Below are 72,089 nucleotides of genomic sequence, written 5' to 3'. Positions count from 1 at the left end.
TGAGATTATATATGACTATGGGGAGAAGAGATTTGGGGTGTTTGAGAAGAAGCGTAAAGGTGAGCAGAGCAGGTTAAAGTCAAGAAGGCAGATGGAAATTGAGAGGTTGATTCAGGAAAGAAGACACCTAAAAAAGCTTTGGAAACGAGCAGATGAGGAAGGTAGAAGTGGTATTAATATCTTGCAGGAAGAATTGAAACGTAGATTGGTAGTGTTGAGGAGAGCGGAAAAGCTTAGATTGAGGAGAAAGAAGAAGGAACAGGCTAGGGTGGCATTTTTTAAGGACCCATTTAAATTTGTGAAGTCCTTGCTTGAGCAAGAGAAGTCTGGGTGTTTAGATGTTCCAAGGAGGGTGTTGGAGAGCTACCTGCGGGAAATGCACACCGATGGTGAAAGTGAGAGGGTTTTTGAAGTACCTGCAGATATTCATCCATTAGGGGAGATTGTGGTACAAATGGATGTGTGTCCTCCAAGGTTGAAAGAAGTACAAGAGGTGTTACGGTGTGCAAGGGCAGCATCTGCTCCAGGACCCAATGGGGTTCCTTACCGGGTGTACAAAGGTGCCCCAGACGTCTTAAAGTTTTTGTGGAAGCAGATGGTGGTCGTATAGAAAAAAGGTATTATTCCAAAGGAATGGCGGCGAGCAGGAGGAGTGTTTATACCCAAAGAGAAAGATGCGGTAGATATAGGGCAATTCAGGCCAATATGCCTTCTTAACGTTGAAGGGAAAATATTTTTTAGTGTGGTGGCGCAGAGGTTGTCTGCATATTTGTTGGTCAACAATTTAATTGACACCTCTGTGCAGAAGGCAGGAATTGCGGGTTTTTCAGGCTGTTTAGAACATTGTAGTATGATTTGGCATCAGATGAAGGAGGCCAAGATGGAAGGTAAAGACCTCCATGTGATCTTTTTGGACTTGGCAAATGCCTTTGGTTCAGTGCCGCATGTTTTGTTGTGGAGGGCATTTGATTTCTTTAAAGTCCCAGAGTGTATTACGAGACTGGTTAAGGTGTATTTTGAAGACATTCAGTTTTATTTTTGTACCAAGCAATACGCCACATCTTGGCAGCAGCTGGGGATTGGTATAATGGCCGGATGCACAATCTCGCCTCTGGCTTTTACCATGGCTATGGAGGTGTTAATAAGGGCGTCGAGATGGGTGGTTGGGGGTATGAGGCTGAAGGATGGTTCTCGCCTTCCACCAATCAGACCGTATATGGATGATATGACTCTGCTTACTACTACTGTCCCATGTACTCGTCGCTTATTAACGAAGTTGAATGGAAATCTAAAACTGGCCGGATTGAAAATTAAACCTAGTAAGTGTAGGAGTTTGTCGATAGTTAAAGGAAAATTATCACGGGAGAATTTCCAGATTGATGGGGAAAAGATTCCGTCAGTGGCTGAAAGGCCAATTAAGAGCTTGGGTCGCTGGTATGATTCTTCATTTAGCGACAAGGAGCAGGTCAAAAGATTAAGGGAGGATGTTGTACTGGCAATTAATAGGATTGATAAATCTTTTTTGCCAGGGAAGCTGAAGGTTTGGTGCCTTCAGTTTGGTTTATTGCCTCGTATTAGATGGCTGCTAACTATATATGAGGTCTGTATGTCAGAGGTTGAAAGACTGGAAAGGGTTATGAGCAAAGCTATTAGGAGATGGTTGGGGGTTCCTCATTGTTTGAGCAGTGTGGCTTTGTATGGAAAGGGGGTCTTGGAATTACCACTGACTAGCCTCGTGGAAGAATTCAAGTGTGCCAAGGTTGGTTTGGAATTAACACTGTCAAGATCAAGAGACCCAGTGGTGAGATCGGTTCCTGTAAGTTTAAAAAAAGGACGTAAGTGGGATCCACGGGAAGCTGTTGCGCAAGCGCAGACAGCGCTTGAGCACAGAGATGTGGTCGGTCAGGTGCAGGTAGGTAGGGCGGGGCTCGGTGCTGGCGATCGAATAAAGTTGTGGGGTAAAGCTAAGTTGCCGGAGAGGAGAAAGATGGTGATTGGTTTTATTCGCGAACAGGAAGAGGAGGCAAGGCGGGTAACTGCGACGTCACATGGTGTGCAAGGGCGATGTTTGGCTTGGGAGCATGTGGAGAAGCGGAAGATCAGCTGGCGTGATCTGTGGGCGATGGACGCCGGTCGTATTAAGTTTCTCATCGGAGCCACCTACGATGTTCTCCCTACTCCGCAGAATCTTAATCGCTGGGTAGGTACAGAGCTGACTTGCAGCTTGTGCGGTGGTGTAGCCTCTTTGAGGCACATTCTATCTGCATGTAAGGTTAGTTTATCTCGGGGAAGATATACTTGGAGGCATAATGAAGTGTTAAGATCCTTGGCATGCTTGTTGGAGAACAAGCGGGTTGAAGTTAACTCACTCCCGCAGTATGGAAGAAATAAGCTTATTTCTTTTGTGCGGGAGGGGGAGAGTGTTATAAGTCACGCGCGTGGTCGTGGTGATACGAGTTTTAAATGGGGTGAAGTGCGTGACTGGAAGTTGGTGGCGGACGTAGGAAAACAGCTGCAGATGCCGCAGTGCATTGCGATCACGGCGTTGAGACCCGATATTGTGCTGTACTCCGAGGGCGCACGGATAGTGTACTTCATTGAATTAACAATACCTTTCGAAGACTCATTGGAAGATGCCTTTGAGAGGAAGAAATTGAAGTACACTGAGTTGGCTGGTGAGGTGAGGGAGCGAGGCTGGCAGTGCGTTATTAGATCGGTGGAGATCGGTACTAGAGGGTTTGTTGCAAAATCAACCACGTCGCTACTGTTGGAGTTTGGTTTTAGGGGTCAGTCGTTAAGAGCAGCCATTAAAGGCTTGTCAGAGATAGCAGAAAGATCCAGTCAGTGGTTGTGGATGAGAAGGCACCAGGGTGTTTGGGGGAAGCACACTTGAGTGGGGAGTACTCGCCTAGGTGAACATCAATGGTTTGAGTTTTGTTGTCACCTCCATATGCTGATGTGGTGTATTGGTTGGTTGTTGGTGGTTGGGGTGGGTTTTTTGTGGGTGGAGTCGCTGGGATGGCACTGTGGGCATGGAGGGGGGTGGGTCTGGGATGCCAGATCTCGCCGTTGAGTCTTCTGGAGGTGTCGTGGGCTCAATTCAATGAAACATCAACGAAGGAAGGTGCCCACTTGACAACCCCAACGAAGTGCACGCGGTGGCTCCCGGCAAGGAGGATGGTGTTTGCCCATGAGGTGGGCTGATTTTTTTTTTTTTTTCTTTTTTTGTGAAGGGAATTGTTTGGTGGGGTTTTGGAAGGGATAGAATATTGTGGTGTGGTTGGTTTGTGTCTAGCCCCCTTGATTTTGGCACGAGGGGTTGAACATCTTTCCCTGTGTATTATTGTGTGTGTATATATATATATATATATATATATATAAATAAAATCACATGGGAGGACAGCAGGTTTGGCCTGTGCCTGCTCTCTGATGGGTCTGTGGTTCAAGTCCTGCTTGGGGTGTCTTGCGATGCACTGGTGTCCCATCCTGAGTGTGTCTCCTCCCCCTCCCGCCTTGCACCCTCTCTCGCTGGGTTAGTCTCTGGTTTGCCGCAACCCCACTTGGGACAAGCAGTTTCAGACAGGTGTGTGTGTGTGTGTGTGTGTGTGTGTGTGTGTGTATATTTTGTCACATATTATTTTAGATTAGGACAGAGAAACAAGATATGTGTCATGAGGGCAGGAGACTGAGGAAATGGTGTGGACTCAGTTGCATGTTCGTTTATTGTGGCACAGACAAGGAGTAATCCAGGATTGTAGCCAAGGACAGGCGTGGGTCGTTCGAGGTGCAGACATTGTGCTTGGGACGAAACAGCAATCTAAGTTGATCAGTTGATCAGTCAAGGCAGGAGATCTGAAACCAGGAAGGCAGCAAACAGGGAACCAAGGACAAAGAGGGACTGGAAGGATTAGGAGGTAAGTGAGTTTCTTTTGCTATCGCAGGAGAAGTGGTATGACTCAGTGAGGTTCCACAACCAGGTGAACTTTAACACTCTGTGGTTCTGATTTGAGGCAGGTGCAGTCGTTTGGCTCGAGGGCATGTGCATGAAAGAACCCCCCTGCCCACAGGCAGCCCCTGCCACCCTACAAGCTCTGGAAGAGTGTGCCCTGTGCCAGCCGGTCTGGACAGTCCCAGTGGAACTCCAAGATCAGGTTTGGGTCCAGAATATCCTGCGCAGACAGCCAGCTACTCTCCCCCGGGCCATACCCCTCCCAATTCAACAGGTACTGCATGCCAACGCCGGGAATCAAGGAGTGCCCATACTGTGTATGCTGGTGTCCCATCCACCTGCACCGGCAGGGGAGGTGCAGGGTTCCAAGGAACCTGAAACAGGGGTTTGAGGAGAGACACATGGAATGTTGGGCAGAGGTGTAGGTGTGAGGGCAGTTGCACCCAGTATGTTACTGGGTTTACCCGGGGTAGGATTTTGAAGGGGCCGATATAGTGGGGACTGAGTTTCGTAGATGGGAGATGCATCCTGAGATCCCAGGTGGACAACCATACCCTCTGTCCTGGTTGGAAGGACAGGGTGAAACCGGTCAGCCTGTTGTTTAAACCGGCAGACACTTTGGTGGAGGTGTCCTTCTCTGCACGCTAGGTCTCTTCACTGTCCTTGTACCAGGCGTCAACAGAGGGCATGTCACTAGGGCATGGATGCCATGGAACAAGGGAGGCTGGTAAACCAAAATACACTGAAAGGGGGAGAGAACGGATGTGTGGGACAGGGAGTTGTGTGCATGTTTGTGTGCCCAGGGAAGATATCAGGCCCACTGATGTTGTCTCTGTCTGCAGTAGCTGCGGAGGAACTGACCAAGGTCCTAGTGGAGCCTCTCCACCTGACAGTTAGCCTGGGGATGGTATCCTGAGGTAAGACTCACTGAAACAGAATGCCCTCCATTCCCTGAAGGTGAACTGGAGACCTCGATCTGACATAATATCATCCGGGAGACCAAACAGACAAAAGACATGCTGGACTAGGGCCTCTGCAGTCTCCAGTGCAGTAGGAAGCTGAGGTAGTGGGATGAGGCAACATGCTTTGGATAATTGGTCAATAATGGACAGGATGACGGTGTTACCTTCTGAAGGAGGGAGGTCCACCAGGAAATTGACTGCCAGATGTGATCAGAGCTGGAATGGTACTGGCAGAGGCTCAAGCAATCCAGTGGGTTTCTGGTTCGAGGTCCTGGCCTGGGCACAGATCTCACAGGTCTCCACATACTCCTGGACAACCTCTTGGCTGGAGGGTCACCAGAAGCATCCCTTCAGAAGGGAAGGGTTTGCCGACGGCCGGGGTGCCTGGAGGTTGGGGAGTCGTGGGCCCACTGGAGAAGCAAAGGCCCGAGGCTCACCATGACGTACTCCTTCCCAGCCAGCTTGGCCTCAGGACCGGGTTCTCCCTCCTGGACTGCCTTGAGATCCTGCAAGAACTTCCACTGAACTGGAGCAACAACACACTTTTCAAGCAGGATGGGCTCCGGCAAGACAGGAGTTGGGTCCTTATCATACATGCGGAAAAAGGTGTCGGCCTTGATGTTCTTTGTGTCCGGCCTGTTGTGATACAGAAAACTGAAAACGAGTAAAGAATAATGCCCATCGGGCCTGGCACGAGATCAAGCATTTAGCATTCTTCAAGTATTCTAGGTTCCTGTGATCCGTAAAAACCAGGAATGGGTGAGCAGGCCCCTCTAACCAGTGTCTCCACTCCTCCAATTCCAATTTGATAGCCAATAATTCCGGATTCCCAATGTTATAGTTGCAGTCAGCTGGGGAAAACTTGTGTGAAAAATATGCACGGAGTGGTGTTTTGGAGGCATGCCCTGCCGTCAGGAGAGTACCGACGATCGAAGTGTCCACCTCGACCACAAAGGGTAGCATGAGGTATGGATGTTTGAGTATCGGAGCTGTTTTGAAGCGCTCCTTAAGTGCCTGGAAGGCCTCAAGTGCTTTCGAGGTCCACATGAGCTGCATTCCTTTCCCATGCAGCAGAGCCTTGAGGGATGTGGCCACCAAGCTGAAACCCCGAATGAACCTTTGGTAGTAATTGGCAAAGCCCATAAATCGTTGTAGGGCTTTCACTGAGGTAGGCCGGGGCCACTTGGACCTTACTGGGGTCCATAGCCACTCCCTTCGTGCTCAGGACGAACCCCAGGAACGAGACTTGCTGCTGTTGGAAAAGGCACTCTCCTTTAACAAAGAAATGGTTTTCTAGTAACTTCTACGACCTGTCACACTTGCTGGATGTGTTGTTCCTGCGACCTAGAATAGATCAGGATATCGTCCAGGTACACAAGCACACACCAGTTCATCAGATCCTCCAGCACGTGGTTGACAAAGGCCTGGAACACTGAGGGTGTGTTTGACAGACTGAAGGGCATAACGTGTACTCATAGTAGGCCATGGTGGTGCTAAATGCTGTCTTCCGCTTGTCCCCTTTCCTGATCCGGATGAGATTATATGTGCTCCTTAGGTCCAATTTGGTGAACACCCTTGCCCCATGTACGTGCTCCAAGGTGGCAGTGATAAGCAGCAGGGGATGAGGGTATTTCATGGTTATCGCGTTGAGCTTCCAATAATCAATACACAGGTGTAATCCCCTGTCCTTCTTCCCAATGAAGAAGAATCCTGCAGAGGCTGATGAAGTTGAGGGTCGAATTATTCCAGAGGCCAGTGCCTCGGTCACGTAATCATGCATGATCTTCTGCTCTGGCAGAGACAGAGGGTATACGCGACCCCAGGGGGGGAGTGGTGCCCAATAGGAGATCGATCTTACGGTCCCATGGCCTATGTGGGGGCAGGGCAGTGGCTCAGCTTTTACTGAAAACCTCTGCGAGGAAAAACACCAGATCCTCCCTGTGGCATGCTCAGACTTGCACTCGCAATGGCTCCATTTGTGATTCCACTACCCCGGTGCCTAGGGGTTGCCCATCAAGCATGCTGACCTTAACGTGACATCACATCCTCGGACCAGAATGTCATGAGCTCTTGTGAAGGTGGCATCCATGAAACTTCTGGCGGCCCCTGAATCCACCAGTGTGCATGCAAACACCTGATTCTCCCCCCAGAACATGAGTACGGGCACCATCAGCTAATTTGTGGTTCGGCAGACGCCACTCACCTTTGGATCCGGGCGGGGTTCGCGAGGTGGTGGTCTGACTGGGCAGGCAGCTCGGAAATGACCAGAGTCACCGGAGTAGAGGCATAATTGTCTGCGGAGGACAAATGCCCCTGCCTCAGCTGTATGGGTTCCAGGGATTCGGGGGGAATACGAGGCATGGATGGGACCACCCAGAAGTGCTGTGTTTGTTCCTGGCCCAGATTGTCAATCATGATGGCGGTCTCCAGAAAGCAGTTGAACGTCTAATCCTCCCCCCAGTAGGTAAGCTCGGTCTGGATCCGAGGGTGCAAGCCGTTCCGGAAGCTTGCCAGAAGGGCCGCGGAATTCCAGTCACTCTCTTCTGCCAGAGTTCGGAACTTCAGGGAATGTGCAGCCACGGACTGCTCACCCTGCTGGATATTTATTAGGCAGTCACCAGCAGATCGGGCTGAGAGTGGGTGGTCAAACCTGGCTTCAAACTGTTTCCGGACGTGCTCATAGGTGGTGTGAACACGCTTCCTTTCAGACAGCCGTGGCCCACCTGAGTGCGGGCCGTGTCAAGAAAGACATCAGATATGTTATTTTACTATCATCTGTCTGATATACATGTGGCAGGCTGGAGAACACAAGCTCACACTGGAGGAGAAAACACTAGCAATCGTTACGGGAACCGCAGTACCTTTTGGGTGTGGCCAGCCTGGGGTCCATCGCGGGGACGTTTGTGGTGGCCACGGATGACGTCAGATGTGGCGTAGGAGCGGTGGCAGCTCCAGCTGGCTTGGCGACGCCCTTATGGAGAGCCTGCATAGACACCGTGGTCTGCAGACGCTTAGTCTCTGCTGGGTTCATTGGTAGACGGAACCTTCTGTCACGGAGACGAGGGCGGGAGACTGTGGAGTTGGTGTGGACCCAATCGCGGGTTCGTTTATTGAGGCACAGACAAGGAGAAATCCGGGATTGTAGTCAGGGAAATGTGTGGGTTGTTTTAGGCGCTGACATTCTTCTTGGGACGAGACAGAAATCTAAGTTGATCAAACAAGGCAGGAGATCTGAAACCAGGAAGGCAACAAACAAGAAACGAAGAGCAAAGAGAGACTGGAAGGACGAGGAGGGACTAGAAGGACGAGGAGGTAAGTGGGGTTCTTTTGCTATCGCAGGAGAAGCGGTTTGACTCGATGAAGTTCCGCAACCAGGTGAATTGGGAGCCTTTTATACTCTGTGAATCTGATTCGGGGCAGGTGCAGTCCTTTGGCTTGAGGACATGGGCATGACAACACGTGTTGCTGTAAGTTCGAGGGTATTACTTGTCTGCTTTGTCACATTTAAAATTCCAACAGTACCGGACTATTAAATACGTCAAGTCCCAACCACAGAATCACACCCATGCCATCTCTTTCAACACTAAGGTCAAATAGTGGCAATCCAAATGAAGATCACATTGGAATATGCCCATAACGTTTCTCTTTATACTACCATATTATGTTATTTTAGTCTACTCCTTTCTCTCTGGTATTGAAATATATTTGCCTATTCATTCTCTTGTTTTTTTTAGTTATTTTTCACTTATTTCGCTGAAAATGCATTTTTGGCTTATTTATGTGTTTGGTTAGTTCACATGTGTATATATGTACATGTATCACAAATAAATATAGTCTACATTATGTACTGCTGCAGCTGAAATGAATTGCCATTTGGGATTATTAATTAATTAATTAATAATCCATTCATTCATTCCACATCTCTGGTCAAATCATGCAATGATGTGTTTGATCTGAAATCCAATGTGTCATGCTGTGTATTAATTTTGAGTTTATTACAGCAATTATGATTTCAAGTGGAGGGTTTTTAGAACTCTATCTTAATTTTTTTTTTTTAATCTGAAAGTCTTTATTTTGTACTAAAGTATTACAGTTTTAGATTGTTTTGTTTTTCATGTTTATTACTTTGTTACTAGTTTTATAGTTTTGTCTTTAAACTTAAGGCCACATACAAAAGGCTTATACAATTTTAGGCAAAATGTTTTCAAAAGAGACAGGGGGTGCAGTGGCGCAGTGGGTTGGACCGCAGTCCTGCTCTCCGGTGGGTCTGGGGGTTCAAGTCCCGCTTGGGGTGCCTTGCGGCGGACTGGCGTCCCGTCCTGGGTGTGTCCCCTTCCCCCTCTGGCCTTACGCTCTGTGTTGCCGGGTAGGCTCCGGTTCCCCATGACCCCGTATGGGACAAGCGGTTCTGAAAGTGTGTGTGTGTGTGTGTGTGTGTGTGTGTGTGTGTGTGTGTGTGTGTGTGTGTGTGTTTTTTCAAAAGAGGGGGTGTGGTGGCGCAGTGGGTTGGACCACAGTCCTGCTCTCCGGTGGGTCTGGGGTTCGAGTCCTGCTTGGGGTGCCTTGTGGCGGACTGGTGTCCCCTCCTGGGTGTGTCCCTTCCCCCTCCGGCCTTACGCCCTGTGTTACCGGGTAGGCTCCGTGACCCCGTATGGGACAAGCGGTTCTGAAAATGTGTGTGTGTGTTTTCAAATGTATGTATTATTTTGCATTTAAATGGTGTGTCAAGTTTTAAATAGAATGCTGTTATCTGAATGTCTACTGTCTTATACTGAAGTCTTAAGCTAGATTGGTTTTGTTTTGTATTGAAGCAATGCGAATCTTACTGAATCTTTAAAATCTTTAAATTGCAGTAATGTGCAGTAATGTGTTAACATGGCAGTATTTGTGTACTGTTATCCAGGAACTGATGACACTCCAGTGCTGATCCATCTTTGCTGACGTTAATCCTTAGAGATGCAATGCAGAGAAAGAGACTGCCAGGATATTTCCAGGTGACTGGCCCAGCTGTCACCTATGTGAGCATTATATTCTGGGTAATTACATTACAAATCAATACATATACATACATTCATATGGTATATTATATACATATATTGTATTATATATAAGACTTTAGATCAGGACAGAAGAATAAGACATGCGCTGCTCTAAGATCTGCTTACAGTGTCTGCTAAATAAATAATTTTAAATGGGTAACAGGTATTTGTATAATACACACACATTTTCAGAACCGCTTGTCCCATACTGGGTCGCGGGGAACTGGAGCCTACCCGGTAACACAGGGCGTAAGGCCAGAGGGGGAGGGGACACACCCAGGACGGGACGCCAGTCCATCACAAGGCACCCCAAGCGGGACTCGAACCCCAGACCCACCAGAAAGCAGGATTGCAGCCCAAATCACTGAGCCACAGCACCCTGTATTTGTATAATAATTGTCTCATTTTTGCTAATGCTACTACCTTTTTAAAGTTCGGTTTGTTGAGTTTTTTAGTTGAGTGCCTTTCTGTGTTTTTTGTGTTTCATTGTGTAAAATACATTTGCAGTAGTAGTGTAGTATAGTTCATAACTACATATTAGGAAAAGAAAATGATTGAATGAACAGATCTTACTGCAGAACAACCCTGACATTCTAAGCAACAATAAAACAAGCTATCTAAAATACTTAGAACAAAAAGGTATTATGCCTCTGAGCCGTATCTTTCAGCATGAAAGCATCATGACCTTTAATTAACTTCTTTAAAAGTATAATATTGGTATGAGAACAATATTTACACAGCCACTAGTTGAAATCAGTCATTGAATCTAAAATTAACCAGTCACACTACAATTTGCAGACAGATTGGTTAATAGAGGAAATCTGTAAGTAAACATGTTCAGAAAAATGTTTAGACTTTATAAATTATTGTCAAATGTGGACTAAGCAATTTACAGTACCTTCCAGTGACAAAGTGGGAAAAAGACTTATCGCTGAGTCCTGGCTCTGAGTTTTGGACACACATTTGTAATTTATTCACTTTAAGCTGAATCTGAAGGTTCATCTTATCCTGCATAAGATGTATAAAGCAGACTTAATAAATTGAAATATGCTCTCACAGTGTAAATTGAATGTTTCAGACAATTCCATTCAGTTAGTTTAAACTCACTCTATTTTTATAGAGCACTGTATTCACACAGTGACAAAGAGCTCTGAACAAAGGATCAGAGACATTATACAAATAAAAGGCTAACTATACATTAAACTACTAAAATAATGATATTTATTATTAAAGCTGTAACTAAGCCTAATCGCCACAGAGGAAAGAAACAGAAAAACTCCCAACCAAAAGGAAAGGGAGGAAAAAACTCTGGATGTCCAAATATCAGGCTGTCCAAACTTTCTCAGCATCGTAGATTTTTCAGTCAACATAAAGAGCTATACAGTACATGAAATCATTTTTTGTTATGTCGGACAACTTCCACAGGTGTCATCATGGAGGAAAAAGTGTTCAGCAAGAAAGAAATGATTAGTAGCTTACAACATGTCAAGATCACAGAGTTTTATAGTGAAAAAACAACACAGTAAATAGCAAATCAGTCATGGAAATGCCGGAGTGAACATATAAGTCTTAAGCCTGTATTTAAAAGCTGAGACAGACGGGGAATTCGTGACAATAACTGGCAGAGTATTCCAAAGTTTAGGTGCTCTGTAACTAAAGGAAATGATATTAGGTTTTAGTTTATACCTCAATAGCTACAGTCTTAGCTAATAGCTCTATAGCAGCTGAGATCTTACTCATCCAAGCTCTTATATTAGTAAAAGAATTTGCTAAGATGCAACATGTAATGGGTCATCAGGCTTAAACAAGACATATAGCTGAGTTTCAGTAGCATGTGAATGAAAACTTATATTATTCTTACAACTAATATCACCTGACTCACATATAGATGGGGGGTGGAGCGGGTTTGGCCGAGGCCTGCTCTGTGGTGGTTCTGGGGTTTGAGTCCTACCTCGGGTTCCTTGCGGCGGACTGGCGTCCCGTCCGGGGTGCGTCACCTCCCCCTTCAGCCTTTTGCCCTGTGTTGCCGGGTTAACATATAGAGTGATTATGAACCCAACACAGAGCCCTGAGGAACATCATATTCAACCAGAGATGAGAATAAAGGAGCACAGTTATCAGATTTTAATACAAACTGTTTATGGTTAGATAAATACAAATTGAACCACTTTAGTGCCCTTTCGCCCAACCAGGAATTGAAGTTTACCATGTAGGACACTATTGTCAACAGTTTCAAGTGTAGCAGTCAGGTCCAGTAACATAATGACTGAGGTATGACCGTGTGACAGAGGAGGCAGGACAGGTGAGGTTCTCACCTCTCGGCATCTTTATTTAGGGCAGTGCAAAAGAAGATAACAGTGGGGGAAAGGGGGGAACTGGGAACTGGTAGAGCGGGCGGTGCTTTGGGGTTGTGGTCGGGACCGGGGTCGTGGCTGTCTCAGGTCGCTCTCTTTCTCTCTCTCTCTCTCTCTCTCTCTCTCTCTCTCTTTCTCCTCTGTCTCCCTTTTTTCCTCACTGGCAGGTCCGGGGAGGAGAAATAGAGGTTGCAATTAGCCCAAGCTGCAGCTGGCTAACCCCGGACTCTGCCTCCCTCCCTGCCCGCCTCGGCGTGTTACACACCAGCATCAGATGAGATAAGAATATCATTAACAACACGAGTGAAATTTTTAAATATATCAGAATGATTAATGTATTTTACAACTTGAGAAGCTACAATATTGCGTAAAATTTTGGATATAAATGGCAGATTCGAGATCTATAATTAGTTGTGTCATTACAGTCAAGATCCGATTTACTTAGGTATACTCTAATTACAATTACTTTAAAAGCATTCAGAATTCAGCCACTAAGTACAGCAATAGTTTTTAACAATGACTAGTTTTATTACACATAGAAATAAAGAGGCTCTTTAACACCTCAGTTGCTGACACCTACTATCATTACTATCAACATGTGGCATTAGAATGGACATCTTGTCTACCATGTCAACTGACAAAGTCCTTGATGTCGAACACAAGTGTGGAAAGCACTTAACTTTTACACTTCGATTTCCATATCCTTGAACCTTAAAATTCTGAACCACTGAATCTCCAACAATAAGTACATTGTTATTATTATTACTTCCAAGTTTAGTAGGCGGACTGCTAAGAGTCAAATATCTATTTTGGGTTCATATGGGAGAACCAAAACCAGGAACCTCTGGCTTAAGTTGAGCTTTACTTGACTTTCTTCTCACCCAGTCTAACCTAGTCTCACACAGTCACCATAAGGGTGGTCCAGGGTACCAGGCCTGTCATTAACTGTGCTGGAGCTTGCAAGGGCCAATGAGAAGTTTGACTCTGCAGAGGCATCAGAACACATCAAGTCCAACCAGCTCTCCGCCTCTTTCAAATTCTTTACACATGCTTCTAAATCCCGGTCTTTCTGCATCACATCGTTATTAGCAAAACATTTCAAGCATGTAAAATTATTAACAATATCAGGAGGTGCAACCTAACAATACATATTACATGACACATGACACATAAGTGCAGAATCTGACACCTTCAGGATGGAACTCCCATCAAATAGTGATTCTATTGACAGTTATTTTCACTCTGGGGGTTGCAGTGGCACAGTGGGTTGGACCACAGTCCTGCTCTCTGGTGTGTCTGGGGTTTGAGTCCCACTTGGGGTGCCTTGTGATGGACTGGTGTCCCATCCTCGGTGTGTCCCCTCCCCCTCTGGCCTTACGCCCTGTGTTGCCAGGTTAGGCTCCGGTTCCCCACAACCCTGTATGGGACAAGCGGTTCTGAAAGTGTGTGTGTGTTCTAGTTTAATCATTTTGCAGAAAATATTTCTATGGAGGGGAGGGGCGCGGTGGCGCAGTGGGTTGGACCGCAGTCCTGCTCTCCGGTGGGTCTGGGGTTCAAGTCCCGCTTGGGGTGCCTTGCGATGGACTGGCGTCCCGTCCTGGGTGTGTTCCCTCCCCCTCTGGCCTTACGCCCCTGTGTTGCCGGGTAGGCTCCGGTTCCCCGTGACCTCGTATGGGACAAGCGGTTCTGAAAATGTGTGTGTGTGTGTGTATTTCTATGGAGAAAATGTCAGCCACTGCTAAAAACCAAAGTATGTGTTTTGAAGATATATGGGGCTCATTTATTGCCAGAGTACACATTTGAATTTATAATGCATACATAAATGAGGCATAACATAACATTATACCTTTTATCTCCTTTTGCAGGACCCAATATCACGTATTTTATACTTATAAAAATTGGTGTTCAGAACCTTAACATGAACACAAACACATTTTTCATACTGTAGATCTTATCTCTTTGCATAATTGACCTTGTCTAAAAAGGTAGACCTGCAGATATTAAATCAAGATCCTTGCAATGGATCTTTGCATGTCACTAGCACTAATGAGGGAGGAGGTCTTTAATTATTAACACTCTCAAGCTCCATAAAAAGAGCTCCCATTGATCAGGAAACACCGCAGTAAAGTGATATTGTCCTAGAATGCTTTGCTTGCTCTTTGTTTCTCCTTGTGGCAGTCTGCTTTGTGGTTGTTCTTTTCTGTTAAATGGTGTATGAGCAGATTGTGGCTGTCATTGAAGCTGAATGTAAGACGGACTTGATTTTCATAAAAGTGAGATAGAATATGGATATGTTTATGTTTTTGATAGGAATTTACCATGGACTTACCTGTTGTAAGGGACAGGCTGTATGATCTTCATGAAGTGGAAGTATGGAATGTCTTTCTTAATCATGCATAATCTAATTTTTAAAAAGAAGTGTGAAAACTATTGTTATAATATAATGATGTAAAAGGACCTTTTCCATGCCTGGTGACTACTGACTACTGCTGTGTGCTAGGGAAAGTTGTGGATAAGGTGCTGTGGTCTTAAGTCATATCAGCGAATCACCTGTGAATCAGTGACATAATTCAGTTTAGTTGCACACTTTGCCACATGCTTTCAGTGCACAGGCTGCTACAGCAATATATGTCCAAAAACAATAGCTAAATTCAAACCTTCCATATTGCAGTCTGTTAAAAAAATATGTGAAGTGTTCATGTGGAGGAGCATCAGACAGCCTTAACAAGGAAAACAGGACTAACAAGCCCATGTTGCTCTTTTGTCATATTCATGGCAAAGAGAAAGAACATAACCTACAGTACATGAAAAATCACCCACCAAGAGACTTTCACTATATTTTTAGATACATTTATTTATTTGACAGACAATTTTATCCAAAGTGTCCTCTTACAATTCAGAGGAGGTATTTTCACAAGAGCCCAGAAGAGTATGAGATACATGCACACAAACAATTTGTGCACAGTAATGTACTGGGACTTCATATAATTTCTGTTAAATATATTAATAAACAAGATTAAGAACAGATTAACAATAAAAGATTAAATTAATAAAATATTGTTTGACCCCCGTTCAGTCTGTGTAGAGTTTGCATGTTCCACCCGGGTCTGCATGGTACCCTGGCTTCCTCCCACAGTCCAAAGATGTGCAGTTCAGTTTCAGCCATAGTGTGTGAATCATTGATGGTGTCTTCCCCTGATGTATCGATGAGTGTCATGGTGCCGGATGGGAAAGAGTGACAGACTCAAGTGCAGTGCTCAAAGGGGTTAGGCAAAAGAGTAGTCAAAGGACAGACAAGGGTCATGCGAGGGGCAGATGTCATCAAAAGGGGTACACGGAATCGTAGTCGGTAAAACCAGGAAAGAGATCAGAAAACCAGAAATACTAACACTGAGAGAGTGGCGCACAAAGCAGGAACAGAGCGTAGCAGTTGCTCTGGGTGAAGGTTCCACAACGAAGAGCTTCCGGGGCATTCTTTTATCCTGTGCTCCCCTGACGAGCTGCAGGTGGCACTGATGGACCGGTGGGCAGTTCTAGACTGCTCGTGCAATAGTATTTTGAACTGAGCTGGATAGCTTTGATAGCAGAGGCCAGAAGCAAGAACAAAGTTGTTTTGTTCCATGGGGCTAATCCAAGAACCAGGTCAGAGAGCAAAGTGAAGGTTGAAGCCAAGGGTGCAAATGTTGTCCAAGATGCAATTCAACAAACCGGTAGAGCAGGAAGCAGAAACTATCACAGGTAAGGCAGTTATCTCGATAGGACATAGAGCCTTTGCCTTTATACTTGACCTTAACTTCTTGCAGGTGTGCAAGCATGATCTTGCTGGGGTGTGACAATCATACAGTCATCAGTTATTAATAACCACTTGTCCAATACAGGGATGCAGAAATTAAAAGCCAGTGATGGAAGCAGAGGGCATGAGGCAGGGTACACCCTGGAAGGGATGGCAGTTAATGGTAGTGCAATCACACTGACTCATTTACTCACATTGGCAAGATGGGAAATTAAACTGCTCTCTGATAGTGTAACTGAAATAGTATACACAGATTGCAAAGAGATTGTTTTCTGGTTCTGTGTCACACTTCAGCGATAGTCCAAATACCCTCTTTCAATATGTAGGTGTTTACAAAGGTGGCATGGTAGAACACTGCTCATTGCACTGGGATTTCTTAAATGTGTCTTTCTGTACTACTTTTCACTGCCCATGACTCAAGTGTAGGATTTAGTACCACTTGAATGAAGTTATATCTGGAGATTTGGAGAAGTGAAACACTTGATGATGTGTTGTCATTAGAGCTAACACTGTGGTCTCGACCTACTGCTTGCTCCACAGCAATGACACAATGTTAGGACAATCTTACTTCACCTTTAGCAATGTAAGGAAGGAAACTAAGACCAGAGATATAACTGGTTTATCAGGCAGTGTTAAGAAATTGCTTACAAAGTCATTCCATTGCCTCAGGTTTTCAGAGGTGACAAGAGCAATCAATGCGCAAATGTTAATCTTGTGCATTATGGTTTTGAATTGTAGCAGTCTGTCTGCTGCAAAATTTTATGTCATGCTGCACTTTGCTTTTATGCCCACCAGGATTACTCAAATGCTTCTATCTGATTATGTTGCTCAGGGGCAGTTTACTTGCAGAGCTTTAACAGTTCAAGAGCACAGTACTAAGCAATGTGAAGAAGCTGCTTCCTCATAACTGTCCTGAGGTGTCAGCAAATGGCACTATGCAGGAGTGTAAGATACCATTCCATATTCCTGGGGCTACTTGGCTGTGTGATCCTATCAGCTAACAGGTCTGACATTTATCACCCATGGTCTGTCACCCAATATCCTCCACTTATTTGGTCTTTATGTACTCCTTTTGAATTTGGAATACAAAAGGAGCACAGTGCATCAGTACTGGAGGCACAGCACATACACAAGAATATTACTCCCTGTGCTGATATGCCAGGTCAGGGGAGTTTATGTACAACTTCAACTTATGTGAATAGACCATTCTTCAACCCCTTATGTAAGTCAAAATTTACATGTCAGATTTCTCCTCCCCCTCCATTACAGAACCAAGCCTTCTCATTTCCTTCACCTTTGGTTGCAAACATGGGTATAATAAAAATTACACAATATAATTCTCTAGTAAATGTCAGACATATTAAATACTGTAATTGTCATGCATAGTAGAGGATGTGGGGAAGGCAGGACCCAAATCCAGGATCATTCATTCAGGGCCAAGGGGAGAGACTTATTCTTGATGTCGGGGATGGACAAATGGTTGGTCAGTCGGCAGTCAGGGTAAAAACGAAGATCCGTGGACAAAGTCGGGGAGGAAGGCAACAGTCAAGAACCAGGGAACGAAGAAAAGGATATGAGAACGAATGAGAAAAGGACATGGACTGTAGCAAGTGCTGTTAACACAGAGAAGACTGTTGTCTCAATGAGATTCCACAACTGAAAAGGGGCTGAAGAGTGTCTTAAAAAGTTGAGTGTTCCAATTACCGTCAGGTGTTTAATCAGAGCCAGGTGCTGCTGATTGTGGACATTAAGAAGACATAGGGCGAGCCAGTGAAATAAATTTTTACATCCTATGAAGCATAAATTTAAATATAGACTACTGCATATGGTAAGCATACGGTATTGTAGTGTGAGTGCTTACCTTATATCTAGTAGTATGCTGACACACAAGAGGGTGCTGTTGTTACGTGATTTATAATTTTTCCATCTCATTTATTGGTCTTCGACATTTCTTCGTTATTATTGTTGTTTTCATGCTAGCTGTTCCTTTCATGTGTTCCTTTATACGTGCAGCATCCTTCAGTATTGTATTTACAATCGATACGGCTAAACCTGGTTCCCGTGCTATAGACGATAATCTTTGTCAAACTTCATACTTCCTCATTATGTTTAATTTCATCTCTAAATCAATTCCTGTATACTTGTGAGACGGTTTTCATTTTTCTTCAAGCACACACTTACCATCAGCCATTGTAAATAATGAAAAGGGTAGGAAATATGCGAAAAAGCACTACACTAACTAGAGGAGATGGTTACGCTGACTTGCTCATAATGTATTTCAGATGTTTTGCGTAAAATAAGTGTTATCCGTAAATAATGTGTATGCCGGGAATCTTTTATGTAAATCCAGATTTACGTAAGTTGAATTTATATAAGTAGTGGAGTGTGTCATCCCCACATCCAGCGGCCATTTAACGACACCTGTGGCCAATCCAGGGAGCACAGCATAAAAGGGCATCCTGGAAGCACCTCATTGTGGCATTGCCAATGAGAAACTGCAGCACTCTTCTCTGTAGTGGTCTGCTTGTGGCTTTTCAGGTTATATTCCTTGGTCTGTTTCTTTAACTATGAGTACTGCCTCTTCCCTTGAACTATGTCTCCAATCAACTGACTCTTGCATGAATTCCAACCATTCTTGTAATCAGCCTTTTCAACAGAATAATGAGCCCACACCTGAGGCTGTTGCTCATTCCAGACCCCTGCCATGACAGAGTATAACTGTTGATCTTGATGTATTGACAGAGGGCATGACATCAGTGGGACTGGAAGCAGGAATTGCCAGAGGTCAATGTCCCAGGTAAAGAAAGAGAGCATTTCTTTGTACTGTCACACCCAAAGGAATGTCTTTCCTGTTGGGCTGGTGTTTCAGCTAGAAACATCTTTAAATTCTAATTCCTGTCATTTTTCAGGCTTTTTTTCTTCTGTCCTAGTTTCTTCCTCTTAAGGCTCCAAGCATGAAATTGCTGTCTTGGCTACTCTTAGACCACCATCTCAGCAGAACTTCTGACATGAGGATTGGCAGTTAGAGTCACTGATGGAGTCATGTGATCAAGGTCATTGTAAGTGCTCAGGCAGGTGAATAAAAATGTTCATGGTGTATTCAGAAATATACCTTTCTGGAAAATACAATGATGCTCTTTGTGTTTTTGTTGTCTGTCTGATGTTATAGATGTATTAAGAAAATATCTGAAAAGTACCTGAAATTGTATTTAGTGGTTCAATAAAGGAAGCTTGAGGTATTGCTTAATTCCTCATGTGTCATGTCCATGCCTGCACCTCAGTTGACAGCACCTGATTAACTGCTCACCCTTTAAAAGACCCTCCTCAGCTCCCATACCTTTGTGGAATCTTGTCAGAGACAAGTGGCCTCCTTTGAGATGGCCAGTTCACATATAACCCTTGTTCCCAGTTTCCATTCTATGGTTTTTGACCCCTTGCTTTCTTCCCCAACCACAGATCCTTGCTCCAACTCCGATCGACTGACCCTTTGCTTTGTCCCTTGACCATGTCCATGGATCTTTGCTCTGACTCCAACTGACCCTTCACCTGTCCCCGACACTGAAAACTTGCCTGAGCCCTTGAGTCCAGACAAATGGCCCAGCAGTTGGGTACAGTCGTTCCGGATCCCTCGGTTCCGTGTGACATCATGAAAGCGTTTCCATTTGTTTCACTGCTTTTGAAAGGGTTAAATATTTAAATGTTTGGTTTAACCAAGTATCATTATTTCATTTGCAGAAACAAAGAACCTCACCTGCACTCTGTCAGAGTATGGCCCCACACCACTGTAGGATGGTAAGAAATTACTCTCCCTGCAATGTGCCTTCCAACTTCTGCTTGTAAGTGTGTCTGCTGAGAGATAGCCAAAGTGTCACACCCATGACCTCATCATGAATCAATGCACCTGTGGATGATTGGGGAAATGGATCATAAAAGGACAATGCTGGGACAGACCTACCAGATCATGCAACCTCATTAAGCCATCTGCTCACCCATGCCTGCAATCTCTCCTGCAATCTCTCCTGCATCCTTGGTTTCCTCCTTGTCCTTGTGCTTATGCCTCTTCCTGTTCCTACCCTGCCCAGTTTCTGTTCTCTCAGAACCCAGTCCCCTGGTCTCCTTGTTCTCTTCATTCCCTGATCATTGGCTTTGTTTCTAGGACTACGACTTCGGATTCTCCTTGTATTGACATCTGCTTATCAGTGACCCTCGCTACAATTACTACGATGCATTCTGCCTGCCAATCCTGTGTAGAATAAAACTGTGCAACTGCACTTAGGTCTGCCTCACCCTGGCAAATATGACATTGTAATGTTAACCTGACAGTTGGGTTTCCTAGTAGGGTCAGTGTCAGCTTGTTTTCTTTGCGTCAAGTCCACTCAACAGGAACTCTACAGGGATTCAAAAAGAGAGGGATTGACTCCAGGTTTTTTTGAATGCAACTGCCTGTGAGTGTTTCTCTGGCAGTGTCTTAGCTGGTTGTTGTGAAGAGTGAGAACGAAGCAATCAGCAAGTATACTGCTGTAGAAACTCTTCACCTGTGCACATAACCTCTGCTGTAAGAATCAGCCTTAGTTCTTAAGATACTATATGAATAGTTGTAGAGCAAACCAAAACTAAATTTTAAGTGATAAACTAATATCTGTTTTGAACCTGAGATTTGTCACAGAGATTAAGGACTAATCTCAATGTGCAGTGTTTTGGTTGAAATGTATAAAAACATACAGTTAAAAGCAAAAGACTTGCTCCTTCACAAAATCCAACTTCTATGACAAAATTAATAGAAGTTGAATAATGTTGATGTTGCTGAATTTATTCATGGGCTAAGTTTTCTGAAAATCCCAAACCTATAAATATTTTTAATTACAAAATGCTTTAAGGCTTTATTTATTCAATTTTCATCAACCTCTTGTCCTGTGCAGGATTTCTGTGTTTCAGAACCAATACTGGCCGTGAGCTAGGAAACATGCAAGATGGTTTATTTTGTAGTCTTTTATTGTCTTGAAACATGTCCAACATTTGTCAGTGCTTGTAATAGGGACAGCTGGTATTGTGGTGGTTACAACTGTTGCCTTTGGACCCAAGAAGCTGCAGATTCAACTCTTGCCTCTAGCTGTAGTACCCTTGAGTAAGGTACTTACCCTAAACAGTTGCTCCTGTAAAATTATCCAGTTGTGTACATGACTAAGTATTTGTAGTTAAACATTATAAGCTGCTTTGAAAGAAAGCGTCAGCTATATGATTAAATGTAATTCTGGCCACTTGTTTAGAGCTACAGTCAAAGTGTAATAACAGAATTACCTCACTTTATTTACTGGATAGGTTGTGTAAAAGTCTTCATAGCTAATGCTATATAAAATATGGTGCAAACGCTTCACTGAGCTGAATAAGAACGAACCTTCATGTGAACAGCCCAGATGCCATGAGACTATTTGACTACCCAATGTCCCCCCATACCACCTCTCTTTAGTATTTTGTGTTTTATTTTTTGCCTAAGCAGAAGTGTATTGTAGCTTATCCCGTAAGGTTTATGTGATGAAAGGGTTAGACATGGTTTTTACACCACCATCTTAATGATTGCCAACACTCAAACACAGGACACCAGCTTTAAACACTGTGGAAACTAGCTGAATTAATTTGATTCCACCCTGGTATTCCTTGGGTGCACTTCCAACCAACAACTGGCCACATAAACTCAAGTGAAGTTTTGAAAATATATAAGAAAAAATACAATTCAAAATAAATTAGTTAGCATCAAAATGCACCGATCATTATCCACTCATCTAGCTGCTGATCTGGTGTGCATCTTTGTGCAGACAAAGAGCTACTTGCCTTGCAAGCATGGAGCCTTCCTAGATGATTCATGACTTGGTTTGAAAGCATGCCGTAACATCCCAGAAAGATGTAGAAAGGAAAGAAAAAGAGAAATAATAGGTGTTCAGGATGTACAGGACATTCGCACAGCAGAAATATAAAGAGAGCAAAGGGATGGAGTGCAGAATGAATCAGTAGACCATGTTAATAGCTAAAGCAGTGTGTTGCCAGTCTAGCTTTAAATACTGAGAGGGCATCTCTATAACATCAGTTGTTAATTTAGTCTGTAGTTTACAGATCCTACAGTTGAACACTGACAGTTTTAAAATAGTTCACAAGAATGTGAGTATGCAAGTATCTTGTGAAGTAAGAGCACACTAAGGAATGTGCACTCTTTGAGCACTTTATTAGTAACAGCTATACACATGCTTTTTCGTGCAATTATCTAATCAACCAATTATGTGGCAGCAGCACAATGAATAAAATCTTGCAGCTACAGATCAGGAGCTTCAGTTAATGTTTACATCAAACACCAGAATCCGGGAAAAAATGTGACCTGGTTCTTGGGGGAGGGCTAGATCTCTGGTGTATTGGGAATTTACAGAGAAGACCAGGAGACTTGGAAGTATCTTCAGCAGGATTCTTTATTGCAAATGAGAGCATCAGTCTACAACATCAGAACGTGCTGTTTCGCGCTGTAGTCATCAAGTCCAACTAAGGGAGACATATATTGTAGTTTTATAGGCATTCAGTGGGCAGTCCTTAAAGGTATGACTTTGCACAAAGCTTTAGAGGTGATATCTTCAAACAAAGCATCAATGGCAAGGAAGCCTTCACAGAAATCAACCCCCGACTGCTAGCTACCCCAAACTTCCTTATCACCAAATGGTTTGACCACCATGTAGTAACAAGAACTGGGATATGTCAACATTCTCACACAGTTTCATTTAGATGCAAATAATCACAAGTAATCACTGTGATCACATTATCAGGTAAACCCATTCAACTGTAATCACTGTGATCACTTAAACAGGCAGACCCATTCAACTGTAAATTTGATCTAATCATCTAATATGGGATAGACAGATGATCAATTGATCTTAAAGTGACCCTAAATTGTGAATTCCTACAGATGGAAATCCAGACCCTATGCCCGGGCACAAACAACAAGGTGTGCTGGTCCGCCTGCTGTTTGTACCTCTGGTTGCAATCTTGGAGGTCATCCCAGATGGCCTGCCAGGTGTCTCCACTCCGTACGTACCAGTCATCAGCTGCAGGCACCTGGCTGGGGGTCGGTTGCTAAGGGAAGACGGTTGGCTGATACCCTGAAACACACTGGAATGGGGATAAACCCGTGGATGTGCGAGTCAGGGTATTGTGCGCATACTCCGCCCATGGCAAAAATTTCACGTACTGATGCTGGTTCTGGCCACAGTAGGTCCGTAGGAAGCAGGAGATGTCCTTTTGTACCCGCTCCACCTGGCCATTAGTCTATAGGGGATACCCGGATGTCAGACTCACCTTGGCTCCCAGCTTCTCCCAGAAGGCCCGCCAGACCCGAGACGTGAACTGCAGGCCCCGATCTGACAAGATGTTTTCCGGCAGTTCGTATAACTGGAAGACGTTCTGGAACAAGGTTTCGGCCGTCTGAAGTGCGGACAGCAGCTTGGTTAGGGTGATCAGGTGACAGGCCTTCCAAAAGCGGTCTATCAGGGTAAGTCTCACCATTTTTACCGTCCAATGGAATAAAGTCAGTTAAGAAGTCCACCGCCAACATGTGACCATGGACAGGTAGGTATTGGTAGAGGCTCTAACAGGCCTGCAAATTTATGCGTCGGAGTCCTTGCCTGGGCACAGGTCAGGCCTGCACATACTCCTGTATGTGGTTCTTTATGGATGGCCACCAGAAGTGCCCCGGCAGCTGGGAGAAGGTCCAGGGGACTCCTGGGCATCTGGCGGATGGGGATGCGTGTGCCCACTGCAACAAGGATGATCACAGTCTTGTGGGCACATTGTCCTTCCATCAGGGCAGGGTGATGGGCCAGCCTTGGTCTCTTGGGCATCCCGCAATTCCTACAAGAGTTGCCACCTGACGGGACGACCACACAGTGCTCCAGAAGGATCGTCTTCTGGTGATGGGGCGCAGGTTCCGGGTTGTGGGCTCAGGAAAGGGTGTCCACCTTGGTGTTCTTGGAGCCGGGCCTCTAAGACATGGTAAACCGGAACCGAGTGAAGAATAACGCCCAACGAGCCTGCTGGCTATTCAAACACTGGGCCTTTTGTAAGTATTCAAGATTCCTGTGGTCCGTTAGAACTAGAAAGGGGTGGATTGCCTCCTCTAGCCAATGTAGCTACTCCTCCAGCGCTAACTTGATGGCTAGCAGTTCTTGGTTGCCAATGTTCTTCCTTTCGGCGGGTGCTCACTTACGGGAGAAATAGGCACAGGAACTGAGTTCCAGGGATCTCCCTGTCTTTGCAATAGGACGGTCCCTACCCCCACCAGTGAGGCGTCCACCTTGACCAAGACATGTTGCCTGACAGAGATCAGAGGTACAATACTGTAATCTCTTGAATAACACATGCTGAGTGAAATACTTTACATGCATGAATACTTTTTGCCAGTATTTTTAAACAGCATTTTTATTTTGTTTTGCTATTTCAGTTTACATCAGGGGGTGTGGTGGCGCAGTGGGTTGGACCGGGTCCTGCTCTCCAGTGGGTCTGGGGTTCGAGTCCTGCTTGGGGTGCCTTGCGACGGACTGGTGTCCCATCCTGGGTGTGTCCCCTCCACCTCCGGCCTTACGCCCTGTGTTGCCGGGTAGGCTCCGGTTCCCCGCGACCCTGTATGGGACGAGCAGTTCTGAAAATGTGTGTATTTCAGTTTACTGTACAAAAGTATGTTTTGTACTTCTGTTGATTTCAATTTCTGCACCAGCAATATGGTAGTATCTATGGAACTCATAAAAAATACATCTGAAAAGCAAATATTTTGTGTTTTATCTGTATTTACTATCACGCAAAACTGTTTGCCGCTCTAGAATCATTGGCTGTAGAAAGAGTTTGGTTAATTCATTAATTAATTAATTAGTACTTTTTCTGTTTCCTTTGTTTTCTCAGTTTTGAAAATTTTAGAAAAATTGTGAAAGGAAGGGTAGGGTAGGGCAGGGTGGTGTAGGGTGGTGCAGCAGGTTTGGCTGGGGTCTGCTGTGTGGTGGGTCTGGGGTTCAGGTCCTACTTGGGGTGCCTTGTGGTGGACTGATTGTGTGCGTAAAAGGAGGTTATGGGTACTAAGTATTTTTTGTTTTCAGTAATTTAAGTTAAATAATGTTTAACTGAATTTTTGATCCATACTTTTGATGCTGTTCCATGTTAATGACACATAATAAAATCAATCATCTAGGATGTACTCCGAGCATAATGGAAAACATGTATGCCAGTAGGTGGCACAAAAGTCTTTTGTGCTGTGATGTCACCTACAAGGCCCAAGATCCCAGTCAGACAAAGACAGCACTGGGGTTTGTTCTCCGGTTCATAAATGATCACACCAATTGTTACGCTAAGGAAAAGGACAATAATATGTGTAAGGATACTTAGTATATCAAATGCTTCAGGCCATGCTTATGCAATGAGCTCAACAGTCCACTAAGTTATGAGGATCTCACAAAGACTGACATTTAATTTCACATGCTCATATTGAAATGCCTAGCCCTATATCCTGAACCAACTCTGAGTTCAAATAACCATTTTCTCAAAAGACATCCTTGCATTAAACCAGTAATGTGACTAGTTAACTGTCTTAATTTTTTACTCTGCCACCTAGTTATAGCAACATTTTTTCCTTGTATTAACCTATAATTTAGTCAAATCAGCATGATAAACATGTAAATGTTTCATAATTTTGTGAAATTCATAATTTTGTGAAATTGTTGAACTATGGATAAACTTTTGTGCAGAAACGCATTTGATGTAAATGTTTATGTTTAATAATTCTGTGTTTAGAATTGTAGAATAATTAATAAGCCTTTACGCAGCTACTCATATAATGTATACTGGTTTATATGGTCGAATGTGACAAATTAACTGTACTTTGGAATCACACATCTGCTTCCAAGTCTATACTTCTGTTGATGTAATGCACTTATTGCATTTTTCTCTGAGATGTACATCGCTTCCAAGACAAGCATCTGCTTAATGAATAGATGTTAATGCAAACGGAACAAAGATGTCAGCTGAATCATTATTGTTGTTATTCTTCCTTCTCAGTATTCTGTGCAAAAAAAGGGATAAATTCAGCAGCAGAGATAACTTTCCTTGTGTATTTCTATGTTTCAACACTCATTTTTAATTTTCCAGTTCAATAAAAAGTTGCATTTCCAGTTAAACTTGTGTCTACTTTGTGAAACCTTGCAATAACATGTGCTAGGTCAATTGCATAACTGCAATGCTGAATTAGTATAGAGGAAACAAAAAATGGTGACATTCCAAAACTCTGACTTAGAGGAAGAATTTGGACAACAGACATCTGGACTCCATCGTCCTCCCTCTTCTTACCAGAAATTCAATGGAGTTTTTTGTTCTCATTTCTTTATTGCAGTTTTCAAAAGACTGTCCAAAGACCCAGATAAGAGATGTGTTTCTAGTCTCAGCTTTCAGCAACATGGCCCACTTGAGCTCCAAAGAGGGAAATAACATTTATAGTATTTATTTCTTGTCTCAGAAATTTATCTACAAAAATATATTCATGTTTGTCACTGTCAGAAAGGCTAAACTTCATGTCTTTAAATGCCCATTCTTTTATATGTGTGGTTTGTGCATTTAATGTAATGTAATGACTTCTTGTTTGGACTACTTTATTACAGCCACTTGCATGTTTTTCACACTAAACATTTTGAATGACTTTATTTTGTTTTCATTTGCTCTTTTTGATAACTCATGGTGACCTGTACTGTCAGGGTCTGAAGAATGATTGGCAGGGGAGACATAACTCAGACAAACAAGATGACCAAACAAGATGAAGTGCAGGTTTTCAGTTCTGTTTCATTGCCACACCCTCCTCTCTACCTGTTGTTGTACCCTCAAGGCATTCATTAACGGTACATGTGCTAGCTTGTCATATTCACACAAGACCCTGTTGTTTGCTTTGTGAGAACAGGAGCCAAATACAGACCTGTGCTGGTAAAGATTGCTTGACCCACCACAAGTATAAGTTTCAATTTTCAGAGTCCTTCACTCTTTAGAATTGCATGTCATTAGCCGTTAATGAAATCCATATGTTCAACCTTAAGAAAAGCTCTTGTGTTTACCTATAAATAAAAGTTCACATGATCGTAGGAGCGGTCTAGTTCTGCTGGTAGTCTGTGTAGGTCAAATAAGAACAAGTATACATCAGTCAAAAAGTAGTCTAGAAAGCTAGAAGCCTAATTAAGTCTGCTAACCATAAATTCAGTCTAGGTCAACTGAATACCAGTCCAGATCTGCTATGAATAAGCATTTAACAGTTATAAAAGTGCAGACTAGTTCACTAGACTAGTTTTCAGAGAAAAAAATCCTCAAATGTGGTAATGTATCTACAAAGAAAAAATTACATACAATACATAACTTGGACCTGCATAACATCCATAAGATTTGCCTCTATCTAAACAGACTCTATGTAAGTACTTATCCAGGCCATGGTGATATCCCGTCTAGACTAGGGCAGTTCTGGCCTTCTGGCTACTGCTATCAGACTTCTACAGGTGATACAGAACACTGCTGTACGAGTTGTGTTTGACCTGCTGAAGCGTTCCCATGTATCTCCTTTCATTGTCCATCTGCATTGGCAGGTAGGCAGATAGCTTCCTATAGCTGCCTGGATGAAATTCAAGACTGGTACTGCCTAAGTGTCTGCATTCCCAATATAGCAGTTTGCTGATTTCCTAACCAGAAACCGTGGATTAACCCTGAAATCTGAAATAAGATCTGTGCGCACACCTGTGCTTTTCAGTCCAGACACATGGATTTGTACAAGAAGAGCTGTTTGGTTAGAGCTCCTGACTTTGGACCCCCTTGGTCAGAGGTTTAAATCTCAATTGTTACATTAAACTAAATTGTTTAAATGCATAAATAACTGTTAGCAGTTTTTCTATGTGTGGCACAGCGAGTAGCACTGCTGTGTCACAGCACCTGGGTGATGGGAGAGGACGTGGGTCCGATCCCCGCTCAGTCTCTGTGGAGTTTGGATGTTCTCCCCATGTGTGTGTGTGTTTCCTCCCACATTCCAAAGACATGCTGTTCAGGTTCACCCCCTAGTGTGTGAGTGACAGAGAGAGTGTGTTCCACTGGTATATGGATTGTAAGTAGTGCATCTAGCAGTCTAAGTCATCATGGTGTGTGGGCTGGTAGCACTACATAGAGTTCCTTGGAAGTTGCTTTGGAGAAAAGCATCTGCTAAATAAATAAATGTAGATGTATAAGTAGGGTTGCCAACCATCCCGTATACATACACACACATTTTCAGAACCGCTTGTCCCATACAGGGTCACGGGGAACCGGAGCCTACCCGGTAACACAGGGCGTAAGGCCGGAGGGGGAGGGGACACACCCAGGACGGGACACCAGTCTGTCGCAAGGCACCCCAAGCGGGACTCGAACCCCAGACCCACCCGAGAGCAGGACCCGGTCCAATCCACTGCGCCACCGCGCCCCCTCATCCCGTATAATATGGAACCATTCCGTATTTAAGGGATAAAAGTTGCGTTCCATATTAAAACCATTCGAAAAACAGTTTGTCCCGTATTTTAACCTTTCACATCCAGAGACATTTAAAAGTATTTATTACATACATTTATTGCATATGGGGGTGTGGTGGTGCAGTGGGTTGGACCGGATCCTGCTCTCCAGTGGGTCTTGGGTTTGAGTCCCGCTTGGGGTTCCTTGTGACGGGCTGGAGCCCTGTCCTCGGTGTGTGCCCTCCCCCTCCAGCCTTACGCCCTGTGTTGCCAGGTTAGGCTCCGGCTCCCCACAACCCCGTATGGGACAAGCAGTTCCGACAGACAATTTATTGCATACATAAACTTCACAGTTTGCATACAGGGTTAAAAGATTAGGAATAGAAATCCCAAAAATGGATGTGAAACAGAGCTGTGTTGCGTGTGTGAGTCTGACTGTCATTGGGCGTTGCTACGTTACCTGGATCCTCCACTTGACAGTGGGGGGAGGTTCAGGGAATCTCTGTTAGAGGGTCAAGGCTAGTCATCTACTAACTAGATGACTAGGTGTCATCATGGCTACTAATAGTCCAACTCGTAAACGAAAACGATTACAGAAGTTTTAAAAAAGAATGGGAGACAGAGAACCGATGGCTTAGCAAAGTCAGGGAGAACGAGTTTATGGCGAACTGTAGACTTTGTAAGAGAGACTTTTCTGTCTGCCACGGTGGAGTATGTAACATAAAACAACATGTATACATGGAAAATCATCAACGGAATGACCGAATGCACAACACCCAACGAGCAATTTCCAGTTTTTCTGTTGCACCCACCTCAGCCGATGCTGATATGGTAGGCTATTGTCTGGTATGTTGTATTACACAGACACATTTTCTTTAAACTTTTACTTTTCAAAATACATTGCAAAATGTATAATCTATTGGCTAAAATAAATCTCCAGTATAAAACTAAATTTGACATTTATTTTAGATTGTATAGGTGTAGGCTATAAATAATTATATTGAATATTAAATAAAATATACAGTATTGTCCAGTCAGGTGATAGGCCCATGAATTGTTCAATGAGGAAGAGAAAACAAAATATATATACATACACACACAGTCGGAAACCGCCCATCCCACCTGGGGTCATGGCAAGCTGGAGCCTAACCTGGCAACACAGGGCACAAGGCTGGAGGGGGGGGGGGGGGGGGGGGTCATAGCCAGGACTAGACACCAGTCCCTCGCAATGCACCCCCAGCAGGACTCAAACCCCAGACCTGCCAGAAAGCAGGCACCGACCAAACCCGCTGCACCACCACACCCTCTCAGAAATACAATAAAGAATAATTATAATTATTTAAAGGGGGTGTGGTGGGCGCAGTGGGTTGGACCGGGTCCTGCTCTCTGGTGGGTCTGGGGTTCGAATCCCACTTGGGGTGCCTTGCGACGGACTGGTGTCCCGTCCTGGGTGTGTCCCCTCCCTCTCTGGCCTTACGCCCTGTGTTGCTGGGTAGGCTCCGGCTCCCCGCGACCCCATATGGGACAAGCAGTTCAGAAAATGTGTGTGTGTGTGTGTGTGTGTGTGTGTGTGTGTGTGTGTGTGTGTGTGTGTGTGTGTGTGTGTGTGTGTGTAATAATTTAAAGGGGGTGCGGTGGCACAGTGGGTTGGACCGGGTCCTGCTCTCCAGTGGGTCTGGGGTTTGAGTCCCCCTTGGGGTGCCTTGCGACGGACTGGCATCCCGTCCTAGGTGTGTCCCCTCCCCCTCCGGCCTTACACCCTGTGTTGCCGGGTAGGCTCCGGCTCCCTGCAACCCCGTATGGGACAAGCAGTTCAGAAAATGTGTGTGTGTATACTTATTTATTTTTGATTCTTACAACATCTTAATCCTCATCTCAGCTTTTTACTTCTAGGTTACTGCAGCTGAGTTGGCCCATGTTTACCACACTGTAAACCACAATATTAGCTATAACAGTGCTGACTGTGTTAATAAATTACTGCAACTGAAAGTCAGTGGCAGACACCATAGTGATATGTGTGTAATGGTGTGTGAGCCTTTAGCAGGACATTAAAATTAATTTATTTTTTACAACTGACATGTATGTTAGTAAGCTAAAGGCAAATTAAATGTGTCTCAGATTCATTTTAGCATTTAATTCAGTCAAGCAGAGACTTCTTGTTTACACATATCTGTTAGCTACAAAGAAATTTCGAGTGTCCCTTATACTGTCCCCTTTTTCCTATAAAGAATACAAAAGTGTCCCTTATTTTCTTCTGCAGGGATTGGCAACCGTATGTACAGGAAATTTAAGTACGACCTCTGGAAAGCCATCACCACCACAAACGGGAATACAGCAGGAAAGCAGAATTACAGTTTAACTGCACTCAAGACGCATGTCGGATGTGGCAGGGAATCCAAAATTTAACGGATTATAAACCACAGACAGGGGCATTCACTGCTGCTGGTGTGTCTCCCTGACGAACCGAACGTGTTTTACGACTGTTTCAAGCTCGCAAGCAAATATCCTCCAGTGTGACCTCCCGCAGTGCTGCATGACTCCAATTTTACTATCTCTGCGACAGACGTGAGAAAAACTTTCAACATTCGCAAAGATGCTGGTCCGGATGGAATTTCAGGATATGTTTTAAAAACATGCAGTGAGCAACTGGCTGCTGTCTTCACGGATATATTTAACATGTCCTTGAAAAGCTCAACTGTAGACATCACCATTATCCCTGTTCCGAAGAAAACAAAGTGAGTTGCCTAATGACTTTCGCCCCATTGCAATGAAATGCTTTGAGAGGCTGGTGCTGAGAAACATTAAGAACACCATCCCAGACACTTTGGACCCACTACAGTTTGCCTACTGCCACAAAAGATCCACTGAGGATGCCATGTCACCCACACTTCATACCACTCTGGCCCACCTGGACAATAAAAACTGCTATGTGAGGTTATTATGTGTGGATTTTAACTCTGCATTTAACACTGTCATCCCAACCAAGCTCACCCACAAACTACTAGATCTGGGACTGAGTGCCACATTGTGCAATTGGATCCTGGATTTCCTCACCAACAGACCCCAGTGTGCGTGAATTGGCAGAAATACCGCCCCGCACTAATCCTCAACAGTGCCACTCCACAGGGAAGTGTCCTGAGCCCAGTGCTGTATTCCTTGTTCACACATGAATGTGTGGCCAGTCACAGCTCCAACACTATCATAAAGTTTGCTGATGATACCACCATTATGAGTCTGATCACCAACAGTGATGAGACGGCATACAGAGAGGAGGTGAAACTCCTGGTAGAGTGGTGCCAGGACAATAACCTGTCTCTCAATGTCAGTAAAACTAAGGAGCTGGTGATTGACTTCAGGAAACAGGATACGGTTCATGCACCCATTTACATTGGAGAGGACATTGCAGAGATGGTCAACAGCTTCAGATTCCTAGGGGTCACACTCACTGCGAAACTCACATGGACTGAGCACACAGCATCCATCATCAAAAAGGCCCATCAACACCTTCACTTTCTCAGGCATCTGCAGAAAGCCAGGATGTCCATTACAGTTCTCACCACTTTTTACAGATGTGCTGTGGAGTCCATCTTTACAGGGGTGTATTACATCCTGGTGTGGCAGCTGCTCCATATAGGACAAGAAAGTCCTACAGAGGGTGGTAGACTACTATGCTCCTCGAACTCTGCCAGCTTGGTGGTCCCACACATAAAAGGGCCAAAAGCAAAATCACATAGGTTTTCAGTTTTGGCTCTGATGCGGTGTAATATCTTCTCCCATCCCCCTCTCACTCAGAAGTGAAGAATCTCTCCTTACATTTAAGAAGGGTCTTAAAACTCACCTCTTCTGGACTCACTTCTCCAATGATCTCTTAAGTACATGTTAATGTGCAAATGTTCATGCTCTATAACTTTTTGATCATAACTGTTGAATAATGAATAAACTTTCATGCACCTACTCATGTGATGTAAATGTTTGTTTAAAAAATTTAAAAAAAAAAACAAAATAGTGATGAGGAATTGTAGATTATCTGGAAAAACCTTTACGCAGCTAGTCATACAATGTACATTGGTTCATATGGTGGAAAGCAACAAATTAACTGCACTTTAGAATCATGTGTCTGCATCTACGCCTTTCTTTCTCTTGATGTAAGGCACTCATTGTATTTTTCTGTGAGATGTACATTGCTTCAGAGAAAAGCATCTGGTCAATAAATAAACCTAAATGTAAATAAATGGACCTTTATTGAGCAGCTCAAAACAGACCTCTTATTGGAAGTCCTAATGAGGGGACATGTTAAAACTGGATCTTGAAAATACTTGGAAAGATTAGAGAAAACAAACAATAACTGTAATCAGCAACAGGAGGGAAGGATTCCCTTATAGAGGCTATGGACATACTGTTTTTCTCCAAAGGACACAGACACAACAGGAACTATATGTGTCAGCTGAGCCAGCAATGACTTCATGACCCTTAACATCAAGACCAGCAGTAAAGGCAAATGTAGGTTAGCTAACTATAGTACAATCAAATCTGTGCACATTGTGATCCACGCAGTTTGCACACCTGGAACTTTGAAAATATATTATGGATGAGACCCCAAAAAATACCAAACCCTCAACCCTACTTTTCTCACTTCAAAATTCAACAAAAGCATGAAGCTTGCAGAGGGAATTAGTAGAGTTGGGGTTAAAGCTGCTGCCTTTGGATTTAAATGGCCCAGGTTTGAACACCACCTCCAACTACCCTTGAACAAGATCTGTCTGTCTGAAGCTGCTTCTCCCTAGCAGGGTTGCAGTGAACCAGAGCCTAACCCAGCAATACAGAGAGCAAGGTTGGAAGGGACACACCCAGGATGGTACACCAGGCCATCACAAGGCATCCCAAGCAAAGCTTGAACCAGCCATGTTTCGTATTCGGTTTAGCAAGGACGGACCCAAGTGCCAGACGAACAGGACGTTTATTAGGGAAATCCAAATACGTTGTCGCAGACAGGCAAAGGTCACCGAGGGGCATACGTCGTTCAGAGGGTTGATCCAAGAAGCGAAGTCAGTAGGGAGGCACAGAGTCGGTAGACTGGGAAGCCAAGTGGGTAGACAGGAACCGGGATAGGGGAACAAGGGACAGGGAAGAGGAGCGAGGAGCGAGGAGCGAGGTGTCTCAGAGGCGAACACGGTTCCGCGTTAGACTTGGTTCTGGCGTTGCCTTTTATGCCCCCGCCCTGACTGGCTCCCAGGTGCGGCTCGTTGTGCTGGTCGTGCTGACGTGGCAGAACCCCACACCTGCCACATGCAAGGCACCAGCCAAATCCGCTACACCACCACACTCCATTCTTTGTAAATAATTATAGGTAGCATAACATTGTAAGTCTCTTTGGAGACTAGCATCAGCTAAATGAAGTTTGGTACCCACGCACAAAATATTTGAATATTCTTGTGTAAAATTCTCAAATATGCTGCCTTCTGCCTTTGTTCTTATTTTTACTGCATCATTGTTTATCATCATTAACACTAACCAATACTGTAACCTACCTTATCTGGCTATTATAAAAACGTGTGATATGACATACTTCCAACCCTTTTTATCTCTGTCTTTATCAAAGAAATAATGCAGTCTTGCTAATCAGAATGCTGGTATGCGTGATCTTATTGTGAGCCAGTAAGCAGTCCAGCGAAGGGCAAAAGGAGCTGAAAGATGGACAGCTCACCAGAACCCGCCCCTGCCCTCGGTGGATAATGATGGCCAACTGTGCACAGTAAAGACTAATGAGGCAGGAATAAAGGCAGCAGGCTTGAGGACTGAAGAAGAGTTTTGAGCTGCCCTTGGGAAGAACAGACGAAAAGCAGGGCCTTGAGGAAAAGAGTTTCTGTTCTAGTCTGGCTTATTATAAACCCTCTTTTCATTTAACGTCCTGCTGTCCTGTGCTACAGTCCTGTTCTATGGCTACCTCTGCCCCACACCAGGCCATATTATATACTCCTCACTCATGATTTTGCTTGCTTTGTATCAACTGGGTGTAAACTTCCCTCACTTCATCTGCACTTCCAATAGTATGAGGCTGAAACTGCTGGGAGCTCCAAGTGGCCATTCAAGATTGCAGCAGTTTTTTTGTATCTGGTCAATAATTTCCTAAGATAATGTGTTACTTATCAAGCTACAAGACATGTAAAAACATGTACAGTGTTTTTTTTTCCCAGAACTGATTCACTGTCCAAAGAGCATTTATGAGTATACAGTGCTATTCAAAAGCTGTCTTTTAATGGTCTCAGTTGGATTTGGCATCAGAGGTGACAGTGGGCAAAATTAAGCAACATGCCTGAGGAAGAAGTGTTTGAAAAATCACAAGAGAAGAAAGGGGTAAGTAAGCTCTCAGGTTCAATGGTGTTCTCATCAATGGTTAGTCTGTGCACCCTTAATAAAGTATTACTCCATGTAAGCAGCATTGGTCTAATGGACTGACTGTGAGTGCTTCGCATCTAGAAACGCTAATGTTCCCAGCTTTAGTTAAATGAGTCAACTTATAATATTTCAATATTTTCACATGCAAAATAGTTGAGGGAGTACAGCTTATTTAAACATCACATTAACTTGAACATGCATTCCTATATCAATTATAAAAAGATTAAAATTTATAAACAATTAGTCTATCATTTAACATTTTGTGTAAACTTATAAATACATGTAATATAAATTCTTAACAAAGGGGGTACGGTGGTGCAGCGGGTTTGGCCAGGTCCTGCTCTCTAGTGGGTCTGGGGTTCGAGTCCCGCTTGGGGTGCCTTGCGACGGACTAGTGTCCCGTCCTGGGTGTGTCCCCTCCCCCTCCGGCCTTACTCCCTGTGTTGCCGGGTAGGCTCCGGTTCCCCGCAACCCCGTATGGGACAAGCGGTTCTGAAAATATGTGTGTGTGTGTGTGTGTGTGTGTGTGTGTGTGTGTGTGTGTGTGTGTGTATAAAAAAATGTAATATAAATTCTTAACAAAGGGGGTACGGTGGTGCAGTGGGTTTGGCCAGGTCCTGCTCTTGGGTGGGTCTGGGGTTTGAGTTCTGCTTGGGGTGCCATGTGATGGACTGGTGTCCTATCCTGGTTGTATCACCTCTCTCTCCAACCTTGTACCCTGTGTTACTGGGTTATGCTCCAGCTCACCACAACCCCCAGTTGGACCAAGCAGCTTCAGTGTGTGTGTGTGTGTGTGTGTGTGTGTGTGTGTGTGTGTGTGTGTGTGTGTGTGTGTTTGTTCTAGGCCCTGTACAGGGCTGGAGTGGGTTCAGCCTAGTAGGTACTCCTGACCTGATAATACTAAACAGTGAAAAGCTATAACTAATATAGCTGTCATGCCACCATATTCTGTATTAACAAAATATATTATTTCTTGTGGCAAATTACTAGTACATAATTAAAAAAAATTAACAATAATGAAAATTATGCTCATTATAGAACAATTTTTGATAGTAATAAACTGAAATTACACATAAATACAAATCTTTCCTGACACTCTTTCTCGGTAAGATCTTGACAAAGACTGTTTTACATTAAAACATGTAGGAGGTGAAGGTTTTCATCCTGTATAGAAAGCCACACCCTCTGTCCAATTTGGTACAATACCATCCGCCGTCTGAGGTAATGAGGTGGCTGGTACCCTAAAACACACTGGAAGGAAGCCAAGTGAGTCGAAAAGTGGATCAGGGAATGCTGTGCATATTCTGGCCAGGAGGTATTGACACCAGTTGGTTTGGTTTTGGGCACAATAGCAGCAAAGGAACTGTTCTAGCTCCTGGTTCAGTCTCTCCACCCTGGGGATAGTATCCTGAGGTAAGCCTGACCGACACCTCTAACCAGGACCAGAACACCTTCCAAACCTGGTATGTGAACTAGGGACCTCTGTCCAACACAATGTCTTCAGAGATGCCATATAAACAGAAGACCTGCTGGAACAAGGTCTCAGCCATTTCCATTGACGAGGGAAAGTTTTACATGGGCTCCAACTGGCATTCTTTGGGAAACCTGTCCTCCACCACAAGAATACCAGTATTCCGGTATTCCGTACCACTTCCTGGTTGTAATTAAGGTGCAGAGGTGCAGCAATACTACCAAAGGCCTTAATGAAACCCCTACAGAAATGAGCAAAACCCAAGAATCTCAGAGGCTGCTTCACTGGACATCTTTGGCACTCAAGCACAGGACACTGCTTCTCTGACATGTGAAACATGTTCCTCATATGACCAGGAGAACACCGGCATATCATCCAGGTATACCAAGGCATGCCTATTTATCTTATTCCTGAGTACCTCATTCACAAATGCCTGAATACAGAGGCTTCACTGGCAAGATCAAAAGACACAACGAGACACTCATAATGGCCCAGGATGTGCTAAAGACGGTCTTCCATTCATCCTCTTGTCTAATTCAAATCAAATTATAGGCACTCCTGAAGCTACAGTTTACTAAAGGCTGTTCCACCATGAGTCTGTTTGAGTGCAGAGGTAACCCTGAGACATTTATGAAAGCATTTGTTTTCTCCAGGAATACAATTCACCTGTGTTCCATGACATTACAGGATCATGAGCTGAGAGCCAAGGAAGGCCTAGTATTATAGGATTATAGACAGACTTTATCAGGTAGAAACAAACCGTTTCAATATGAAACAACCCACCCGGGAGAGTAACAGCCACATTGTCCAAGTGTCGACAACTCCATCTTGTTAACTGACGTTCAAACTCTGCACCATGGATTCTACTGGTATTCCTCATGTTCTACAAGCAGCAATATCTAAGAAGTTCCCTGCAGCTCCAGAGTCAATCAGAGCCTCCACTTCCATTTCCTGTTCTGCACACACAACCTTGACAGCAAGATCAAACTGAGAGACATACCACGCACCACTAGGGGCACTGCAGCTGGTTCCCACAGTGGGCATCTGGAACAGGTAGCTTGGAGGTGGTCTGGAGATCCACAATAAAAAGACAATCTCTCCTGGAGCTACCTGCCTGGAGTTGTCTTTCTTCAGGTGTTACTTGCCTCCTGTTACTCCTGAAATTTTGACTTTTATCTGCCATCTGGCAGGATCTGCTGCAGGCTTCTGCAAGAAAATTGTGTGGCTTTCGTTCAGGAATGTTTGTCAGTGTGATGTTGTACATCACTACTGCGTGGTTTACGTCCGTCTAAAGAATGCGTTGGGAAGAAACGGGTGCATGGTGCAGGTTTCTGGTTTCCAGAAGCTGAAGAATCTGATCCAAGGAGCCAGTGAGGTGGTGGATTTTTTCGTTATGTGCAGCGAGACATTCTCCGATAATAACCAATGTCTCAGATAGGTGTTGAACCTCTGCTCCGTTCCTGAGTGAAGCAAAATCTTCTGCCCTGATTCTAGTGAGATGTCGGTGAGAACGTAGGCAAAGATCTTAGTCCGAGGAGTTGTGGTCGTGGTCCATAGAGCAAGAATCATTATCCGAAGGGCGATTGTCAAGGAGTAAAGAACAATGTTGGGCGTGAGAAAAGCTAAGGTTTCTCAATGAGATTCCACAACCACTGTGGGTTGGTGGTCTTCTTTTAGAGGGTGTTTTAATGAGGTGCAGGTGTTTGTCATGTATGAGGATGTAACTCTAATGACCTTCTCTGGTGTAATTTCTGGTGTTGCGACGTTTATATGTAAGGGTAGTTATTGTACATATTATAGTATCATAAACAAAGGAGTTCAGATTGTGATTTAACAGGATAGTAACTGGGGAATAATCAAACTTTGTGTGAAATGGTTTCTTGCACAGTTCTGTGTTCCCCAGTCCAGTAAGCTTGTGAGTTATCACATTCCCAGAACAGATGTGTCAAAGTACCAAGAGAGGCCTAGCATTGAAAGCACGGCTGAGATGTCCCTGAGCACACTGAAGTGAGGTAGATTCCATGGATGAACTTGAACTTTTGTTCCGAGATGCTGAGAGAGATGCAGGCAGGGAAAACTTTAGTACAAATAGCATGTCAAGATAGCTAAAAGACAAATCAAGTTCCTATTCCAAAGCTTCTCTCAGTATGTCAAAAGAGCCAGTACCTGCACTTGATGAAATGGAATGTAAGACAGAAATCATGGCCCTGCAGTTGTTTTGGGATAATGAGCTGTTTCTCAACATTTGTTAATTCTGTCCGTAATATATCCTTTACTAGGGTAGCCATACAATGACATAGATATTTATAGAAGTCCGTCCTTAGGAAGGTTAAAATGATTAAAGAAAGGCAGAGATCTTAACAGTTTCAGGTGGCAAGAAACAGACTTCATATCAGCTCATAGAGAATCTTGTGATGCCAGAAACCAACTGGTCATTTGTGCTGCCCAATAATAAAGTCTTGTATTTGGTACAGAACCCACACCCATAGCCAGTGTTTTTCTCCAAAGCAACCTTCAATGTCAATTTACCCATTTGGGAAGTTGGATTGTTTTTCACTCTAGCAATTTAGGGTAAGAACATTGCTTAAGGGTACTACAGGTAGAATTTGAACTGTCAATCCTTAAGTCCAAAGGCAGTAGCTTTAACCACTACATTACCAGCTGCTACTGTTCATTTATTCACCATATGCAGGATAAGATGTTACACCCCCTGCACATATTAGAGCGACCATACATAAGGACCCAGTTCAACCATCTTACATTTACATTTACATTTATTCATTTAGCAGATGCTTTTGTCCAAAGCAACATACATCTCAGCAAAAGTACAATTTATGCATTACTTTAAGAGAAGGAGACATAGCTGCAGACATGAAAGTCTCAAGCAAACCTAGTTTGTTACCTACCACTTGCTGCACCGAGGTTCATCGTTCAAGTAGGTGCATAAAACACAGAATAGACAAATCCGGATACCCTCCCACCAATATTTAAAAAAATTTTTTTTTTTTTTTAAATATTATAAGATAACCACAGTCCTGCTCTCCAGTGGGTCTGGGGTTCGAGTCCCGCTTGGGGTGCCTTGCGACGGACTGGCGTCCCATCCTGGGTGTGTCCCCTCCCCCTCCGGCCTTACACCCTGTGTTACCGGGTTGGCTCTGGTTCCCCGTGACCCTGTATGGGACAAGCGGTTCTGAAAATGTGTGTGTATTATAAGATACACAAATGAGCAAGTACAATGCCAGAGTAGTGGCTGAATAAAGGTTGTATCTGGGGATGCTTATGGAGTTATGATGCATGAACAGTTACACCGTAAATGAGCTGGAGAGATCTTCGGCAAAGTGGATCTGGAAAAGATGAGTGTAGCAAGAGAAGGGGCCGACACGATCTGGTGAGTGGCAGATGAGGAGGTTTATTTCTTTGTGTTTGTCACACAGGGACCAGTGAGGGGAGGGAACGGGGGTGCAGGGAACGGGTGCAGATCAGGAGCGGTTGGTGAGGGATGTGGAGAACGGGATCGCTGTCGCTCTCGGCATCTGTCACTGCCTGAGGTCGTCGTGCCCAGGAAGTCCTCAGACTCTTCCCCTTCACTGTTGGAGGCTGGGAAAGAAATAGAGGTGTCGATTATTTTCAGCTGTCCCGGCTCCGCCCCCCCTTCAGACTGCCCCAGCGTACTACAATGAGTTTTCAGACTCTTCTTGAATATAAACGCAGTTTCTGCAGTTCTGAGTGACAGGGGAAGGTCATTTCACCACAACGGACCTAGAACCGGGAACCTCCAAGCTTTACCTTTCGCAGGACCACTGCAGAACCCTGAGGATGTTTCCAACATAGGAAACGAAACGCTGGGATTAGTCTCTATGACAACGCGACAACGCATTCTACTCCGGAAGATGCTAAATTCCAGTCTAATAGCAACGGCCGGGGAAGCCTATGTGACTTGATATACATTATAATCAGTACTGAATTCAACAATTGTGTCATAAAACAAGTGTTTCTTTTAGTGAGTTTAGTTCCTTTTACAAACTGCAACATGCACTGAATTAAGAAGTGTTACTATTTGACATGCCATAATTAGATGGTAAAATTGTTCTCCTAGATTAGATGTTTCATTTCAACAATTTAATTTACATTTGCGATATATAAAAACTTACTTTGTTAAGAAATATTGATATTATACTACATAACCAAGTTAGTGTTGTAAGCTGTTGCTTTATTGACAGCTTATTATAACTGGACAAATTGTAACGTCAGTCACAGTAACATAAGTCACACTACAGTTATACATATTACAAAAAAAGAACATTATTTTTCTTCTTTATTCATTTAGCAGACGCTTTTCTCCAAAGTGACATACACCTCACAGAAAATACAATGTGTGCATTACATTAGCAGAAAGTGAGACTTAGATGCAGATACATGATTCTAAATCACAGTTAATTTATATTAGTTTATTTATTAGTCTATATAAATTATTGGGATGAGACCTCACAACTTGGGGTGGCTGGTGCGCCTGCCCTTGGCTCCAAAGATTGCCAGTTCAATCCCACCTCTGACTGTAGTGCTCTTGTGCAAGGTGCTTGCCCTGCAATTGCCTTAGGACCTTCACCCAGCTGTGTGCCTGGGTACCTAGCTATGACCCTGCAATGGCTTGTTGTGCCCAAGTATGGACTCTGGTGCACTGCAGCACCACTTGGAACAAGCAGTTATTGAAGTTGGTTGGTCTTGCAACTGAATAAGCAGCTGTTTTCTATTTCAACTAGAATTCAGATGATTATGAATCACAGTTGACTATATTTTTTGTGCATCCATTTTTTATAATGTCAGTCAAATTTGCAGTAAATAACTAAAGGCACTGACTGGGAGACAATAAATCTCTTTCACATAACCCTCTTATTTCTAATGTCAGTCATGATGGTTTTCCCCTAATGGTTAAATAACAACACCATATAGGACATGAATAGTGGGGAAGATGTATTCAGGGCATAAACATTTACAAAGTGTGATACGCTGTCCAGTGAGCCAGAAACTGATGAACCAGCAACTGTAGGTCCCGTTGTAACTGATTGAGAAGAAAAGAGATGTTTTTGTTAATTAGACTGACAGTACCTCTCTTTTACAGCTAAACGAAAAAAAAAAAAAACTTAACCCACTCAGTTTCTTTTCAGTTTTAAAGGCATCATTGGGAAAGCTGGGTTTCTTGCAATAAAGAAATTACTTTTTCAAGAATGTTAAAACCTTCCTTGTCTTAATTTAGCTGTGTCTTCAACAGCATTTTCTACTCTTGTCCTGCAGAAACTAACAGTTGTTTTGGTACTGGCCACCCTTATCTCCACATTTGGGTCTTCTTTCCAGTATGGCTACAATGTTGCAGTGGTCAACTCTCCGGCCCCGGTATGCTCTCCCTCTTCCCTTTTGCTTTTGATACCTGCAGTGATTGTATACTGTGTGAATCTCAACCTAGTCACCACAAAAGTGAGACATCATCTCCCATGTTGCATCTCCAATAGTGACTGAGTATTTGAGTGAATCATATTTTGTTCTCCTGTGTGTTTCAGTTCATGCAGCAGTTCTACAACCAAACATACCAGGACCGCTATGGAGATTCCATTGAGGACAGCTTGCTGACCCTGCTATGGTCCCTGTCTGTGTCCATGTTCCCACTAGGGGGGTTTATTGGTTCCCTGATGGTAGGACCCTTGGTAAACAAGTTAGGACGGTAAGGGTGGAGGCTTTATCATCAGCAGTCACGGCTCAGTGTTTCTGAGATCCTGGTAGCATTATGGTTGAGAATCTGGACTTGTGTTCTAAAGATTATTCAAGAATACTTCTGAATCAAGTACCCTGTTGTTTTGCTTGAAAACCAGAGTTCACAAAGTAAATCTCTTTATTAAATAATCCTCTGTATAAATTAGAAATGTAAACTTGACATTTCAGTAAGCAAACATAATATTCGAAGTGGCAGAATATACCTTTAATTGTGAATGTGTTTCATCGGCATCAGGATCTTAATTTTCTAGAAATTTAGAAAATAGATTAATACCACACTAACAAATGATCCTGAGAAAGTATGTACTGGACAATATTTCAGTCAGGTTAACAAACTCTCTGAAGCTTCACATTACAGGTTATGATCCTAAATCACATTTGTCTTTCTATGGAAAGAAAAGGCACTCTTCTATTCAACAACATCTTCTCTGTCATCCCTGCCATTATGATGGGAACAAGTGAAGTGGCTAAGTCTTTTGAGATCATCATAATTGCTCGCATTCTGGTGGGCATTTGTGCAGGTGAGTGTATCAAGGCGAATGCCTGATTTGTTCATTTATAGAAAGACGCATGCCAAGGTTGCAGTGGAATTCCACCAAAATTAGCAAGTTTACTTTGTACCTTGCAAGCTAATTTCTTGCATATCAAAAGAATATTTTATTACATATACCTTGTGAGATGAACAGCTACTAAGAAAAAATACCCATATGTGGTCAGCTGTTACTTCTACATTTTGGGCTGGAAATCCATGAACGGTAGAAAATATTTCAATCTGAAAATCATAAATATTTTTCTGTCTCCCATTGTGCCTATACCTGCATTTTTTACACACTAGAAATGTTTTCACATGTTTACTATTTGGTCATTTATTATCTGTGGTATTTTACTCTATTATGTATTTCCCAGAAAATATAGCATATGAATGCCAGTTTTCTAACTACACAGCAAAATAGTTATTCATTAAATTTATATGAAAGTGTTTTTAAAAGTATCCCCCTTTTGAAAAAATAATGATTTTGCAAATTGCAAACTTCCTAAGGGATCAGACATTTCTGACTTCCAAATCAAAGAAGTTATGTTCCTGAGAAATGCAGTGAATCAGAATTTCTTTAGTAAAGAATTGTGGGTCCTGTAGGCCTCTCCTCCAATGTGGTGCCCATGTACCTGGGTGAACTTTCCCCAAAGAACTTGCGGGGAGCCATTGGTATCGTGCCCCAGCTCTTCATTACTGTGGGTATCCTCACTGCACAAGTATTTGGCCTGCGCCACCTGCTAGGCAACAACACAGGTATGTCCCTTAGGTGTAACAACCCCTTTAACCCTCAGTAAATCTGCAATGTGCTTGAGGTCATTTGTTTCCCAGTTCAGCTTATTTTATTTTTCTTAATATTTGCAAGACTTAAACAATCACAGCAAAAAAATGATGGCTGCTATTGTAATACAGCACAGTATATTTGTTCACACAAACCAATAATTTATTTCAGTTTGATTTCTTTACATTTAGTCATTTAGCATACACTTTTCTCCAAAACAATGTACAGCTCAGGAGAGAGATATAAATGCAGACACACATCTACAATTCTCAGAATATAGCTAGTCTTACGCCACCATTTAAACCAGCATACATTACATGATGGCATCAGTGAGGCAGGTGGGCAACAGAATAAAGATTTCACTTTTTCAGAGGCATGGAACTGCATAGAATGAAGCATTGCTGGGGGGTCCTATATGTTGCGGTAGACGCTGAAAACTTGGTGATGATTACATTAACTTTGTCTCTAAAGAACAAGGGAAAATTGTTCGAAGTGAAGGGGGAGGAAGGAGGGCAAAAGAGGGGGAGAAATTGGTGAATAGTTTGTGTAGATTGTTGACTGCAGACTCTAGTTTGTTCTGTAACAGTGCAGTTTTTCTAAAGAAAATAGCAGTGAAAGGACACAAGAAGCTCCTTATAACCTTCTAAGTCTGTGAGAATTTTCGATTTGCGCCATTGCTGTTCTGCAACGTGATGTTTGTTTCTGTTGATACTGAGTTGATCAGATAACCATAGGCTGGAACTGGGGAGTGCTGGTTTGGAAATTAGAGACTACAGAGAGTCAAGAGAAGAAGATACTGATGGCATTGTCTGTGCAAATCTCTGAGAACTGTCCAGTCAGTGGAAGCGAAGTTCGTATAGCAGAGGAGTGGGAAGAGGGTGGGGTAGATTTTAAGTTATGGCAGAATGTGACAGAGGTGAAAGGGGGTGTAGGTGTTAGTAATGGTGACTGAGGACTGAAAGAAGATGCAGAAAGCAAAGAAACATGAATCAAAGTGACAAACAGGACAAGTTTTTGGAGATGATGACCTACCTTACGAGTTGCAAAAGATTGAGACCAAGAGAGATCAAAGGAGTAACAAAACGCTGGCTGCATGAATGTACATGACATGTCAACTGAAGTCACTCAAGGGGGTCAGTGGATTGTTGTCTACAGGGAGGAAACTGAACAAGACATCAAGGTCATCTAGGAAGCAGCCAGGAAGGCCAGGGGGGTAATAGAGGTTGACCACTGACCATATGTTCAGTAATAGATACAGCATGAAGTGCAAAGGAGGACAAACCAGGAAGGTGAAGATAATCAAATAACCCACTGGGAAAAAGAGAAGACCTGTGCCTCCACCACTGCCAGAGGGACAAGGGGTATGAGAGAAGGAGTATTTGGTAGACAGAGCATCAAGAGTGGCCATGTTTGATCAGAGAAGGCTAGGAAGTCCAATGACAGGTGAGAGGCATTGACTGAGATAAAGTCAGCATTCTTCACAACAGACTGACATAGGCACATGCAGAAATTAAAACAGGACAGAGGAGTTGAAAGAGGAGGATACAGCAGGTTACTCTTTACATAGTACCTTGCAAAAGTATTCGAGTCCCTTGAAAGTTAGCATAATTTTCTGGACTTCAAAAGATACACACACATACAGTTCTAATGGTTTATTTTCAAAACCAAAGAAAATAATGTGTCAAAAGCTTTTTTCCCCCCCTTCAAACTGGAAAAAACGTTGCTTGCATAAGTATCCTGCCCCATACACATTAATACTCAGTCGAGTCTCTTTTTCCCACAGTAGCAGCCTTAGTTGTTTTGGGGTAAGTCTGAACCAGCTTTGTGCACTCGCAAATTTTATGTACATAGATTATTCAGGTTTGTTGGATGGTGCTTCTGCACTGCAATTTTTTAAAAAAAGTGCCACAAATTCTCATTGGGTTGAGATTAGGACTTTGACTAGGCATTTTTTTTAGTGACTCCACTGCCCTGACCTTGTGCTTGGGATCGTTGTCTTGCTGGAAGGTAAACCTTCTCCCAAGCTTCTGTTTTTGAGCAGACTGTAACAGGTTCTCTGTCAGTATTTCTCTATATTTAGTTCCATTAATTCTCCCATCAGTCTCAAGATTGCCAGTCCCTGCAGATGAAAAGCATCTCCACAGCATTATACTGCCACCACCACACTTCACTGTAGGGATGGTGTTTTCTGAGACATGGGCAGTTAGGTTAGCACTTTGAATTTTGGTCGAAAGCTCTTAGTTTTATCTGATCACAACAACTTTTCCCACATCCTAGTTGAGTCCTTCTTGTGCATTGTGGTGAACTCCAGGTGTACCTTTTCATGGATATCCTTGAGTAATGACTTCTTCCTTGCCTTCTGATATTGTGGACTCATGCAAATGTACCCCAGTTTCAGTAACTGACTTCTGTAGTTCTTTCAAAGTGATGGCTTACGTCTTTGTCACTTCACTTACCAGTTTATGTCTTGCTTGGGCGCTGTTTTGACAAATGGCTTTGTTTGCACAGTGACTAGGTGGTGTGATATACCTTCCACTTCCTGATGATGGATGAAAAAGTGCTTGCTGGAACATCCATATACTTTGATATTTTTGTACCCTTTTACTTGGAGGGTGAGGTCTGGGCCAGACGTCCCACTGACCTAGGGAAAGTGCACTCGCAATACATCGCCTCGCCTTCCTGGTGTAGTTATTGCTGTGTGGCCACAGTCTGCCTTATTTGCAGGAGGTCACTGCAAATGACTTTTCCTACATTACCGCATCTGTAGCAACACCTTCTCATGGGTTCCCCCCATTTCCACAGAGCTTGCTACGTCATAGAGCGACTAAGCATCTGGCAGTATAACTGGATGAGTAGGCCAGACTCCTTAGCCTTGGTTGACAGCCAGCCTAAGAGAAGGACAACTCCGACTCCAGACCCATGCAGGCAAAGCTTGTTAGCCCTGTCAGGCCATCCATCTAGGAGAAGGACACTCCGATATAATACCTACAACCCGGGGACCTCGCTGTCACCATCCTAGCTTTCTAGGCCATAGCAGATGAACCCCAGGTACAAAGGGTGGGGCTAGTACTGCGCACACTGCACTCAACCTAAAAACTCAACTGCGCAAGCTCGAAGAGCACTCACAGGTATATGGCCCTTTTCCTCACTTGCATTTGTATCACTTTATCTGTTACTTCTGTTGTATGCTCTTTATTCTTCCTTTTCACAGTGGGTTCACAGCCCGAATACAGACACTTATACAGAGTGAATGTTAGTAAAAATTGGGGACTGAGGGAACATTTGTATGCACCTTTTGAAATCCAGAAAATGGTACTAACATTCAAGACACTTAAATTTTTGCAAGGCACTGTATATGCCAACTGTTTTAACATTTTCCCAGAGTGCATAACATTGAAAGTATCTATCCATCCATCCACCTCAACACATAAGTACTAGTGTCTCCCTAGTTTCACAGTCACCTCTTTCCTAGGCACTAAGCTCAGTCTTAATGGTTACAGTCATCCCATGTCTCTAGGGTGGCCAATTATGCTGGCTCTGACAGGGATCCCTGCCATAGTGGAGCTGCTCATGCTGCCATTCTTCCCTGAGAGTCCCCGCTACATGCTCATTCAGAAGGGTAATACTGAGAAGGCCCGCAGAGGTGAGGACACGTATGCAATCTCACACACAATTCTGAGAATAATTTACAGAACAGGTTTCCAATCCAATAATCAGTTTGAAATACTACAAAGTTAACTTTTTGATTTTGTTTAGAATTCCACTTCGTTTCCATCCATCCATCCATCCATCCATCTTCCTCTGCTTATCCGGGACCGGGTCACGGGGGCAGTAGTCCAAGCAGAGACCCCAGACTTCCCTCTCCCCGCACACCTCCTCCAGCTCCTCTGGGGGAACCCCAAGGCGTTCCCAGGCCAGCTGGGAGACATAGTCTCTCCAACATGTCCTGGGTCTGCCCCGAGGCCTTCTCCCAGTCGGACATGCCCGGAATACCTCACCAGGGAGGCGTCCAGGAGGCATCCGAAACAGGTGCCCGAGCCACCTCAACTGGCTCCTCTCGATGCGGAGGAGCAGCGGCTCTACTCCGAACTCCTCCCGGGTGACTGAGCTCCTCACCCTATCCCTAAGGGTGCGCCCAGCCACTCTGCGGAGGAAACTCATTTCTGCCGCTTGTATCCGTGATCTCAATCTTTCGGTCATGATCCAGAGTTCATGACCATAGGTGAGGGTAAGACCCCGAGAACAAGACCCCGAGATACTTAAACTCCTCCACTTGAGGGAGCAACTCCACCCTAACCTGGAGGGGGCAATCCACCTTTTTCCGACTGAGAACCATGGCCTCGGATTTGAAGGTGCTGATTCTCATCCCTGCCGCTTCGCACTCGGCTGCAAACCTCTCCAGTGCACGCTGTAAGTCTTGATTCGATGAAGCCAACAGGACCACATCATCTGCAAAAAGCAGAAACGAGATCCTACGGCCACCAAAACAGACACCCTCCGCTCCGTGGCTGCGCCTAGAAATTCTGTCCATGAAGATAATGAACAGAATCGGTGACAAAGGGCAGCCCTGGCGGAGTCCAACATGCACCAGGAACAGGTCTTACTTACTGCCGGCAATGCGAACCAAGCTCCTGCTCCAGTCATACAGGGAACGAGCAGCCCGTAACAGCGAGCCCTGAACCCCATAATCCCGAAGCACCCCCCACAGGATCCCATGAGGGACACGGTCGAATGCCTTCTCCAGGTCCACAAAACACATATGGACTGGTTGGGCAAACTCCCATGAACCCTCCAATACCCTAGTGAGGGTATAGAGCTGGTCCAGTGTTCCACGGCCAGGGCAAAAACTGCATTGCTCCTCCTGAATCCGAGGTTCGACTATCGGTCGGATTCTCCTCTCCAGTACCCCGGCATAGACTTTCCCAGGGAGGCTGAGGAGTGTGATCCCCCTATAGTTGGAACACAATCTCCGGTCCCCCTACTTAAAAGAGGGACCACCACCCCGGTCTGCCAGTCCAGAGGCACCGTTCTTGAGCTCCATGCGATGCTGCAGAGGTGTGTCAGCCAAGACAGCCCCACAACATCCAGAGACTTGAGAAACTCGGGGCGGATCTCATCCACCCCCGGAGCCTTGCCACCGAGGAGTTTTTTGACTACCTCAGCAACTTCAGCCAGGGTAATGGACAAGTCCCCCTCCGAGTCCCCAGCCTCAGCTTCCTCTACGGAAGGCGTGTCGGAGGGATTGAGGAGATCCTCAAAGTACTCCTTCCACCACCCGAGGACATCCTCAGCCGAGGTCAGCAGCGTACCACTTCCACTGTAAACAGTGTTGGAGGAACACTGCTTCCCCCTTCCGAGTCACCGGACGGTTCACCAGAATCTGTTTGAGGCCGACCGAAAGTCTTCCTCCATGGCCTCACCGAACTCCTCCCAGGCCCGAGTTTTTGCCGCGGCGACTGCCAGAGCCGCGTTCCATCTGGCCCACCGGTACCCGTCAGCTGCTTCAGGAGTCCCATGAGCCAGCCAGGCCCGATAGAACTCCTTCTTCAGCTTGACGGCATCCCTTACTTCCGGTGTCCACCACCGTGTTTGGGGATTGCCGCCGTGACAGGCGCCGGAGACTTTATGGCCGCAGCTCCAAACCGCCGCCCCGACAATGGAGGTGTGGAACATAGTCCATTCGGACTCAATGTCCCCAGTCTCCCTCGGGACCTGGTTGAAGCTCTGTCGGAGGTGGGAGTTGAAGACCTCTCTGACAGGGGCCTCTGCCAAACGTTCCCAACAGACCCTCACTATGCGTTTGGGCCTGCCAGGTCTGTCCAGCTTTTTCCCCCGCCATCGAATCCAACTCACCACCAGGTGGTGATCAGTTGACAGCTCAGCCCCTCTCTTCACCCGAGTGTCCAAGACATATGGCCGAAGGTCAGAAGAAATGACTACAAAGTTGATCATCGACCTCCGACCTAGGGTGTCCTAGTGCCAAGTGCACTGATGGACACCCTTATGCATGAACATGGTGTTCGTTATGGACAAACCGTGACTAGCACAGAAATCCAATAACAACTCACCGCTTGGGTTCAGATTTGGGAGGCCGTTCCTCCCAATCACACCCCTTCAGGTGTCACTGTCGCTGCCCACGTGGGCATTAAAGTCCCCCAGTAGAACGACAGAGTCCCCAGTGGGAGCACTTTCCAGCACGCCCCCCCAGGGACTCTAAAAAGGCCGGGTACTCTGCATTGCCGCTAGGCACATAAGCACAAATGACAGTGAGAGACCGTTTCCTGACCCGAAGGCGCAGGGAGACGACCCTCTCATTCACCGGGGTAGACTCCAACACATGACAGCTGAACTGGGGGGCTATTAATAAGGCCACACCCGCCTGCCACCTCTCACCCTGGGCAACGCCAGAATAGTGGAGAGTCCACCCTTGGTCGAGAAGAGTGGTTCCAGAACCCAAGCTGTGAGTGGAAGTGAGCCCGACTATATCTAGACAGTATCTCTCAACCTCCTGCACTAGCTCAGGCTCCTTCCCCGCCAGTGAGGTGACATTCCAAGTCCCAAAAGCCAGAGTTGGCGCTCGAGGTTTGGGTCGGCCGGGCACTCGGCCCTGACCACCACCCAAATCACAATGCACCGGCCCCTTACAGCCTCTCCGGCAGGTGGTGAACCCACCAAAGAGCGGCTCCACGTCTTGGCTTCGGGCTGAGGCAGGCCCCGTGGGCATAGACCTGGCCACCAGGCGCTCGCGTGCAACCCCCCCCCCCACCAGGCCTGGCTCCAGGGTGGGGCCCTGGTGACCTCATACTGGGCGGGGTAAATGAGAACCTAGATTTGATGGTCATCATAAGGGGGTTTTGAACCGCGCTTTGTCTCGTCTGTCACCCAGGACCTGTTTGCCATGGTAGACCCAACCAGGGGCATATAGCCCCAGACAACATAGCTCGTTCGAGGAGGGGCACTTAATTTCCTCACCAAAAAAAAAAACCTGGATATTTCAGATTGACAGTAAGATAAGATGCTATTGCAAAAAAAAAACTAATAAAATTCATGCATGCAGAGGGGGCGCGGTGGTGCAATGGTTTTGCCTGGGACCTGCTCTGTGGTGGGTCTGGGGTTCGAGTCCCTTCAGCCTTGCACTCTGTGTTGCCAGGTTCGGCTCTGGCTCAACGCAACTTCACTCGGAACAAGCATTTGTAGACATTATTTGTGTAGCAATACATACTTTTAGTAACTGGTAATTTTCATTTTTAAATTACTGAAAATGGATGGATGGATGGAAAGAGATGGGTGTATGCAGTGTAAAATAATACAAAGGATAAAAAAACAGGACACATTGAGTTCTCTTCACTTGTCAGTTTAATGAGGATAAACCACGCATCATGAAAGAGGTATCAGATACACACATTGTCAATGTTGTGGACAGCAGCACAAGGTGATGTCATAATTCAAGTTCAAATCCTTGCAGACCCTCCAGGATGTGGAAGGCACCAGGTGGTGCTATGATCCAAGGTCCTCTTTTGTTTTCCCAGCCGAGCAGCTGATTCTGTACACCAATATTAAAATACTGAACTGCTTCAGTAAACATGCTTACTTGTGTAAAGGGGATGAAGTGTAAATACTATGCATGGTGCTCTGGGCGAATGTTTGTTGTATGTTTTTCAGATCTGCAGCGCCTCCGTGGCTGGGAGGAAGTGGATGGGGAACTGACAGAGATGCGAATCGAGGACCAGTCGGAGAGAGCAGAGGGGCATCTGTCTGTACTTAATCTCTTTTCCTTCCAGTCTTTGCGTTGGCAGCTGGTATCCGTCATTGTCATGAACATGGGCCAGCAGCTGTCCGGCATCAATGCGGTGAGGCATCTCTGCTCCTGCCTCTATGCACATACTTCTCCAAAAATGATCTGTGAGTCACCAATACTAGGAAATGTAACCTCTGTCCCCAGATCTACTACTATGCAGACAGCATCTACGCCTCTGCAGGAGTCCAAGAGAACAAAATTCAATATGTTACACTGGGAACAGGGGCTGTGAATGTCTTTATGACTGTGGCAACGGTAGGCTGTGCAATGCTACTTCTTGCAAGATTTTGACTCCTAAGTGCACTGTAGACTCGATATAATGCAAACAATGGGGTCCAAATGTTCATGCCACATTGTAAGTGAGTTCTCATTGTAATGAGTTCCCTTTTTGATGAAAGTTGAATAAAGTTTAACTCGTTTGCTGCTGAGAGAAAATTAATGTAAGTAAAAGAAACCGTCAGCACATGTGTCAGTGAAGATAAGTGATACATTGCAGCGAACGTACTTCGTAATTAATAATAAAATTCAGTAAGGTGCAATTCAAGAATTTTTGTTTTTATTGATGAACCACAATGTAATGAATAAGAGTATCCACATGTGATAAGATTAAATGCACTTCCTCACAAATTACTTAATTACAGAAATTTACAACAAAAACAGAGTGATGCTGATATAAAAATAAATACGATTTTAGAAAGTTGTTCATAGAAGTACATGAACTAAATCAGTATCTCAACATCTAAGCAATTTAAAACTGTACTGTTTTGGAGCAAGAGAGCAAAGTTACACCAAAAGATTGCAGAAATAAAATGCTTTATAATATGAGTGAGAAAAACAACATAGATCTGTTAGGCATAATTCAAGATGTTTTTCACAAAATGTCAACATTTATTTCTCACCCTAGGTCTATCGCTATATTACATAACTGTACCTTTCTACTTTCAAAAATGTGTTTGGAAACCACCCAGATTTGAAATACTGGGAAAGGAATTCTATTTTCCATCCATTTTCTTTCCAGTTTGTCCTAGTAGGGTTGTGGTGGCAACAGGGAGAGCAGAGAGGCCCAACCGCCCCTGTCCCCTGAAGCTTCCTCCAGCTCAGCCTGGGGGATCCCCAGCCATTCCCAGGCCAACTGTGAGATATAATCCCTCCAGCGGGCCTCGTCCCAGTTGGTCGTGCCTGGTATACCTCCAAAGGGAGGCACCCAAGGGGGCATCCTTATCAGATGCCCGAACCACCTCAACTGGCTCTTCTCAATGTGGAGGAGTAGCAGCTCTACTCTGAATTCCTCTCGGATATCCAAACCCCTCACCCTATCACAGAGAGTGAGTCCCAACGTCCTGCGAAGAAAACTCATTTCAGCCGCTTGTATTCGTGATCTTATTCTTTCGGTCATCACCCAAAGTTCATGACCATAGGTGAGGGCAGGTAAGGGCAGGGACGTAGATCAACCAGTAAATGGAGAGCTTTGCCTTATGGCTCAGCTCCCCCTTCACCACTAAAGTCCGGTACAGCAACCGCATTACTGCTGCCGCTGCTCCCAGTCTGTGGCCAATCTCATGCTCCCTTCTCCCCTCACTTGTGAACAAGACCCCAAGATACTTAAATTCCTCTACCTGGGGCAAATTCTCTCCCCTCACCCGGAGGTGGCATGCTATCCTTTTCTGTGAGAGAACCATGGACTCAGACTTTGAGGTGTTTATCCTCATCCCAACCGCTTCACACTTGGCTGCAGACCATTCCAGTGCATGTTGAAGGCAACCATGTGACGGTGCCAAAAGGACAACATCATCTCCAAAAAGCAGAGATGTTACCTTCCGACTCACACAGAATGCCTTCCTGACCTTGACTGCACCTTGGTATCCTGGCCACGAAAACCACAAACAGGAGTGGAGACAAGGCACAACCTTGGCGGAGTCCAACACCCACATTGAACGGGCTTGACTTAATGCCGAGTATGCGGACACAGCTCTTGCTCCATGTGTACTGGGACTGAATGGCCCGCAGTAGTGGCCCCCGCACCCCATACTCCCTAAGCACCTCCCACAGAATTTCCCGGGGAACAAGCTCATAGGCCTTCTCCAAGTCCACAAAACACATGTAGACTGGATTAGTGAACTCCCATGCCCCCTCAGTTATCTGTGAGAGGGTAAAAAGCTGGTCCACTGCTCCACGGCCAGGACGGAATCCACATTGTTCCTCTTCAATCTGAGGTTCAACTATCGACAGGAGCTTCCTTTCCAGCACCCCGGTATAGACTTTCCCAGGAAAGCTGAGAAGTGTGATACCCCGATAGTTGGCAGACACTCTCCTGTCCCCTTTCTTAAAGATAGGAACCACCACACAGTTTGCCAATCTAAAGGCACTGTCCCCAAGATCCATGCAACATTGCAGAGGTGTGTCAGCCATGACAGCCCTACAACATCCAGGGCACTTAAGCAATTCTGGGTGAATCTTATCCACCCCCAGTGATTTGCCACTGTGGAGCTTACCAATTACCTCAGTGACTTCAACCACGGAAATGGACTCTGACAGCCCAGAAGCCTCTAGCCCTGACTCCAGTAAGGGAGGCATATCTCTCAGGTTTAAGAATTCCCCAGAGTGCTCCTTCCACCTCCCGACAATGTCCTCATTAGAGGTCAGAGTTTCTCCACCCCTGCTGAGCACAACTTCAGCGACGCTCCTCCAACCCCTCCTGAGACACCGGATGGTTCTCCAGAACCTCTTTGAAGCTGACCGATAGTCATTTTCCATCACCTCCCAAAATCCTCCCATGCTCTGGATTTTGCTTCTGCAGCTGCAGCCGCTGCTGCCTTTTTTGCCTGCCAGTACCTATTTGCCGAGTCAGGAGTCCACCGAGCCAACCAGACCCTAAAGGCCTCCTTCTTCAGCTTGACAGCTTCCCTCACCACTGGTGTCCTCCAGCGGGTTCTTGGGTTGCTGCCATTACTGGCACCAACAAGCTTTTGGCTACAGCTGTGCCTGGTCGCTTCCACAATGGAGGTTTTGAACAGGGTCCATTCAGACTCCATGTCCCCTGCCTCCTCTGATCCAACTCATCATCAGATGGTGAGCGGTTGACATCTCAGCACCTCTCTTCACCCGAGTGTCCAGAACATGTGGCCTCAAGTCAGATGAAACGACTACAAAGTCAATCATTGACCTTTGGCCCAAGGGGCTCTGGTACCAAGTACACTTATGAGCATCCTTCTGTTCGAACTTGGTGTTTGTTTTGGACAAACTATGACTAGCACAGAAGTCCAATAACATTTCACCATTCGGGTTCAGATTGGGCAAGCCGTTCTTCCCAGTCACCTCCCGCCAGATTTCCCAGTCATTGCCAACGTGAGAGTTGAAGTCCCCCAGCAGGACTATGGAGTCTGTAGGTTGGGCCCTGTCCAGAAGCCCAACCACCCACTCCAAGAAGATCGAATCCTCCGAACTGCTGTTTGGTGTATAAACACAGACAACAGTCAAAGTTTTCCTCTCTGTGACCTTAAGTCACATTGAGACGACCCTCTCATCCACCGGGATAAACTTCAACTGCATGGCAGCCAGCCGGGGGCTTGTGAGTATCCCCACACCCGCCTTGTAAGTATCCCCACACCCTCTCACCCTGTGCAACTCCTGAATAGGAGAGAGACCACCCCCTATCGAGGAGTTTGGTTCCAGTGCCAACACAGTGAGTGGAGGGGAGCCCAACTATATCTAGTTGGTTTCTCTCAATCTCCCACACTACTGAGGTTCAATTTCACATGCCAAGAGCCAGTTTCTGTCATGAAGGGCTCCGACGCCACATGTCACCCTGTCCGCTCCAACCACCTGATACACATCACACCCAACCCCGATGTTGGACCTTGCAGGTAGTGCCCCTTGATGTTGCCTTTTCGGGCTGAGCCCGGCTGGGTTACGTGGGCTGCCCGGCCACCAGGCGCTTGCCTAGGAACTCTACCCCCAGGTCTGGCTCCAGGGGTAGGTCCCGGTGACTCTAGGCAGGGTAGGCATTCTCTTGTTTACTTTGTCCATGGAGGTTTTTGAATCGTGTTAGTCTGGATCTTCACTCCAGACCTGTTTGCCTTGGGAGACCCTACCAGGTATGCTCCTGATGACATAGCTCTGGAGATCCCTAGAGCATGCAAGCCCTTCCTCCATGCCAAGGACCCAATCCAGGAAGGGGGTGGGGGGAATTGATCAAAAAAAAAAAAAAAAGGAAAGGAATTGATAAAAAAAATTTGGAGTCCAAGCTCTGACCGTGTTATATGCAATCCTCCACTGTATAGAGCCAAGTTATATCGGGTCTACAGTGTAGCCTAAAGTTTGCTTGATAGTTTTGTACATTTCCTGCTAACTATACAATTTAGTTAAATTATATTTCATGCACCCCTGCTGCTGGTGCGGATGATAATGAAGTCCTGAATTTCCCTGGGTTTAGGTGTTCATCGTGGAGGCCTCTGGGAGGAAGCTTCTCCTTCTCTGCGGGTTTGGTACCTGCTGTGGGGCCTGCCTACTGCTAACTGTGACTCTGACCTTCCAGGTACTGTACTGTACAGCTAACTATTGAAATGTCTATAAATTTTACCAGCAGCCGAAGTGTAATAAACATTATTCATGGTCTCCTTCCACAGAATACTGTGAATTGGATGCCCTATCTGAGTATCGTCTGTGTCATTGTCTACGTTATTGGACACGCTATTGGTCCAAGTATGTCCTACCATACTATTTTTCCATCAGCTGATAGCTGAAGTTTGTGATGTGTTCAGCCAATATTATGGTGCTTTTTAATGAAAAGAAAGAAACAAGAAAGAGACGACAAAGTTTTGTCTTGCTGCAGTAATTCACAGTTTTGATATTATTTGTCCAATATCAGTTCTAAGTGGTTACAATGTACAAATTATACTGTCTCAATCCCCAAAAAACAAAGATTCCCCAATGTTCGCATCAATCCTCACATAAGAAATTTAAAAAGTTTCCATTTGTGATTCTACCTCAGTTTGTCTGCTGGTATGTTGCTTTGGAGAAAAACATCTTCTCAATGAATAAATGCAAATATTAAGTAACGGTGCATTACAAAGTTATCATGAAATCAGCACTGTGTCCTAGGCTTTAGTCCAGCAGAATATTTAACATGGCAATCTGGACAAATCCTCAACCACCTCTATTACAATCTTTAAGTTCTCGACTACCTTTAGAAATAAGAGCAGTGATATATGTCTGGTTGATATTTGTAGACAACTGTACCCTGTTATGTGGTGGTGCAGTGGGTTGGACCATGGTTCTGCTTTCCAGTGGGTCTGGGGTTCGAGTCCCGCTTGGGGTGCCTTGCGATGGACTGGTGTCCCATCCTGGGTGTGTCTCCTCCCCCTCCAGCCCTATGCCCTGTGTTACTGGGTAGGCTCTGGTTCCCTGCGACCCCGTATGGGACAAGCGGTTCTGAAAGTGTGTGTGTGTGTGTGTGTGTGTGTGCCCTGTAATAGACTGGTGTCCCAGCCAAGGTGTATCTCCATTAGCCTTGCACCCAATGCTTCCAGGATAGGCTCAGGATCACTATGACCCTGCTCAGGACATGCAAGTATTGAAAGTGGATGGATGTACCCTGTGACCACAGGTTACACACAGCTTTCTGCCTTGTATAAACTTGTCCCTGTAAGTCACCTTGGACAAAGGTATGTGGTAGCTAAACCAAACCATATATATAGGCATCCCTCTTTTTACAAACTCTCTTCCTCCAAAATTTCAGTATAACCGCTCTTAGCCTTTCATGTTCAATTTTCTATTTATGGAATGAGAAATTAATATAATACAATTTATCTGAAGCCTTTCCAAAAAAACGTTTCAAAGTTGAGCACTGTGCAAGTGAATTAAAAGTGCAGTAATTTATTGCTGTTTTCTCTATGTTTGTAATTCTTATGAAATGGACTGCCTACAAACATACCCTTTTCTTACCTCATTCAGTGTCTGAAAATCATGAAGTGGTTCCTGTGCCTGCATCTAGATTTCTTCATTTGTTGGTGTATTTGGAATGTGAGAGCATATGGGAGTTGTAGAGAATTCCACAGGAGTCAGCCATTATGGATGTGTTAATTAAATTTATTAATTTAGCTGACATTTTTATTCAGAACAACTTACAATGTTAAGCTACCTACAACTATTTATCCATTTAAACAGCTGAATAATTTTAGTGGATCAATTCATAGAAAGTACCAAGCTTAAGAGTACTACAGCAGTAGGTTATTTTTGAAATGGTAACCTTTGTCCAAAGGTAGCAGCTCATATCATTACATTTGTACTGCCCTTTATTTGTGGAGGTGATTTCATCATCTGTGAGATGGACACAAAATAGAATCAGATGCCCTTTACTAGAATGAGAGCTATTAACCAGTAGGAGAAGTTTACCTCATGGTTTTTGGATACATATGCGCATTTTGGAAACAGTGCACAGTTGTTGGGTGCACAATAAATGCAACATGCTCAGTGGATCCTTGCTTGGTTTATTGCTCATCATAGAAATAACAGATTGATTCGTTAGAAAACAGATACCAGACTTGGTGGAAGAGAAAAAGAAAACTGCCCTGGGTTTTCCGAGCACAGTTTGCAGGCAGGACAGGAAAGGCAGCAGTTGTAGCACACTTTTGAACTGTATAGTAAGACTTTGGAGAAAGTGTCTGCTAAATGATTAAATGTAAATGTAAAAACAAAGTAAAGACAATACAAACAGTCGCAATATGTTAAAATAACAACACATGCAATCAAAACAAAAGCAGCTATACGCCAGCAGCTGCTCAAGGCAGTGCCATTTTAAACTTTTAAATACATAAACACAATACTGTTGCAAACACCAACAGGCACTGTGTGCCGACATAAGACGTGTCCAAAAATAAAACAACTTTAAAGTATTCTGAATTCTGCTTGTATACAAGAGAAAGATTAACATTGCAGTGCAAGAAAGTGAGACCTTTAATGACAAGCTTCATTCCAAAGAAAACAGTAGACTGAAGAGTATAAAAATTAACATTACAAGTGAACCACTTGGAGTGAGGACATAAGCAGTTATAGTGCAGACAAGCTGGAATGGTTAATCAGCACAAAGGCATAACTTAATGTAGACTGAATATTAAAACAGATGAAAAAGCTACTGAAGCTACTAAAAGCTACTGAACAGTTACCATGAGGTTCGCAATAAGGATGACTTGTCTTGCCTATGACAACCTCCTAATGTAGTGCTACACTAATAGAATATTGTGATTAATGTTAAAATTTAATAGTATAAGAACTGTGAAATATACATCAGGAGACACAAGAATGTTGTTAGTAACTCTAATCAAGGCAGTTTCAGTACTATGCCAAGAACGAAAATTAGACAAATTTCTTTTATAGAAGTTGTCAGTGACAATACATGAGTGCAGTCATGAAACATTTTTAGAGGATTTTGATGATGAAGGCATAATACATATGTTAATTGACAGCCATGTGTTAATTGTGCTAAGTTTATTTTTAATAACAGCGCTACCTGACAATTTAAGCAGCAGGGTGTGGAGGTAGTGTAGTGGTTAGAGCTGCTACCCTGCACTTAAAAGACCCAGGTTGGAACCTTGAGCCTACTGCTAACTAACATACTGATATTTAAATTTATTCATTTAGCATACATTTTTATCTAAAGTAATATACAACTTAGCAAAAACAAAAGTGAATTTCAAGAACAGATGGAGACATTAGATGCATACATGCAGTTCTCATAGTACAGTCAGACCAGCAGAGATATCAGTAGCTGCATACAGAGAATAAAATTATTGGTAGAGTTAAAATTTTAAAAACAGTTCCTCAAACATTACACAAGCAGCAGTATATAAAGTTCATAAGAAAAAACTAAGTTATTTGTGATAAATGAGCAGGATGGTGACCCAGCAATAGCACTGCTGTCACACAGTTCTTGGGTGGTACAAAAGAATGTGGGTTTGATCCTCACTCAGTCTTTGCAGAATTTGCACGTTCTCCCCATCTCTACGTGTGTTTCCTTCTGGTTCCCCGGTTTTCTTCCACAGTCCAAAAACATGCATTTCATGTGAACTGGTGATTTTAAACTGCCTGTAGTGCATGAATGAGTGACTGAGTTTGTGTATGAGTTGCTACCCTGTAATGGTCTGGCATCCCCTCCTCAGGCTTGTGCTCAATATTTTCAGAATAGGCTCAGATTCATCACAACAATTTCACAGATCAAGCGGTTATTGGAATTGGATGGATAGACAAATGGAATTGCGATAAATGACATGTAAATTTGTGAAGTTGACAGGAGATTTAGAACAAAGTGCGTCTGAAAGAGACATGTTGTTGTTGAGCTGGGGATTCAGCAGTTCTGAATGAGAGAGGGAGATAATAAGTCAATAAACAGAACTACTATACAGTAAGGTGAGTGAGAGAGGGAGATAAGCCAAGGCCATAATCAGTAAGTCAATAAATACAATTACTATAAGCACTTCCGAAAAATATAAACAAGCATCTCAGAAGATATCAATGATATTCTGATATATAGAGGCCATCAGCTGCCATTGCCAGACCTTACCAGTTACCAAACAACTAAACTGGTAGCTAAAGCAATGTCATATGAAGCATTCACTCCACATAGTAATCCATAAAAACAGTAATGTACAACTGTAGAACATCAATTATGTACCATCAATGATTGTGTGTGTTCTATTCAGGGCTATTCACAATGCCACCAGGCTGGTTGTGTATGGTTGAGACAGTCAGTCCTCGCAGATCCTTCAACCGGCGAATTGTAACAGCATCAAATTACCGTTATTATTCCAGGAAAAGTACAGTCGGTCCCTTATTTACAAATTTTTTGCTGATACAAAACTTTTTCAGAAGTATTTCAGGAGTTATAAGTATTAGACTGGGTGTACATTGAAGCAGATCCTTGGCCTACTTTCATATAAGCTATGAGTCCACTGGAGGGCTAATGCTTATCACAGAGAAGCTGAGCCCTTCAGAACTCAATGAGCTCTAAGCATCTGAAAATGCAATCATGTTGGATACTTCGGAGATGGTTAAGATTAATTTGTGTTCAAGTGCACTGGAGATTGAATAGACAATCAGGAAAGTAATTGGTACTACTGTGTTGTACACCAGGGGGTGTGGTGGCGCAGTGGGTTGGACCACAGTCCTGCTCTCCAGTGGGTCTGGGGTTCGAGTCCTGCTTGGGGTGCCTTGTGATGGACTGGCGTCCTGTCCTGGGTGTGTCCCCTCCCCCTCTGGCCTTACGCCCTGTGTTGCCGGGTAGGCTCCGGTTCCCTGCGACCCTGTATGGGACAAGCGGTTCTGAAAATGTGTGTGTGTGTGTGTGTGTTGTACACCAGGAGGATGTCTTACAGGAACAGAGATGACATTGCTGAGTTGGACAAATAGGTAAGGCTAATAATGGAGGTCCAGTTCAGAGGAAAACAAAAAATTAGAACTGAGACAACGTGGAAGAAAGGCCTCCAAGTGCCAGAGGCAGCCTACTCCTTCAAATCAACTATAGATAATATTGAAAGTAATGATTTGTTCAGAGATGGGTGTGGTGGCACAGCAGGCTTGGCAGGGTCCTGCTCTCTGGTGGGTCTGGGGTTCTAGTCCTGTTTGGGGTACTTTGCGATAGACTGGTGCCCCATGCCCCCTCCCCTCTCAGCCCTCTGTTGCTGGGTTTGGCTCTGGTTCATTGTGACCCTGCTCAGAAGAAGTGATTTCAGAGAGTGTGTGTGATTTGTTTGGAAAGGAAACATCTGTGAAAACAGTGGTAACTTTGGCTCATTGTATATTGATGTTGCATACAGCTGGCTGGACACTGGAGTGTAGACCCAATCGCGGGATCTTTTACAGTCAAAGTACAAGGGGAAAGTGATACTTGTGTGGTTCAATCCGATGCAAACGTTGTTCACAAGGAGAATCTGAAGATATGGTTGATGAGGCAAAGCAAGGGTTGATGCTGTGGCAGACTGGAAACAGAGATAAGGAGTTAGGCAAGGGAACAAGGAGGGAGATGTACAACCATACCCTCTGCTCAGGTTGGAAGAAGAGGAAGAAGGGCAGCATGGTGGCACAGCAGGTAACGCTGCTGTCTCACAGTGCCTGGGTGGTATGAGAGGACATGGGTTTGAGCCCTACTCAGTCTGTGTGGAGTTTGCTTGTTCTCCCCGTGTCTGTGTGAGTTTCCTCCGGGTGCCCCAGTTTCTTCACAGAGTCCAAAGACATGCTGTCTAGGCTCCCCCATAGTGTGTGAGTGACAGAGAAAGTGTGTTCCACTAATGTATGGATGAGTAACCCATTGTAAGTAGTGTATCTAGCAGTGTAAGTCACTTTAGTGAATAAGGTGTGTGGGTTGATAACACTACATAAAGTTTGTTGGAAGTCGCTTTGGAGAAAAGCATCTGCTAAATAAATAAATGTAAATGTAAGAGGGTACGCTGATGATGGTTTGCCTGCTGCTTGTACCAGTGGGTGCTCCTGAACTGTCCGCCATACCCCTTCGGTGTTCTGGAACCACTCATCAACGGTGGGCACATTTCTGGGACCAGGATGCCATGGGAACAGGGGAGGCTGGTATCCTAAAATGCACTGACAAGGAGATGGTCCTATGGATGAGTGGGACAGTGAGTTGCGCGCATATTCAGCCCAGGGCAGAAAACTTGACCACAGGTGTTGCTTCTGAGAACAGTAACTTTTCAGGAAGCAACCTAAATCTTGGTAAAGTCTCTCCATTTGGCTATTCGCGTAGGGATGATATCCTGAGGTGAGGCTGACTGACGCCTCCAACTTGCTCCAGAATGCTCTCCATACCCTAGATGTGAACTGGGGTCCCCAATTGGACAGTATGTCCTCCGGCAGGCCATAAATGCGAAAGACTTAGTGGAACAAACCCTCTGTCATGCCTAGACTGGTTGGGAGCTGAGGTAAGGGGTCCTAGTGTCATGCCTTGGAGAAGTAGTTGATGATGACCAGGTGTTACTGTCAGAAGGAGGCAAATCCATCAGGAAGTCAACTCCTGAGGAGGACCACGGCCTGGAGGCACCAGGAGTGGTTTCAGTAATCCAGCCGGCTTCTGGTTCAGAGTTTTGGCCTGGGTGCGTACTTTGCAAGCCTCCACATTTTCTTGCATTTTTTCCAGGATGGAAGGCCACCAGTACTTACCTTGCAATAGGGAGGGGGTCCTTCAGCCACCTGGATGCCAACTAGCTTCTGAGTCGAGCACCTACTGGAGCAAAGGGGCCCTCAGCAGTGGGGGGGCATATTCCTTCCTGGCTGGCCTGTCAGCAAGACCTGTCCCGCCCCCCCCCCTTCCTGGGCCCCCTTGAGGCCTGTAGGAACTGCCTCAGCACAGGGGTAATGAAATAAGCAGAGAGCAAAACCGGTTCCGGGGAGGCTGTGATCAGGTCCTTATCGTGGATCCGGGATAATGTGTCTGCTTTGGTGTTCTTCACACCATTCCTGTATGATACTGTGAACTGAAAGCAGGTGAAGAACAGTGATTAGCGTGCTTGGCATGGATTAACCTGTTAGTCGAATTCCATTTTTCCGTAGCAGGGACGTGAGGGGAGCCGCTAGAGAGCTAAAACCCCAAATGAACCTGTGATAGAAGTTGGCGAACCCTATAAACCTTAGCCGAGGTTGGTCTGGACCAATCTAACACCGCCAGGACCTTCTTGGGGTCCATAGCTACTCCTTCGGTGCTCAGGATGAACCCAAGGAAGGAGACCGGCGTCTGGTGAAAGAGGCACTTTTCCCCTTTGATAAAAAGATTATAAGTAAGGAGCAGCTGCAGTACCTGCCAGACATGCTGGATGTGCTGTCCCCTTGCGTGTGAATAAATCAGGATATCATCTAGGTAAACCAGTACGCATTTGTTTACTAGATCCCTTAGTACGTGATTTATGAAAACCTGAACAACCAAGGGCGCGTTAGCAAGACCGAAAGGCATGACTGTGTACTCATAATGACCTAAGGAAGTGCTAAACGCTGTCTTCCTTTCATCCCCCTCCCTTGTCCGGATTAGATTACATGCATTTACAAGCATGAGGTCTTGCATGGACTTGGACAGCTGCCGCAGGGTCTGTTTGTGGAACCGAGCAGCACTCCCTATATAGAGATGGCTGCAATAATGTGTATCATTGGGACAAAGGAAAGAATGGTGAATTGCCATAATTGTCCATTATTGTGCATGATTTACATCTACCGTTTAAGTCTACAAACAGTGAAGAGAGGAAAATGATGCATTATGTATTTTATAAACAGTTTATGCCATAATAAGGGTATATTTAAGGTTTCTGCATATCATGTAGTTGTTCTACACCATAAGTATGACATCTTTCATGGAGACATGCATTTGTCAGAACATAGTAAATAATAAATTGAGTTGCATGAAGTGCATGATTTATTTCAACTGTTGATGTGCTGTGAGTGTAAAATAAATTTGAGGGCAGCCAGTGAACACATTATTGTAGGCCTAACTTAAAAGAATAGGCTCTATGAAATTATTGAAATATGGGGCATGAGCGAGTGGAGCTGCCTCAGGAGTGAAGAGGAAACTGGATGCAACCTGGAACAAGATGGAAGCAAGTCTGATGCAAAGTAGAGTCAGCCAAAGGTGCTGCCCCAAAAGGCAAAAAGGGGAGAAAGGAACCAAGGGAGAATAGGTACAGCCTAGGAGGTGAAGGGAAAGGGGGAAACCAGGCCCAGACCAGAACAAGAATGAAGCAGATTGTCCCTGATGGCACACAGAACAGAACCCATGTGTAGAGCCACTCTGAAGAGGTAGTCAGAGTTCAGGGTTCTGGTATGTAATGGGTGGTTATAGGTACAGAAAGTTCAGGATCCTGACAGCTTGAGGGAAAATGCTGTTGCAGAGTCTGGTGGAGCCAGCTCATATGGTCCTGTTTCTCTTTTCAGATGGCAGGAGGCTGAAGAGGCTGTAGGAGGGGTATGTGGGATTACCCACTATTTTGGAGGCTTTTCAGGCACAGAGGGCATGGTAGATGTCCTGTAGGGAGGTGAGTGGGATACTAGTGATCTTCCCAGCTGTAGGGAGGTGAGTGGGATACTAGTGATCTTCCCAGCTGTAGTCACTATGTGCTGTATGGTTTTGCGGTTGGAGAAACTGCAGTTCCCATATCATACAATGATACAGTTGGTCAGGATGCTTTCAGTTGTGCCCCTGTAATAGGTGTGCATGATGGATAATGGCACACTTGTCCTCCTCAGCCTCAGCCTGAAGTATAGGCGCTCCTGAGCTTTCTGTAAAGAATTTAATTGTTTGGGCAGTGGCTTTTATTTTAAATTAGACCGTAACCTAGATAAATCATCCTCATCTTCCATGTCAGATGTAAAGTCGTCCGCTACTCTCAAGAATATGAGTTCTAGTCTAGGTTTAATCAATATCTGGAGGGAATTGTACCCCAACATTAAGGATTACATGCTTCATTCCAACTTCAGACTAGATTATACTTTCATCCCAATAGCTTTATCCGTGCAGTCAGATCTTGCCAGACTTGCCCCACTGTGATCTCGGACTGTGGACCAATGATTTTGAAGATGATATTCAAAAGACATCTCTCAAAACTAAACAATACTGTAGAAACTGAACTCCACTATTTTGGATAATAAACTTTTCAGTAGGGAGATTTGAGAAGGCATAACCTGTATTGTCAAGATAATCAGAAGTCTACAATCTCAGGTGCTGGAAAGTAAGCTGCTGATAAGCAAGAACCTGCTCTAATTATCTCTTTTGATGCTGAAAAGGCCTCTGACAGAGTAGAATGGAGTTTTTATTTGCTGTCCTGGATAGACCTAAGAATACTGTAGCTCATGTCATATTGGGCTAAAAGCCTAAACTATTGTCTTTGTAGGACAACAGCAGGCAAATTGGAGTAGAATTGCATATGGGAATCTTCAATCATGATCTTATATTTCTTCAGAGGAGCAAAGTCTCCCTCATCAGAGAAGGACAGAAAATGAACCAGTATATTTGCCAATTTGAAGTTTCAGTCAGTTGCTCTGGTTGGGTATCTGTAATCAAAATTGATCTCAGTGGAGAGGAGAACAGTTTCTTCTGCAGAAATCATTTGAGGATTCCCTTCAGCATTTTCAGGTAACCTATATTTTTTAGATTACTACATCAGTTAATTTTTCCAGATCACTGACTTTTAACCAACAGTTCTTTAGATGCTTTCATCTCAACCACTAGTATTTAAAGTTTTGCCAAAAGAAACTTTGGATAGTTAGGAAGTTTTGAATGTTGCTTTCAGATAAGCATTTTTAGGGTGTTAACAATTCAGCAACAACCACACAATGTACATAGACCAGAACAAGGTCTGTAATGTATGATCCTTTCTAGAGAAATGTATCACCACTGACCACAGGGCAGACTAACAGTCTTTTTTAATCTCTCTCCACAGGTCCAATTCCCTATGTCATCACTACGGAGATTTTCCGCCAGTCATCCCGACCAGCTGCCTTCATGGTTGGGGGCTCAGTTCATTGGCTCTCCAACTTCACAGTAGGTCTGGTGTTTCCCTTCATGGAGGTGAGTCTTCCCACCCTTCTAAAGTCTTTGTTTGGATGCCCTGTATTGTCTGAAACACTGAGCTATGTAAACCCCTATGAAATTGCATATTAGATCAGAGAGGTTGAATATTTAAACACTTTAGATGTCCATATACAATTTAATATTTTTAAGACTCAAGTTATGACCTGCAAAACCATAAATGGAACTACTCCTACATACCTACAAAACCTGATCATCCACTACACCCCACCTCTGTAAATGGTCATGTTCTATGACTTTGAGATTACAATTGTTGAATAAAGGATAATCTTTCATGCAGTTTTTTAAAATTATGATTAAGAATTGTCTATTATTTCAATAAACCTTTCTGCAGCTACTCATGTGACATTAGTTCATAGGATGGAAAGTAGCAAATTAACTGTGCTTCAGACTCACGCATCTGCATCTGTCTCTTTCTGTTGATGTAAACCACACATTGTGTTTCCTGTGAGATGTACATCGCTTCAGAGAGAAGTGTCTGCTAAATGAATAAACGTAAATGTAAATGTCAAGCAAAAGTTATTAATTCCTGCTGTTCTGCACCCATTTTCTCCCTTACTACACTGACATTTGCTTTCTGTTTGGGCCTGCCTGAGTTCCCATTCACAGCCTGCAGTACATTCAAAATCCTGGTCCTCACCTGTATCTTTCAGTGCCTGCTTACCTTCAGACATTTATTTCCCCATACAGTACTTCATGAACCCTTCTGGTCTGAGCAGCTTGGCATCTTGTTTCACAACATATTTCATTATTATAAGCTTTTATGCCATGCAGGCATATCACTAACCCTCTTTCCAAACAATTATTGCCCAAAAATTCACTTTTTTACATTATGACTTTTAAATATGCTTACATTTCTATTTATTGTTTTTAGTTTACTAGTTAGTATTGTGAATTGGACTGTAGTAGTAATAGTATATGTTGTATATGTTGCCGTCTATGTCACACTATGGTCCTGGAGAAATGCTATCTCACTCCGATGTATGTTCCAAACATATTGTTGAAGTGACAATAAAGTTGACTTTGACTTTTGACTTTGAAATTACACCAATATGTAGTTTTTTTTCATAATGGTAGTCTGACTATAAGGCAACAGCTCATATGACACAACCTATGCTGTCCTGTCAACTTTTAACCTTTTTTTCATTATGTATTATCCAATCCATCCAATTTCAACAACCACTTATTGGGTGCAAGGTTGCAAGGTGTACCCTGGACAGGATGCCAGTCCATTGCAGGCTAATCACACACAGATATACATTGCCACTCAGCCATTAATACACTAAGGGCAATTTAGCACCACCAATCCACCTGAACATACCTTTGGAGCGTGGGAGGAGACCCATGCAGATATGGGGGGAATATGTATTCCACACAGTCTTAGCATGGATCAAAAATATGTTCTCTCACAACACCTAGGCACTATGAGGCAGCAGTGTTACTCACTGTGCCACCATATCACCCTAATTATGTATTACCGGTATGTCTGTTGGGAATATGCATGGTATGCTCTATTTAATTCAGGGTTCAATTTGAACATAAAACCAGCATCCTAGGAGAATGTTGTATGCAGAAAGGTGAAGGCTGTAGGAGTTGCTGACCTACAGCATCTCTTCCTCTACCTGCTACAGAAAGGGTTGGGGCCAAACAGCTTCATCATTTTTGCCTTCATCTGCCTGGCCTCACTGATCTACATCTGGGCCATTGTGCCAGAGACCAAGAATAAGACCTTTCTGGAGATCAGCCAGCTATTTGACAAGAGGAACAAGGCAAAGGTCCAGGGAGGTGTACAGGCAGAAGCATGCAGCAGTGAAAACCAGGGGCCAAACAGTGAAGACCTGGCTGTCTGTGTCACTGGGTTTTAAAGTTGACATCTTGTTGATAGGTGTGTCATGGGCTCTTTGAGGTGGGTGACTGGTTTTTCCTTCTTGTAGCTCCAGATATGCGAACATGAGAAATATCTATTCATTGTGCTGCACCCACATCATATTGTATTTCACATGGTACAGTTTTTTTTTGTTGAAAATAAATCAGATGCAGTAGGTCTGCTCAACTTTTAAACCACCATTACCAATAGTCAGCTACTGTAGCAGAAGGAAAGTGTTTTATAACTCTTTTATGTAATGTGAATGCACAAATAAAAGGGTGATTTACAATTTAGCAACAATGTGCAGACTGAATATTAACTGAAATTATAGAAAAAGGAAATTTAATCATTTCAGATATTTTATACATATTCAGTAACATTCAGTGGTAAAGAAACAAACTACTTAAGAATCACGTGTCTGCATCTAAGTCTCTCTTTCTGCTAATGTAATGCACACATTCTATGTTCTATGAGATGCACATCACTTTGGAGAAAAGCATCTGCTAATTGAATAAATGTAAATGTAATATTCAAAAAAATTAAATTTTATAAATCATAGATTTATGTAGCACTGTTGCATCACTGCTTCAGTGCTGTGAGTTTAGGTCCAGCCCAGGTTGTTTGGGTAAATTTGTTTTACATTGGTAACATATGAATTCTGCAACAGAAAACCTTAAGAATAATTCAAATGTTCTTCACCACTAGCCAGAAGAACTGAATCTTTATTTATAATTGTCAAAATTACTTAACTATTTTGACCAGATCCTTGGAAAAAAACTGTGGCTTGGAAACACAAAAATGAAATTACACTTTAGAAATTTTTAAAAATTAGTAAATATTTTTTGTTTATTAAAAACTTGTAGAAAATCAAGCTTAAAACTTTGTGTGTATATATATATACAACAGGTGCAGCTAACAGGTTATTTACTATTTAAGTATAAAATAAAAGTTAAATGAAAAGACAACTACATTTTATTTATCTTTGATAGGAAAAATGTCTAAAACTTGGTAGTATGTTATGAATACAGATATGAATACCATGGATAAGATGCATGATGTAGTAGCTGCATTGTTTAATGAAATAATTTCCTGTGATTATTACCCCATTTCTTTTCATTATTACCTTTTTAAGGTGTGCCTTATACATCACAGAATTGGATCAAATATCTTCTGCATATTTTCCACATGGGGGGGGGCGCAGTGGTGCAGTGGGTTGGACCAGGTCCTGCTCTCCAGTAGGTCTGGGGTTCGAGTCCCGCTTGGGGTGCCTTGTGACGGACCGGCATCCCATCCTGGGTGTGTCCCCTCCCCCTCTGGCCTTACACCCTGTGTTGCCGGGTAGGCTCCGGTTCCCCGCGACCCCATATAGGACAAGGTCACTTATAAAGTGTGTGCGTGTGTGTGTGTATTTTCCACATATTACAGCCACTCTCATGTTTTTCTGCAGTACATACACTTTACAATTTGATCATTTTGATTTATAAATGTACAGGATTCCAAAGAAGTGTAAAGGTACTTAAAGGTATAACATAGATGGCCAATCATGGACAGCGATTGTCAGTCACCAGTCTCACTCCTCCATAGAGGCTGAGCTGTGTGACCCCCCAGTTAAGCACATTACCTTTCATGGTGCTGTTGCCACATGACATTTGTTCACGGATCTCTGAGGGGCTGAGCACATAGTCCCACACATTCACATCTGTCATGTGACCCACAAAGGCATCCATATCAGAGATACCCAGGAAGCCATCCTCATCCTTGCCCAACATTAAGATGCCCCCAGGCTGCACTGTGTAGCCACTTTGCAGATACTGCTCTTCACCCACCATGCCATTGACTGATAGCTCCACACCACCCGAATGGGATGCCCATGTCAGACAGTAGTTGACCCATTCGGTGGACTGTAGGTCAAGAGGGAAGTTCAAAAATGCATTGCCAATCCACAAACCCACCTCATAGCCCACTGATATCACGAGCTCGTTGTCGTTGGTAGAAGTGGAGTAGGAGAGAACTGTGTGCACACCACCAGGCACAATACGAACATGCATACAGGCAGTAAAGGCCTGCAGCTGCATGGTGTGAGTGCTGTGCACCAGGGCGTAGCTCTCTGTCCTGCGCTCAGTGAACTGTAGCACCAGCGGGGTGATCACACGTGCCCCTGCGGGAATACCAGAGTTGCAGATGACATGCAAACACAATTGACAACTCCAAAGGAACAGCTGCCAGACAGACTAACATTATAGATATCATGTAGCCAATGTAGCTGACAACACACGACAGGAAAGAGAAATTCAATTTAACATAAAAGATAATGATGTCAATGTAATAGGTACCACAGCAGTAAAGCAGCAGGTAACACATTGCCAAACGAATGGGTAAAGCAGCATTAATATAACAGATAGTGTAGTAATAATGCAGTAGACAACACAGTGCCAGTGTAACAGTTTTGATGTGATAACAATATATTGAATACTTCAGATAGATAGAATACTGCTACCTGTTATATGACAGCTGTTCTACAATCTTACTTGTTACTGCTGCTCACAGTAGTAGGCCTAGGTAAGGCCTGGGTAAGAGAGACATTGAGGTACAGTGCATTGTGACAAGCACATACCCAAGCTCTCAGCTTTCATCTCACTGAAGCCAGTCTATGTACACCGTCACAGTACATTTACTTTGTGAAATCCTTTTTGTTAGATAACATATACTGAACCTTTCATGAATTTATTCTTATCAAATGCCTTGTCATTACTCTATAGAACAAGAATGCATGCTCTGTGACCTGGGGGTCCTGACACTGTCATCAGCAGCAATGAAAAGGGCTAAGCAACATTTTTTCCTCAACAAAAAAAGTATAGAATAAATTATTTAATATTCCATTTTTTTCATATTCAGCCAGTTTCCAGGACCAAGTTAGGACTCGTTCATGGGGACATAAACGTACAGCCTATTTATATGTAATTAAGGTAATTTCCTCCTATGTTTTACACACAGACCACAAGCTCTGCAAGAATACCCTTAGTTGTTTATTCCCTGAAAGACATGGGGACCTCCTCAGGAAGTTGAAATATTGTTCACTTCTCTGTGCTCTTACTAAGGCCATCAGAGTAGGAAATGTGTATAAATGATTAAAAAACATTGCATATTAAAGAAACATTGCAGTTTACTCCATCATAAGCAGACCGGAAAAATTCTGGATGCTGGGGATTCAAAGATACAAGGGACTGGTATGTGAAACAAAGGGTTCTGCTCTTGATTACGAGGGACCATGACCAAAGAAAGAAGTAGTAGAGGAGGACTGAGACAGAGGCATCAGCATGGCTAGCTAATTGCTGGATTTTCAGTTATAGCATAATATGGCTTTGTATTAAGGCTGCCATGTAAACATACACACAATGTACACATACAAAAATAAGACCTCACCTGATTTGTGTGGTCTTTCTCCAGAAGAACCTAAGTTGATTGGAAAATGGACAGCAAAAAAAAAAATTTTTACAATTTTTTTCAGGAAATATTCATAGTCAGTAATTTATCCCTCCTACTAAAGATTGGCATGTTCCAAGAATTGTACCTTTACTATCAAAATAATTCTCCATTACCATGCCTTACTTTATTATCCTGTGTTCAATGTATGAAAATAATGTTCTTGAACTCTGTGTGCACTGTACATAGCAACTGTTTGGCTTATCTAAACACCTAGTGAACTTCAAATATCTTTGACTTGACTTGAACATCCTGTGTCCAGTGCACAGCAACAGCCTTATTAAACTTCCTGTGCTCTATGTGGACCATAGTTTGGCTTACCTGAATTTACCTGCTTGCCCAGGTTGGTTAAAAGCCCCTCAATCTTCAAGAGCTTTGCTTCAATCTCCTCTTGTCGACAAAAGGCTAAAAAGAAAGAGAGGTGAGCTGATAGTTGTTTTACAGTTAGCAAATCAGAGCCATCAGCCATGCCTAGTATACCCACTGCCTTTGCCCAATCTGGGCCGGAAGGTAGACTCCACCACACGGCCGTTAAGAGGCTGAGCTATACGGTAATCATTCCACAGGGTCTTGTTGTCAAGGTCCATCAATGTGTGCTCCAGCTTCCTAATCTGGATGATAAAAGTACATGCTTTAAACTCATATTTTTCCCAGAAGTTCTAATTCTTGTCAGATTTTGTACTCTGCAACATACAAATAATCAGATGGCGTCTAACGTGTTCTATAGCTTGTTCTGTAGAGTGACTTGCTTTTTCAGTGGGACCATTTCCATTAGGGGTGTCAAGTTCTAAAATAATATCAGCTGAGG

General features: G+C 44.1%; 2 protein-coding genes across 2 annotated transcripts in view; one reads left to right on the top strand and one right to left on the bottom strand.

The window, feature by feature from the left end:
- The first annotated feature begins 34,924 nt into the window (after positions 1 to 34,924).
- Positions 34,925 to 67,796, top strand: slc2a5 (solute carrier family 2 member 5). Its single transcript, XM_018741960.2, has 12 exons — positions 34,925 to 34,969; positions 41,775 to 41,873; positions 42,038 to 42,198; positions 42,645 to 42,769; positions 43,384 to 43,536; positions 47,079 to 47,204; positions 51,224 to 51,411; positions 51,504 to 51,614; positions 55,792 to 55,893; positions 55,985 to 56,060; positions 65,783 to 65,910; positions 67,563 to 67,796. The coding sequence occupies exons 1-12, from the start codon at positions 34,925 to 34,927 to the stop codon at positions 67,794 to 67,796; spliced, it is 1,548 nt and encodes a 515-aa protein (XP_018597476.2).
- A 1,351-nt stretch (positions 67,797 to 69,147) lies between these two features.
- ca6 (carbonic anhydrase VI) overlaps positions 69,148 to 72,089 on the bottom strand; it is an 11,943-nt gene continuing 9,001 nt past the window's right edge. The window contains exons 7-10 of the mRNA XM_018741864.2: positions 71,766 to 71,892; positions 71,603 to 71,686; positions 71,222 to 71,251; positions 69,148 to 69,956 (exon numbers count right to left, since the gene is read on the bottom strand). Of these exons, the coding sequence (XP_018597380.1) occupies positions 69,340 to 69,956; positions 71,222 to 71,251; positions 71,603 to 71,686; positions 71,766 to 71,892 (858 nt within the window). The 3' untranslated portion in view covers positions 69,148 to 69,339. The remainder of the gene's footprint in view (positions 69,957 to 71,221; positions 71,252 to 71,602; positions 71,687 to 71,765; positions 71,893 to 72,089) is intronic.

The sequence above is a fragment of the Scleropages formosus genome, chromosome 25 (genome assembly GCF_900964775.1).
Source record: "Scleropages formosus chromosome 25, fSclFor1.1, whole genome shotgun sequence".
NCBI lineage: Eukaryota > Metazoa > Chordata > Actinopteri > Osteoglossiformes > Osteoglossidae > Scleropages > Scleropages formosus.
The sequence above is the reverse complement of the archived record's forward strand: the minus strand, read 5'-3'. Positions and strand labels throughout refer to the sequence as shown.

Coding starts and splice junctions, on each gene's coding strand:
- slc2a5 (XM_018741960.2), top strand. CDS start 34,925: ATGCCTGAGGAAGAAGTGTTTGAAAAATCACAAGAGAAGAAAGGG. Junction 34,970..41,774: donor AATCACAAGAGAAGAAAGGG/GTAAGTAAGCTC, acceptor CTTGTCCTGCAG/AAACTAACAGTTGTTTTGGT. Junction 51,615..55,791: donor TCTTTATGACTGTGGCAACG/GTAGGCTGTGCA, acceptor CCCTGGGTTTAG/GTGTTCATCGTGGAGGCCTC.